General features: G+C 47.2%; 1 protein-coding gene across 1 annotated transcript; it reads left to right on the top strand.

Moving 5' to 3' along the window:
- Nucleotides 1-3,810: 3,810 nt before the first annotated feature.
- GALNT8 (polypeptide N-acetylgalactosaminyltransferase 8) lies at nucleotides 3,811-45,886 on the top strand. Its single transcript, XM_013988444.3, has 12 exons — nucleotides 3,811-4,033; nucleotides 11,887-12,184; nucleotides 20,905-21,071; nucleotides 24,422-24,605; nucleotides 25,544-25,741; nucleotides 26,277-26,391; nucleotides 31,440-31,625; nucleotides 33,149-33,286; nucleotides 33,901-33,996; nucleotides 35,061-35,228; nucleotides 41,140-41,273; nucleotides 45,784-45,886. The coding sequence occupies exons 1-12, from the start codon at nucleotides 3,826-3,828 to the stop codon at nucleotides 45,884-45,886; spliced, it is 1,995 nt and encodes a 664-aa protein (XP_013843898.2). The 5' UTR covers nucleotides 3,811-3,825.
- The last annotated feature ends 6,752 nt before the right edge of the window (nucleotides 45,887-52,638 follow it).

Raw genomic sequence — 52,638 nt, 5'->3', positions numbered from 1 at the left:
GCAATCCATTCTGAAATATTTGTCTGGCTGGAGGTTTTAGGCAACGAGAAAGAACAGGTAGACCTTATTAATGATTGAATCACCCATTTTCCCCAGTAGGATTTAAAACACTATAAACATAAAATTGCCCATGCTTGAATGATCCATGGTTATATTTAATTCCAGTACACTTCTACTCTCATGTCAATTCATTTCCTCTGAGCAAAAATCTCTGCCCTTGAACTCTCCCCGAGATTCAGAGCCAAATTTCCATTTTCTCGCTGAACATACCTGTTCTTGCAGAGGCCAAATACAACATGTCTAGGTGACCTAAATATCCCCCCTCTCTATTCTCTCCCTTTGTAAACCCCCTTTTTTTTTTCTTTTTAGGGCGACAGGTAGGGCATATGGAGGTTCCCAGGCTAGAGGTCAAACCGGAGCTAGAGCTCCCGGCCTACACCACAGCCACAGCAACGCCAGACCTGAGCTGAGTCTGCAACCTACACCACAGCTCATAGCAATGCCGATCCTTAACCCACTGAACAAGGCCAGGGATCGAACCCGCGTCCTCATGGATACTAGTCGTGTAAACTCTTTCATGGTCACTACCCAGCACTCAGTTGCTAACGCTGGAAACCTCAGAGTCCTCTTCCATTGCTCCCTTCCCCTAGGCCTTTATTTGCAAACGGCTACCATGTCTGGCAAGTCTACTTTAAAATATCATTAATTTATGAACATTTTCCATTGCAAACCTGATAAGAACATATCAGAGAATAATTAAAAAATAGAAAAACAGACTTAATTCATACTTCTACAACCTTATTTTCTTTTTTTTTAGCTTTTTTAGGGCCACACCGCAGCATATAGAAATTCCCAGACTGGGGGTTGAATCGGAGCTGTAGCTGCCGGCCTACACCACAGCCATGGTAAGGCCAGATCCGAGCCTCATCGTCTTTTTTTTTTTCTTTTTAGGGCTGCACCCGTGGCATATGGAGGTTCCCAGGCTAGAGGTCGAATCAGAGCTACAGCTGCTGGCCTATGCCACAGCCAAGCAACACTGGATCTGAGCCGACTCTGCAATCTAAACCACAGTTCATGGCAATGCCGGATCCTTAACCCACTGATCGAGGCCAGGGATCAAACCCGAAACCTCTTGGTTCCTAGTCAGATTAGTTTCCACTGTGCCACGACGGGAATCTCTGAGCTTCATCTTCGTTCTATACCACAGCTCATGGCAATGCTGGATCCTTAACCCACTGAGTGAAGCCAGGGATGGAACCCACATCCTCAGGGTTCCTAGTCGGGTTCGTTAACCACTGAGCCACAAAGGGAACTCCGGGATCATTCTTTTTTAAAAAAAGAAAAACAACTTTAAATTTTGAAATAATTAGAGATTCTCTAACTTTTGCAAAAATAGTACCGAGCACTTCTGGGTACCCTTTACCAGTTTCCCCAAATGGATATATTTTTTTTATGTAACTATAGTGTAACAGCAGATAATCTGACACTGTGCTGTGTATATAGTTCTATGCTGTTTTATCACAACATCCCTACAATCAAGATCCTTTGCCGTGGGTGTTCCGTCCCTGTGTGGTGCAGTGGGTTTATGATCTGGTGTCTCCGCAGATGTGGCATAGGTCGCAGCTGCAGCTTGGATTCAGTTCCTGGCCTGAGAACTTCCATATGCTGTGGGTGCCGCCAAAAAAAAAAAAAAAAAAAAAAAAAAAAAAGGATGCTTTAGCATCATTCCATCACCACCCTGCATACAAACTTACCACAGTCTACTAGTGTCATCATTTTACTTGTTCAAGTAAAATGTAGAAAGGGTACCCTCTTTTAAATCCCTTTACCCTCTCCCATTTATAATAAAACCATCTTAAATATCTCTTTTACATACTTTGAAAACCACATTAGACAGTGTTATGAGTTTTGTGTCAACTGTTAAACATAATTTAGAAAACTCAAAAAGGGGAAGGAAATTCTTTTGTATTTAACCAGATTTTTATTCTTTCGACTTCTTTGCTGAGTGAGGCTTACCATTTTTTGTTTGTTTCAAGCACGTTCATAACTGCTTGTCAAAGTACTTTTACGACTGTTCTTTTTAAATCCTTACCGGACAGTTTCAGCATTTGTGTCATACTCGTGTTAATGTCTGTTGATTGCCTTTTCTCATTCAAGTTGCTATTTTCCTGGTTCTTGAGAGGGCACATGATTTTTCTAGTGCATCCTAGACATTCTGGCTATTATGTTATGAGATTCTGGATCTTATTTAAATCTTCCGTTTTAGCAGGACTTTCTGACACTGCTCTGGTGGTGAAAGGGAGATGCCCCCTCGCTGCTACGGGGGGGAGTGGAAATCTAGGTTTCCCACTGGGCCTCCATGGTCACCTGGCGGGGGGGGGATCCCTCATTACTGGCGGCGGGGAGGGAGGAAGTTCATGTTCCCCACTAGGCTTTTGTTGATGCCACAGTGGCCGAGAGAGGGAAGATCACTTTCTTTCTGTTGCCTCATGGACATCATAGGAAACAGGGATAAAATGTAGGCTCTCTGATACCATCCTGGAGCGGGATGGAGGAAGCGGGGGGTGGGGTAGGCTCCCCACATGGCTTTTGTTGACACATGGGTGTGGTGCCGTGGGTTTTCAGTGGTATTTGCCTGGAGTAGGGCCAAACACCTATTTGAGTTTATTTTTGTGTGTGGTGTTAGGGAGTGTTCTAATTTCATTCTTTTACATGTGGCTGTCCAGTTTTCCCAGCACCCCTTACTGAACAAGCTGTCTTTTCTCCATTGTATATCCTTGCCTCCTTTGTCATAGATTAGTTGGCTGTAGGTGCGTGGCCAAACACCTATTTGAGTGTTTATTTCCCTTTTGACATTTATGGGTAGGCAACTTCTCAGCCTTCAGTCTAGTATCTACTGCAAAAAGCAAACCCAGCGGAGTTCCCATTGTGGTTCAGTGGAAACAAACCCAACGAGTATCCATGAGGGTGTGGGTTTGATCACTGGCCTGGCTCAGTGGGTTAAGGATCTAGCATTGCTGTGAGCTGTGATATAGGTGGAAGACACGGCTCGGATCCTGCATTGCAGCTGCAGCTCCAATTCAACCCCTAGCCTGGGAACTTCCATATGCCATATGTGTGGCCCTAAAAAGCAAAAAAATAAAAAATAAAAAAACCAAAACCCCAAAGTAAACCCAGAGGTGAACCCAGAGAATTCATTGCTGTGTTTTTTCTTTGGTGGAAGTTCCCAGGCTAGGAGTTGCCTTGGAGCTACAGCTGTTGGCCTATGCCACAAACACAGCAACACCATGACTGAGCCTTATCTGTGACCTACACCATAGCTCAAGGCAACGCTGGATCCTTAACCCACTGAGTGAGGCCAGGAATCGAACCCTCATCCTCATGGATGCCAGTCAGGCTCTTAACCTGCTGAGCCACAATGGGAACTCCTGTTTATCCTCTTTTATTCTCGAAGGACCAGACCTCACATGCCCTTTCAGAGAGTTTCCCAAGTGATTTTACCAGGGAGAGGGAACACTGCAAAGCCGAACCCCACAGCCTGAGCTAAGTCAGGGAGCAAGCATTAACCTGACTTCTGGAACATAGCAAGGTGTGCCCAGGTGACCTGCCCATCGTTGGGTGGCTGCCATGGCACACTCCACTCACCTGAGGCTGCTTGGTAGAACCAGGCAGTCTGTGACAGCTCTCCTGATCAAAGAACATCTGGCTGGGCAAGCAGACTGTCTTCCATGCAGCTGGCAGAGTCCAGACTCGGCTCATTGTGATCCTCAGCCTGCCTGGGCAGTGGCACACGCAGACCCCAGGGAGTGACCGAGGCAGAGTGCGATGCTCAGGAGAAGTGTCCCCAGGGTCCTCGGCCTTGGGCTGATGCTGGTCTTTGCTCTCAATCTCCTCCTGATACTTTATGCCAAGGGAATTTTACAGAAGCTGGCTCTGGGTGACATCCAGGAAAGGCTTCACTTGCCTCCATCTGAATGGAACAGGACCGCAATGGAGCGACTCTCTCGCCTGGAGATGGACTTGCAGCATCTGAGTAAGTTCATGCATAGCACGAACTTGGAGGGGATGGGTGTGTGTGTGTGTGTGTGTGTAGGGACACTTTGGAAGAAGGGGCATGGAGGTAAAAATGAGTGAGAATCTGTGTCCTCGTCTCTCCAGTCAGTGCTCAGTTTCAGCATCTAACATTGAATTCTGTGCCTCCAAAGGGCAGGTAAGTACTGAGAATTAGTGGGACTCATCCCCAGCCACTGATGAAGGGGAGCAGGGTGCGTCCATGCCAGTGAGGTTTGGAGGGGGACCTGTATGTGTTCGGTTGTAATTGTACAAAATGAAACACAAAGCTGCAAGACAAAAATAGCTGGAGAAACTGTTCAATTGTATGCAATATAACTTGTATCCTCCCTGTTTCTTATGCCATCACTAGCCTGTACTAGAAATAGAAACTGCCCCTTTCCATATATAATTAGTTGCTCCCTAAGGGGGGCAGGGAGAGAAACAGCCCTCAGCTCAGTGCTCCTGGCTGCTCTGTTGGTGGATAAACCTGATGGAGCCCTCATTGCTCGGCCTCCTTCTTCCGCTCCGTTTCTAACAGTTGGCTCCGCAGGCATGGTCACAAGTACACCCCTGAGGCTGGGAGGTGGAAGCTCCAGGTAAGTACAGGGAGAGGCTCAGGACCAAGCAGCCACAGCCCTGTCCTTAGGCCTTTACGTGGCGGGGGAGGTTCAAGGGTGGTGACAATCCCTGGGGCCAAGGCCTGACTTGCATTTGCTGGGAGCTCCCCTTGGGAGCGAAGGGGGCTTGTTGGAGGATGCGAGTGGGAGTCCAGGTACGGCCACGCGGTGCGTGATTTGGAGGAGGCTCCTCTCGTTCAACCTCCCTCTTTTTTCCTTTTTAATTCTTTTTAAGTTTTGTTATTTTTAAATTTTTTTCATTAGAGCTGGTGTACAGTTTTGTTTTTTTTTTGAATTGTGATAGAATTGACATATAAGATGATAGAAGTTTCAGGTGTAGAAACATAATCACTCAATATTTGCATATATTGTGAACTGGTCCCCATGATAAGTCTGGTGAACCTCCATCGTCACACAGGGTTAGACTTTTTTTTCCCTTGTATTAAGAGTTTTTGAGGCATTCCTGATGTGACTCAGTGGAAACAAATCTGACTAGTACCCATGAGGATGCAGGTTTGATCCCTGACCCCCGTCAGTAGGTTAAGGATCTGGCGTTGCTGTGAGCTGTGGTGTAGGCCAGTGGCTACAGCTCCAATTGGGCCCCTAATCTGGGAACCTCCATATGCCGCAGGTATAACCCTAAGAAGACCAAAAAAAAAAAAATTTTTTTTTTGAGCTTTACTCTCTAGCAACTGTCACATATACTATAGCATTATTAACTATAGTCGCTACGCTGTATGTCACGTCCCCAGGACTTGTTCATTTCGTAACTGGAAGTCTGGACCTTTTGACCCTCTTCAGCCCCTTTGCTCACCCTCCACCCTGCCTCTGGCAACCAGCCACCTGTTCTATGCATCTACGCGCTCATTCCCCTCCCCTGCCCCGTTAACGATTCCATAGATAAATGAGTGAGATCAAATGGTTGTTTGTCTCCGGCTTATTTCATTTAGGAAAATGCCCTCCAGAGCCACCAAATTTTGGCCAGTTTTGTTTTAGGGGTGCACCTGAAGCATATGCAGGTTCCCAGGCCAGGGGTCGAATCAGAGCTGTAGCTGCAGGCCTACACCAGAGCCACAGCAACGCCAGATCTGAGCCATGTCTGCAGCCTACACCACAGCTCACGGCAATGCCGGATCCTTAACCCATGGAGCGAGGCCAGGGATCGAACCCAAAACCTCATGGTTCCTAGTCAGATTTGTTTGCACTGTGCCGCAATGGGAACCCCAAACCTCTCTGAGTTTTATGTGCCTGGGCATCTGCCTCCTGTGAGGGGAGCAGCCATGTTCCTGGGCTCCCCCTGTGACAGGGACCAAACGTTGATGCCCTGAGGGGGTGCCTCGAATGTGCAAACAGGGAAGGGATGGCACAGATGAGTGGGTGTGTGCACTTGGGGACCAGGGTGCTGTCTGCGCCTCGTCAGGGCTCAGAGGGAGGCAGAGGGATCGAAAGAAGGATGGACAGGAAGGGGAAAAGGAAGCGAGAGAGAGGGAATGAGAGAGGACAAAGAGATGAGGACAGAAAAGGAGCCAAGAAGTGAGACGGTCCAGGGCAGAGAAAGGAAGCATTTATCAGACAAGAGGGAAACACCGAAGGTGAGACCTGCGGGTGGTGGGGTGAGAAGGAGGCAGAAAGCACTGGAGCATCATCTGCATCCTCCATCAAGAGACTCGAGTTGTTGGGCTGCGGTGTCCTGGAAGGCGGGTTTCCTGAGGGCTGCTTGATCTGATGCGGGTCTTGTGTGCCTTGCGCTCTCTTCTCTGTGCCTGGCACACAGAAGTTACAGGGATGACGGAGTGAATGAATGCTTGAGTGTAGGAAGGAAGAGAACAGAAGACAAGCGGGCAGGGACGAAGGGAAGAGAGCTACAGGGCAAAAGGGCAGAGGACACAGGAGAGTGTCAGCTCCAGAAGCCCTGGCGTGGAGGACCCCGACTGGGTTGGACTGTCGGAAATTACCACAACTCTGGCTCAGGTCGCCATGTGGACAAGGAGAAATCGCAACAAGGCTCTTGACTTGTGCAGAAGGGCGCGGGCACTCCAAACCGAACAAAGGGCCCTCCCCTATTTATCCCTAACGCCAGGTGATGTATCTGTCCCCTTCCCATGGGTCAGGTCAGGGCGCACATTCTTCCCGGTTGGCTACTTTGAAACAAATTGTTACTGGGAAAAGAGGGAAAGAGGAAGGGGGGTGGTGGCAGGGTTGATTCAGCAGAAGCTGGAGCCGGAGCAAAATGGAGTCACCAAGATTTCCTTTGATAGAAAAGACATTCTGGGAGTTCCCATCATGGCGCAGCGGTTAACGAATCCGAGTAGGAACCATGAGGTTGCGGGTTCGGTCCCTGCCCTTGCTCAGTGGGTTAATGATCCGGTGTCGCCGTGAGCTGTGGTGTAGGTTGCAGACGCGACTCGGACCCCGTGTTGCTGTGGCTCTGGCGTAGGCCGGGGGCTACAGCTCCGATTCGACCCCTAGCCTTGGAACCTCCATATGCCGCGGGAGCGGCCCAAGAAATAGCAAAAAAAAAAAAAAAAAAAAAAAAAAGAAGACATTCTGTTCCTTTCCACAGGACCTTGACTATGCGCATATTCTCAGTGCCGTTTCACCCGAGGATGTCTGTGTAGCTGGGCTCCAGGACCACCCCAGTCCTCTGGCTCAGTCTATTGGTTCAGCCCCTCAAACAGCACGAGTTCTGCCCAGAGCGCAGCTCGTCTTCCCTTCCGCCGGGACCCCCTGTGCCTGGAGAAGCAGCAGGGCCATTGGGTTTTCTTCCCTCTCCTTCTTTGCCAGGACCCGTGGTTCCTCTGCTTGTTATTCTCTGCACGCTCGTTGCCGAAATTCGGCCTCTGTCTGCCAGTGCCGAATTGGAACGGAGAGAGAGTTTTGGGTAAAGGAGAGATAGCTGTACTGCTTTGCCAGGCAAAGGGGGCCACAGAGCCTAATGCCTTAAAGACTGTGCCCCCCTTGGAAGGGGTTAGGAGGTGGTTGGTTAGTTTGAGGAGTGGAATAAGGAGCAGGGTGGAGGCAAGCGGGCATTGTCTTTTAAAGCTGGTGTTTAGTGGCCCCAGGACTGGTGCTGGTGGTCCTCCTTCTTCCCTGAATGAAGAGGGCTTTGTCAAGTAGTTCTCCCATTTGGGGGGGGGGTTAGTTCTACAGAAAGACTCAAAGATATTATGTATATTCTTTGAGGAGGAACCAGGACCCTGCCCCAAGACTGTCCTGCTCCTCCCTGCTCTCTGCAACCCCTCCCTTCCCTGATTAGCATCTGCCCTTTGGAACTCAGAGAAGGTCATGGAAGCTGAGGCTTATTTCCTAAAAAAATAAGGAAATGCCAGACACAGAAAGGTTTGTGTGCCTAGGAGACCCACGGGCCATCAGCTCGGTTAACCAGGGGCTCCCTGCCTGCAGAAATGAGTCTCAAAATGTCTTTGGGACCATGTTTCCAGATCGCAAATGCTTTTCTTTCCTGAAGGGCTCACTGAAATTGACAGCCTGCTCAATAACCCGGCCTCTTGCTTGCTTATTGGCTCCAAGAAGATTGGAGGAAGTCATGCCAAGAAGGATACCTAGACAAATTATGGAGCCTATCAAGAGCCAAAGCAAAAAAACACAGGATGATAATCACATCCCTCTTGTGGGAGGGGTTGATGATGCTAAGCCAATTTTCTGGAACCTCCCTGGGGGGGTTCTGAAAAGGCCTGCACCAGAGTGACACCCTTGGGTGTGTCCCTTTGAGTCTTGGAACGTTTCAGTGTAAGTCATGGGGATGGCCTAAAGACACTGTGTTCATTCTGCTGGATTCTGCCCTTATGTCATCAGTGGTGATGGAAGAAGAAAAATCAGATCTCCCCCGAAGAGCAGCGTGCGGGAGTTTAAAGGCCAAGAGATCACAAGACTGTCCCTGTGCTTGGTAGAGAAGGAGGTGAATAAAAATGCGCTTCACTTTGGAAGAGTGTAAGAGGTCTACTCTCACTTTTGTTTTCCACCAGAGCAAATATACATGCTGTTCACAAGAGCCTTCTTGGGAAGATCTGCCACTTATTTTTCTGTGTTTGCTCTGACCATCCCCTTCCTTCCTTCCTTCTTTCTCTCTCTCTCTCTCTTTTTTTTTTTTTACGGCTGCACCTGCAGCATATGGAAGTTCCCAGGATAGGGGTCAAATGTGAGCTGCCACTGGAGCCTCCGCCACAGACACAGCAACACTGGATCCTCAATCCACTGAACGAGGCCAGGGATCAAACCTGTATCCTCGTGGACACTGTGTCAGGTTCTTAACCCAATGAGCCACAATGGGAACTCCTGACCATCCTCTTTCTGCCTTAGGCACTTCTGTGTGGTTGACTCTCCTTCTCCTTGGGCCAATTTATGGAACCTTCCAAAAATGTCCTCCTCCTAGTTGTAGGACTTCCTTGCTTCCCACTTAGGGTCAGTATGTGTGGCTGAAGTTCTGGCCGCATTCTGTTCACCAGGCTATGTGCAGTGGTGAGGGGCTGCATCTGTCCAGAGGGAGTACACACAAAGGGACCATCCAATCTCCAAGCTGGTGCCTCCAGGCTGCAATCATCTGATAAAGGGATGCTTTCTTGTAACTTGCAGGAAGGTATTACATGGGCTAGAGCTGACTCTGTGAGCCTGATTGGAATTTAGGGTGCATGCAAGAGAGGGTTGAGGGGAACGAGGTGGGTCTGTATACGGAGTCCCTAGATTACTATTTTGGGTTTAATGCTGAGGGGTGTCATAGTCAAGGCTGGACTCGGGACACACTAATCAGCTCTGGGACTGATTCCACCGAACTTCCCACATATGGCTGCCACGAGCATCTATGTCCCCAGGGTTGCTGCAGGGACCTCTGCCTTCCCAGGAGACTCTCCCAGACCCGCAGCCAGGTCTGGTCCAGGCTCCTATTAAGTTACTGCTTTTGCGGTATTTCATGCAGGTCCTGGCATGCATGAGATGTTGTGTGTGCCCTTTAAAAATGAAGTCTCTATTTCCCCCAGTCCTTTGGGACTCCAGAAATTAAGGTGCTCTGGCATTAAAAGCCACATGCTTTGGGGGCTCATCTTCCTGGTGCAGGACCCCTGGGCTGGGGGCAGATTGCAGGAACAAAAGATTGCTGCTAGTAATAGAAAACTAGGTATCTCAAGTTAAGGAATTTAATGCTTTTCTCTGTATGGGAAGATGCAGGGTCTGGGCTCACTGAACTCATTCCTTTGATCTGCATCTCAGCTCTCTGGGGCCAGTATCCTGGGTTTTCTCATCCTGAGTTCCCTCAGGGCTTACTTTAGGAGTGGCTGCAGTCTGATGGCTGCTAGGTCCAGGGTGTTCTTTGATTCCTTCCTGAGTTCCCTCAGGGCTCACTGGCTCACCTTGGAGGTGGCTGCAATGGCTGAAAACTGTGACATCCTTTGTTTACTGATGTGGTAGGCACTATTTTATTTCTCAGTGCCATCTGCAGAAATGGGGGGTGATGCCTTGGGAGGCATGGGGACAGGATCCTTAGGAATTTGGGAAACTTGGAAAACAGCAAAATGAGAAATGTCTCTGTCAACTTAAAAAAATGCACAACCTGGAAGTCTAGAGTTAAGCTTTATTTGGGGTGAATTTAGGACTTAAGCCCAGGAGAGAGAATCTCCAGTAGCCCTGAGAAAACTGCTCCGATGAGGCAAGGGCGGGGGGGGGGGGGGGGGGGAGCTAGGATCTATGAGCTTTTGCAACAAAAGGGAGGTTGTAGGAACAAAGGTTTACAGATAACGAGATTTCCCGAAAAACCTTTACAGAAGACCAGTTTCCATGGGAAGATAAAGGTCTGGACTTACTGGACTCACTCCTTTGATAGGCTCACTCCTGGGCTGTGGGCCTGGCTTCTTTGCTTCTTTCCTGGGTTCCCAAGGGCTCACTGGCCCACCCTTGATGTAAATGGTTCTTGGGCTTTATTCTGAAAAATATTAACTTATTGTCAATGTATTTCTCAGGTTGTTGCCAAAACTCAGCCTTTGTCTACTGGTGCCAAATAGAACCATGGAGACAGAGTTTTGGGAGAAGGAGAAAAAAATAGCTTTTATTCCTTTGTAAGGCAATGGAGACCACAGCAGACTAAGGCCCTAAAGACTGTGCCCTCCTTTGGGAGAGAATAGGTAGTGGTTTTATGGTTTAGGAGTGGAAAACAGGGCCTCAGATAAGGATCAGGGTTGAGGCAAGCTGGCTGAGTAGCATCCTTGAGGATGCAGTTTCCATCCCTGGCCTCGCTCAGTGGGTTAAGGATCCAGCATTGCCGTGAGCTGTGGTGTAGCTTGCAGACATGGCTCAGATCCTGCATTGCTGTGGCTGTGGTGTAGGCCGGCAGCTACAGCTCCGGTTCGACCCCTAGCCTGGGAACCTACATGTGCCACAAGTGCAACCCTAAAAAGCAAAAAAAAAAAAAAAAAGCTGGGACTGGTTCTGGTGGTCCTCCTTATTTCTGGAATGAAGAAGTCTTCATCAGAATTCCTGTTGTGGCTCAGAGGGTTAAGAACCTGACTAGTATCCATGAGTATGAAGATTTGATCCCTGGCCTCACTCAATGGGTTAAAGATCCAGCGTTGCTGTGGCTGTGGCGTAGGCTGGCAGCTGCAGTTCCAATTCCACCCCTCACCTGGGAACTTCCAAATGCTGCAGGTGTGGTCCTAAAAAGACCAAAAAAAAAAAAAATTCTTCTTTAAGTATTTAACATCTTCCATTTGTTGGGGGTATTAGTTCTGCAGAAGGGCTCAAGGATATTGTTGGGCTATATTCCTTGAGGAGGGACCAGGCTGCACTATTGTTTCTAGACTGCTCCTCTTTGGTCCTTGCAGCCCCTTCCTTCCCTAATTAGCAACTGTTTGAACCTGCCCTTTGGAACTCAGAGCAGGTCAAAGAGGCTGAATGAAGCCTGTTTCCTAAAAAGAAATGGGGGGCCCGGAAAGGCTTCCATGCCCAGGAGTGCCACAGGGCCCTGCTCTGCTTCAAGATCATGGTCCAAGTTCTGACAGAGCCAACAGGAAAGATACTTTCTCCTGCCTGCCTTGCTGGGACAGCCGAGCAGAGCTCTGGCCAGTTCCCGGGACACCTCGCAACCTCTGGGACAAACGCTCGGAAATTTTAGAATTTGGGGAGGAAACTATTTCAAGGAAAAGTGGGTGAGAAAGCCACGTCCAGATTCCTAACGACTGGCTGAAATGTCTTCTCCCCTGCCCTTCATTTGCAGAAGAACATATGAAACTGGCTATGAAGCAACCAAAAAATGTGGACACCCCACCAGAATGGGTGAGAGATGAAAGTCGGCCTGTTCAAAAGGCAGTGGAAGCCAAGGAGAGGGCGAGGAAGGACCAGAAACCAAAAGAGCTTCTGTTTCCAAACTCGGTGCTTTTCCAGAAGTGGGGTGAGGACCTTTCTGAGGAGGAGCAGAAAAAGGCCGAGGCCCTCTTCCAGAAGTTTGGCTACAACGTCTACCTCAGTGACCAGCTGCCTCTCGCCCGCACCATCCCAGACACGAGGGATCCCAGGTAGGGTTGACCACAGCCACCTCCCCTGGTACCTCAGCTTCATTTGAAGATGGGTGTTGGGAGCAGGGGAAGTCAAGGGCTGGGAAGAGAGTCCGGGGAGTGGGGAGTTGGTGGGGATGGGGCTCAGGGCGTAGGAAGTCCTGAAAGGCTGACTGAGCACAGTTCTCATGCATTTTATCATGGCAGCTCAGAGGCAATAACTGACTGCTTAAAGTGGGGTTTTTTGTCTTTGTCTTTTGTTTTTTTATCTTTTCAGGGCCACACCTGTGGCATATGGAGGTTCCCAGGCTAGGGGTCGAATCAGAGCTGCAGCTGCTGGTCTACACCACAGCACCAGCCACGCAGGGTTTGAGCCTCATCTGTGACCAGGGGTCGAACCCGCCTCCTCATGGATCCTAGTCAGGTTCGTTAACCACTGAGCCACGAAGGGAACTCCCGACTGCTTTCAGTGTTTACTGCCTTCTGGAGAAGAGCAGAGATGTCATAGAAACATGATCCTGGAGAATTCTGATGGGATCCTGGAGAATTCATAATTTTACAAATGAGGAAACTACGGTTGAGAAGAGAAGGGGCGTGGGCAAATCGAAAGAAGTTAACAGCCCTCCTTTCCCCCCTGGTGTTTTCCTCGAACCCTCGGCTTGGACGGTCTTTGTTATTAATTTTAACTTAAGCTTCCCTCTTGCCTTCTCTTTCCCCTTCCTATCATTTCTTCTCTTTCTGCCTCTCTCACCTTCCTAAAGAAATTTTTAAAATCACAGCTTTGGAGATATAATTCACACACCGCATAATTTGTTAATTGAACAAGTGTACAATTTAATGGTTTTTAGTGTATTCGGAGTTGTGCAGCCTCACAATTAATTTTAAAACATTTTCATCACTTCGAAAAGAAACCCCGGAGTTCCAGTCGTGGTGCAGTGGTTAACGAATCCGACTAGGAACCATGAGGTTGCGGGTTCGGTCCCTGGCCTTGCTCAGTGGGTTAACGATCCGGCGTTGCCGTGAGCTGTGGTGTAGGTTGCAGACGCAGCTCGGATCCTGCGTTGCTGTGGCTCTGGCGTAGGCCGGTGGCTACAGCTCCGATTGGACCCCTAGCCTGGGAACCTCCATATGCCGCAGGAGCGGCCCAAGAAATAGCAATAAAAGAAAAAAAAAAAAAAGAAAAGAAAAGAAACCCCATGGGAGTTCCTGTTGTGGCTCAGCCGTTAAGAACCTGATATAGTGTCTGTGAGGATGTAGGTTTGATCCTTGGGCACTCTCAGTGGGTTAAGGATCCCGCGTTGCCATGAGCTGTGCTGTGAGTCACAGCGAGGATGTAGTGTGGCTGTGGCTGTGGCTGTGGCTGTGGTGTAGGCTGGCAGCTACAGCTCTGATTCGACCTCTAGCCTGGGAACCTCCATATGCCATACTTTTAGCCCTGAAAAAGAAAACAAAACCAAAACCAAAAACCCATATTACAGTCACTCCCCATTTGCCCATGATTTTCACATCCCTAGGCAACCAACTAATCTGCTATTTGTCCTTTTGGATTTGCCTATAATATGGGGTCTTTCGTGGATTTTTTTTTTTTTTTCTTTTTCAGCCGCCTCCAAGGCACATGGAAGTTCCAGATCCAGGGATCAAATCCAAGCCAAAGGTGCAGCAATGCCAGATAATTAACCTGCTCCTCAGTGCAGGGGATCCAACCAGCACTTCTACAGTGGCAAGCTGGATCATTAACCCACTGTGCCACAGCAGGAAACCCCTAAAATGGGGTATTCTGTGCTTGGCTTTTTTTACTTAGTGTAATATTTTCAAATATCATTCATGTTATAGCACTCCTTTTATTGTAAAATATTTCGCTGTCTGATTATTTTATCCACACACTGGTTGATGGATTGTTCCTGCTTTTTTACTGTTATGAATAATGCTGCCGTGAACACTCACGTTCAAATTTTCGTTTGTTTGTTTGTTTTGTTTTAAGGGCTTCACCCACAACATATGGAATTTTCCAGGCTAGGCATTCAATTCAAGTTGCAGCTTCCGGCCTACACCACAGCCACAGAAACACCCAATCCCAGCCACATCTTTGACCTATGCTGCAGCTTGTGGAAATGCTGGATCGAACCCACAACCTCATGGTTACTAGTTGGGTTCTTAACCTGCTGAGCCACAGCAGGAACTGTCACATACAAGGTTTTTGTGGACATTTGTCTTCATTTTTCTTGATTATACCCTAGGAGTACAATTGCTGGGCTGAGTGATAATTCTATATTTAAACTTTCAAGGAAATGCCGGACAGTTTTTTGTTTTTTTGTTTTTTTTTAAAGTAACTGCATCATTTTACATTCCTCCAGGAGCATGTGAGAGTCCTGATTTTTCCACATAGTTACCAACATTTATTATTAATTTTTTTCTTTTTGGGGGGGTGGGCACCCCTGTCTCATATGGAAGTTCCCAGGCTAGGGGTCAAATCAGAGCTACCGCTGCCAGCCCATGCCACAGCCACCCACAATGCGGGATCTGAGCCAAGTCTGTGACCTACACCACAGTTCATGGCAATGCTGTATCCTTAACCCACTGAGCAGAGCCAGGGATTGAACCCTCGTCCTCATGTACTCTAGTTGGGTTCATTACCACAGAGCCATGACGGGAACTCAAAGTTTTTGTGTGTGTGTGTGTGTGTGTGTGTGTGTGTTTGTTAATAGCCATCCTTCGAATGTGAAGTGGTATATCTTTGCGCTTTTGATTTAAATTTCCCTGATGTCTAATAACATGTGGTCATTGGCCATTTGTATATGGTCTTTGGAGAAATGTTCATTTGGAGACTCTCTCTACTTTTAAAAACTGGTTTGTTTGTCTCTTTATTACCGAGTTGGAAGTGTTCTTTGTATCCTCTAGATACAAGCTCCTATCAGATGTATGACTTGCAACTGTCTTCTCCCCTGTGGGTTGTCTTTTCATTTTCTTGATTGTCTTCTGTGATGCACAAAAGGTTTTTTTGTTTGTTTGTTTTTTGACTTTTTTGTCTTTTTAGGGCCATACCCGCAGCATATGGAGGTTTCCAGGCTAGGGGTCGGTTGGGAGCTACCGTTGCCAGCCTACACCACAGCTCAAGCAATGCCAGCTCCTTAACCCATGGATCAAGGCCAGGGATCAACTGCAACTTCATGGATTCTAATCATATTCGTTTCTGCCATGCCACCATGGGAACTCCCAGTATAACTATTTTAATAATTTTTCAGAATATTTTTTTGTTTTCTTTTTTTGGCCACTCGCATGGCATGTGGATGCTCCAGGGCCAAGGATTGTACATGTGTTACAGCTGCAACCTGAGCCGCTCTAGTGACTCTAGTCCTTAACCCACTGAGCCACCAGGGAATTCTAATAATTTTTCAGTATATATATATATATATATATTTTTTTTTTTTTTTGTATTTTTGCTGTTTTCTTAGGCTGCTCCTGTGGCATATGGAGGTTCCCAGGCTAGGGGTCAAATCAGAGCTGTAGCCACCAGCCTACACCAGAGCCACAGCAATGCGGGATCTAAGCCGCGTCTGCAACCTACACCACAGCTCACGGCAATGCCAGATCCTTAACCCACTGAGCAAGGCCAGGGATCGAACCTGCAACCTCATGGTTCCTAGTTGGATTCGTTAACCACTGAGCCACGACGGGAACTCCAGTATATTTTTAATACTTATTTTCTTAATGGGTGATCTAGGGCTTGTCACATAGACTTCATCAGAGCCTGCTTAGACTTATTTCAATGAGATATAGGAAGGTGACTCATATATAGCTCCCTTTTTTATTATCATTATAAGTATTTCATGTAAGTATGGTACAAAACTCCAAAATACTGTTATGGTCATTATATAATTTTATGTCTTTTAAAGAAAATGAGAAGAAAGGGGAGGAAGTATAAATTTATAGTTTGTTATATTTATCTTCTTATTTACCACTTCTGATTCTCTGCATTTCTTCCTGTAGATTCAATCTGCCATCTGGTGTTATTTCCTTATTTCAGTACAGCTTTGCTCCCATCCACCACTTTTGTGCTGTTTTTGTCAAGTATGTTAAATTACTATATGTTGTAGTCCCAATAATACAATTATACATAATTTAAAAAAACACAATTTCTTTTAAAATTAGTTAAGAGAAGAAAGGAGGAGAAATAGGCATTTACAATGTCGTTTTTAAAAATTAAAGTTCTCTTCGTAGCTCAGTGGTTAACAAACCCGACTAGGATCCATGAGGATGCAGGTTGGATCCCTGGCCTTGCTCAGTGGGTTAAGGATACAGCATTGCCATGATCTGTGGTGTAGGTCACAGACACAGCTCAGATCTGCCATTGCTGTGGCTGTGGTGTAGGCCATCAGCTGTAGCTCTGATTAGACCCCTAGCCTGGGAACCTCCATATGCAGCTGGTGCAGCCCTAAAAAAAAAAAAAAGACAAAAACAAAAAAACTAAAGTACAGTTGATATACACACAATGTTGTACCAATTTCTGCTCTACAGCAAAATGACCCAATCGTGTACATATATATTCTTTTTCTCCTATTACCTTCCATCATGTTCTATCCTAAGAGATTGGATACAGTTCCCTGTGCTATACAGTAGAATCTCATTGCTTATCCATTCTAAATGTAAGAGCTTACAACTACTAACCCCAAACTCCCCATTCACTCCCCCGGCCCCCGGCAATCACCAGTCTATTGTCTTTGTGAGTCTGTTTCTGTTTTGTAGATAGTTTCATTTATGCTATATTTTAGATTCTGCATATATGTGATATCATATAGTATTTGTCTTTCTCTTTCTGACTTACTTCACTTAGTATGAGAATCTCTAGTTGCATCCATGTTGCTGCAAATGGCATTATTTCATTCTTTTTTTGTGGTTGGGTACTATTCCATTGTGTATATGTACCAAATCTCACCCCATTTCATCTGTTTCTGTGTCTTGGCTATTGCGAATGGTGCTGGAATGAACATAGGGTTGCACGTATCTTTTTGTCTTTTGTTTTTGTTTTAGGGCTATGCCTGTGGCATATGGAAGTTCCCAGGCTAGGGGTCAAATTGGAACTGCAGCTGCTGACCTACACTACAGCACCAGCAATAGCAATGCTGGGATCTGAGATGTGTCTGCAACCTACACCACAGCTCATGGCAACGCCAGATCCTTAACCCACTGAGCAAGGCCAGCAATTTGTTGTTGCTGAGCTACAACGGGAACTGCTACAGAGCCATATTGTAATTGCTTATTTGCCAAATGTGGCTAGAGGCTATCATAGCAGACAGCATGGATATAGAATCTCTCCGTCATCACAGGAGATTCGATTGGACAGTACTGGTCTGTACATTCCGGGTCAGGTGCTGGGAAACAGGGAGGAAGGATCCAAGCATCATTTTTGGAACTGCGGGAGCCACATTTTCTGCCTCTCTCTCTCTCTCTTTTTTTTTTTTTTTTTTTTTTTTGGTCTTTTTGTCTTTTTGAGGGCCACACCCAGGCTAGGGGTCTAATCAGAGCTGTAGCTGCCCGCCTACGCCAGAGCCACTGCAACACCCGATCCGAGCCGTGTCTGCAACATACACGACAGCCCATGGCCATGCCAGATCCTCAACCCACTGAGCGAGGCCAGAGATCGAACCCCCAGCCCCATGGTTCCCAGTCGGATTCGTTTCCACTGTGCAGCAATGGGAACTCCCTGCCTCTCTTGATATAAAGTGGGGAGGAGGATTCGGGGTGTGGAGAAGAGAATTGTTGTGAAAGCAGTTAGAAAACAGTCAAGACCATATATTCAAAAGGCTGCATGGGAGACTGGGCGGAGGAGGAAAGCGCTGAAGGTAGCTGATGGGATTGTGTGGATTAGAGGCAGAGAAGCTGAGCAGAGTTTTAATCAGTTTTCAATCTAGCATACTTACAGATTCCCAGTTAAATGCATATTTATTGTATAACCAGTCTGTAGTAGACATTAAGAACTGCCACGGAGCTCGAAAGAATTTAAAGGTCATCTCTTAGTCTCCTCTGCGTAAATAGTCATGATCCTCGGCTTTAGCTGAAGGCTCCTTTCTGCTTATAACTTGAGTGATTTTTATCCAACTTCTGTGAACTCATCCACCGCTTGCACGGTGATGACTCCAAAATTCGCATGTCTCCAATCCAGATTATTCATCCAGGGCCATATAAGCAATGACTGGCTGGGGAATTCCATGATGTGACTCAGCGTCACTTAGAGTCAACATGGCCAAACTTAAATGGACCGATTTCTTCAATCCCTGGCCTCGGTCAGTGGGTTAAGGATCCAGCATTGCCTTGAGCTGTGGTGGAGGTCGCAGACACGGCTCGGATCCCAAGTTGCTGTGGCTTGGTATAGGTCGGCAGCTGTAGCTTCGATTCTACCCCTAGCCTGGGAACTTCCACATGCTATGGGTGCAGCCCTAAAAAGTGGGAAAAAAAATTACAACCACCACCAAAGTGGTAATAATAGCAGTTAACATTTATGGAGCACTTCTAACGCATGTGATTGCATTTGAACCTCCTAATATGCTATTCTGAGATAATAGAAAATAATATTGGTCTCTGCCCCAGTTCCCTGACACAGAGCTCTTGAAACCCTTGTAGATTCGCAAGTGATCAGGACCCTAGGAGCATCTTTTGCTCTGTTGAGGTCCCTCTGATCGGGCTCCTGGATGGGGCTGGTCACATCTAGACCAAGTCATTTTTAGAAGCTTGGATTGTTCAATGCACCCTCCATCCTCCAGAAAGGGGAGAAGGTTGAAATCAGAAGGATGCGTCCATAAAATCTCAGAGAGCTTCCAGGTTGATGAGCTGGGAGGGTGAGGCACCCCAGTTCCATGGGCAGAGAGACTCCTGTGGTCAGGACCCTCCCAGAGCTCCCTCTACGTATGTCTTTATCTGGTTGTTCATCTGCATCCTTTAATCCTGTTCCCTGTGATTGGCCTTGGAAGTGGGGAGCAATCTCGTTGAATGGAGTCTTAACCCGTGGATTCGGATGCTCTCATCAGGCAATGTCAGAACTGAGTTAAATTGTAGGACATCCAGCTGGTATCACAGAGAACTGCTTGGTGTGGGGAAAACTCCCATACATCTGGTGACCAGATGTGTCAAGAGGGAAGTGTTCTGTGTGGCAATAATGTGATTCACCCCGGAGACACGTGCAGGGAGCCACAGAACTGTTTGATGTGTGAAACCCACAAACACGCCTGGTCACCAGAGTTTTCCGGGTAAGTGGTGCTGTGAGTAGAGAGAAGGAGACACAGCGGAGTTTTGCTTCTTTAGAGAGGCCAAGACAATTCAGTGGGGTGGGGCGGGGGGAGAGTCTCTTGGTGCTGAGACTCCTCTGTGTCTGTACACAAAAGGGTCAAGTTGCCCCTCGACATCACACCATACGTAAGAGCATCTCAACATGGTCACAGATGTAAATGTAACAGATAAAACTATAAGACTCTTAGAAAAAAGCATGGGAGTCAATCTTGAATCTTAGACAATGATTTTTATTTTTATTTTTTTCTGTTTAAGGTTGCATCTGCAGCATTTGGAAGTTCCCCGGGCCAGAAGGAGAATTGTAGCTGCAGCTGGAGCCTACGCCACAGCCACAGCAACACTGGATCCAAGCCTCCTCTATGACCTAGGTTGCAGATTGCAGCAATGCTGGATTCTTAACCCACTGAGCAAGGCCAGGGATTGAACCTACCTCTTCAGGTCCTTAACCTGCTGGGCCACAATGGGAACTCCTAGGCAATGATTTTTAGATGTGACCCACAAAGCGTATGTGATAAAAGAGGTATTAAAAACTTGACTTAATTAAAACTGATTTTTTTTTCTGCAAACAATATCAAGAAAATGAGGAGTTCCCGTCATGGCGCAGTGGAAATGGATCCGACTGGGAACCTGGAGATTGCAGGTTTGATCCCTGGCCTCGCTCAGTGGGTTGGGGATCCTGCATTGCTATGGCAGTGGTGTAGGCTGCAGGCTACACCTCCAATTAGACCCCCAGCCTGGGAAACTCCGTATGCCACAGGTGGAGCCCTAAAAAGACAACAACAACAACAAAAAAAAAAAAAAAAGAAAGAAAGAAAGAAAGAATAAAGGTCTTAGATATTTCTCCAAAGAAAATATACACAAGGTTAAAAAGCATATGAAAAGATGCTCAACATTTGTTCTTAGGAAAATGGATCTCAAAATCGTAGTTCACACCCTCTGGGATGACTATGGCTCTCATCAAAATGACATCGTGACCAGTGCTCTCCAGGATGTGGAGACATTGGAACCCACATTTATTACTGATTTAATGTAAAATGTTGCAGCCCCTTTGGAAAATAGTACAACAGTTCATCAGATTGTTCAATGCAGAGTTACCACATGACTTAGGCATTTCCCTCCTAGCTGTGCATGTAGGTAAATTGAAAACATATGCCAACAGAAAAACTTGTCGAAGAAGTTCCTGTTGTGGCTTAGTTGTAATGAACCCGACTAGTATCCATGCGGATGTGGGTTCTGTCCGTGGCCTCGCTCAGAGGTGAAGGAGCCAGCATTGCTACAAGCTGCAGGATAGGTCACAGACGTGGCTCCGATTTGGCGTTGCTGCGGCTGTGGTGTAGGCCAGCAGCTGCAGCTCCAATTCAACCCCTGGCCTGGGAACTTTCATATACTGCAGATGCAGCCCTAAAAAGACAAAAAAAGAGAGGGAGAGTAATATGGTTATAAAAAATGATCTCTCATAGGTGTCTCTGGAAGAGATATTCTTCGCAGCTCCCGTCCCTCAGTGTCATCCTTATATTCGTGAATGAAGCTCTGTCGGTTATACAACGGGCCATCGCCAGCATCATCAGCCGGACCCCCCCTCAGCTGTTGAAGGAGATCATCTTAGTGGATGATTTTAGCTCAAATGGTGAGCAACTTGCTAAAGGAATCATAGCAAAAATGACCGTTTGTTGACTGTGGTAGGCTGAAAGGGCTTTTAGCTTCAAGTTTAGGATAAAAAGTGGGGCTTCTCGGAGTTCCTGTCGTGGCACAGTGGTTAACGAATCGGACTAGGAACCATGAGGTTGAGGGTTCCATCCCTGGCCTGGCTTAGTGGGTTAAGGATCCAGCATCGCTGTGAGCTGTGGTGTAGGTTGTAGATGCGGCTTGGATCCCGCTTTGCTGTGGCTGTGGTGTAGGCCGGCAGCTACAGTTCCGTTTAGACCCCTAGCCTGGGAACCTCCATATGCCATGGGTGCAGCCCTCAAAAAGGGAAAAAGACAAAAAAAAAAAAAAAAAGAAAAAAAAAGTAGGGCTTCTCATGGACAGGAAAGAATCTTTCTCTCTTTCTTTCTTTCCTTCCTTCCTTCCCTCCCTCCCTCCCTCCCTCCTTCTTTCTTTCTTTCTTTCTTTCTTTCTTTCTTTCTTTCTTTCTTTCTTTCTTTCTTTCTTTTTTTCTTTCTTTCTTTCTTCCCTTCCTTCCTCCTTCCTTCCTTCTTTCTTTCTTTTCTTTCCTTCTTTCTTTGATTTTTAGGGCTGCACTCAAGGCATATAGAAGTTCCTAGGCTAGGGGTATAGTTGGAGCTATAGCCGCCGGCCTGGGCCACAGCCACAGCCACGCCAGATCCGAGCCACGTCTATGACCTCCACCACAGCTCCCGGCCATGCCAGATCCTTAACCCACTGATCGAGGCCAGGGATCGAACCCGCATCCTCCTGGATCCTAGTTGGGATGGTTAACCCCTGAGCCATGAAGGGGACTCCCACAAAGAAAGGGATTCTTTACTGAGGGCTGTTTGTGCTGGGACATCCGTCTTCCCAAGGTCAGGGCAGAGGGTCATCATCTCGTCTCCACAGATGAGGAAACAAAGGTAGAGAGGTCGCGGGGTATGGCTCAGGTGCGTGGCGAGTCCTCGGTGGAACCAAGGCAGGCCCAGGGCTGTGTGACTCCAAAGCCACCCGTGCCCATTCCTCACACCGGAGGGGAGGGACACCCGAGAGAAGGAGAAGGGTCCAAAGGCAGAATCCCCAGACCCCAAGAAGGGATTCGGAATGGTCCTCTGGGAGGAAAACCTCAATCTTCCTCCCCAGTCCTCCTGGAAAGAAGGGAGCTCTGGCCGCTGAGACTGTCCACAGCGGCAGGATCTCTTGCTCATGTCATGCCCCCTCCCCAACCTGGTCCAGACCCCCAAGGACGACATGCGGAGAAGTGGGGGAGTGGGCTTGTCTTCACTTTATGGATTTCAGAGTCTTGGTTCCTCCCTTCCATGCTCCACACCCTTGGGTTACAACCTCTCCACGCTCCGGTTTCCTCATCGGCAAAGCACGGATGTCGACAATAACAACCATCCCGTGGACGAAAGGGAGAATTAGAGATACTAATGGCAGCTAACGTGGTTTGTTCTAAGCACCTTACACACTATTAACCATGAACAATTTCAATCATTACCACAACCTATGAGGAAGGACCTGCTTTTTTGCTTATTTCCCAGATGCAAAAAAATAAGGTGTAGGCTCGTCAAGAAACTTGCTCAAGGCACAACTGGGAAGTGACAAACCTGAAATTTGACTGTAAACTTTAGAGGGCAGAGCCCTAGCTCTAGCCACTGTGTTCTTGGATATGGATTACAAATAGCATCTAGTGCATAGTAACCTCTTAGCTAGTGTTAGCTCTTCGTTTGATTAATTTGGGGTGCCAGATAAAAAAAAAAAAAAACTAGAACTGAAGTCACAAAACCAGAGATCTGGGCGAGCAATAACGAAGACATTTCAGGTAGCAAGGGCTGTGAAGCAGCGGCTCATGGGAGGCAGAATTGTTTCTTCTCTGGGAGGATCTTTAGGTACCAGATAGGTTACTGCAACATCAAATTAAGGATAGTTTGGCCAGAGGAGAAGAGATATAGGACCTCTTAAGCTTTCCCTTTTGAACTTCCAAACCCTGAAAATAACCCTTTCATGATTTTAAATACCTTCTCTTCAATATAACTGCAATATAACTGCACAAAAAATAAGAAGGTACAATTCCTTAGCAAAATTCCGCTTAAAACCAAAGAAAAGAGCATGGTAGATTTCATTCACTCAGGAGCATGGAGATTGATACCAAGTTTCACACTTGATTTTCAATCAAATAGTAGGAGTTTGATTAGGAAGACCTCTTGGAGTTCCTGTTGTGGCTCAGTAGGTTAAGAACCTGACCTAGTGTCCAAGAGGATGTGGGTTTGATCCCTGGCCTCACTCAGTGGGTTAAGGATCTGGCATTGCTGTGGGCTTCATTGTAGGTCACAGATGCATCTCAGATCTGGTGTTGCAGCTGTAGCTCTGATTTGAACCCTAGCCTGGGGACTTCTTTCCATATGCTGCAGATGCCACCTTAAAAAAGAGAGAGAGGAGTTCCTGTCATGGCGCAGTGGAAACAAATCAGACTAGGAACCAGGAACTAGGAGGTTGGACCAGGAACTAGGAGGTTGCAGGTTCGATCCTTGCCCTCACTTAGTGCATTAAGGATCCAGTGTTGCCATGAGCTGTGGTGGAGGTCGCAGATTAGCCTTGGATCTGACGTTGCCGTGACTGTGGTGTAGGCTGGCAGCTGTAGCTTCAGTTAGATCCCTAGCCTGGGAAGGAACCTTCATATGCCACAAGTGAGGCCCTAAAAAAAGGCCAAAAAAAAAGGAGAGAGAGGAGAGAAAAGAAAGAAAAAAACTAAACAATATGAGAATAGCAAATTTTGTTTGCATAATTTGGGGGATAACTTTAGAAGCTAGAAGCTGGCAAGGAGGTTAGTCTGGGGTTTCTGTCCTAGATGGTCCCTGAGTAGGTCAAGTAGGGATATCTAAAACAAGACAAAATAATTTCATTTGTCTTTGCACTTCCCAGAGAATCTTGAGAGCTTCTATGTAGAGAAGATGTTTCAGGCTCTTTTCTATCCATCAGCATCTCTACCTTAGTTGGGCCAAGTCTGTCCCACTCTTTCTTGTAGGAATTTCTCAACATGTATAAATTACGTGTAACAGTGCCTGGTACCTATTAAGCAGTGATATTATTCTGGTACAGTTGAACTTCAAAGGAAAGGAGGTTAGGAAAGGTAACATTAATTCTGAGTACGGAACGGAGAGGAGACGTAGGTGCAGGGGAAACACTGCCTGTTTTCTCAGTCAAGGCTGTAGAATTGCCCATCCTAAGCTAGAGGCAGTCCAACCCCTGCTATATAATCGCATCAAATGTATGCACCACCTTGATGATTGCATTCAGAATTTCTGAAAGTGCGCATTTGGTTGGCAGGAGAGTTAAAGGCACACTTGGATGAGGAGATTAAGCTTTACAACCAGAAGTCTCCAGGACTCCTGAAGATAATACGGCATGCCGAGAGAAAAGGTCTTGCTGCAGCTCGAAACACTGGCAGGGAAGCGGCCACAGCCGATGTCGTTGCCATCTTGGATGCTCATGTGGAAGTGAATGTGGGATGGTGGGTGTCCAGGGGACTTCTTTTGGGAAAGGGGGGGAGAGGAGATACTGTACATATAAAGACTACACCATAGGATATTGCGAAAGTACGGAGGATGGACAGATCTTAAACAACCAGAAGCTCCAAAGACAGGATGCTTTTCTCCCCAGGATTTTGGTTGGCTGAAAGAAGTAGTCTAGTGTCCAATATGCTTGAAAGTTTTTTTAAACTCTTTTTTTTTTTTTTAGGGCTGCAGCCACTGTGTATGGAAGTTCCCAGACCAGGGGTCCAGTTGGAGCTGTAGGCACCGGCCTGCACCACAGCTCAGAGTGATCCTTCACACACTGAGCGAGATCAGGGATCGAACGCGAAACCTCATGGTTGCTAATCAGATTCATTTCTGCTGAGCCACTAGAAACCTCATGGTTACTAATCAGATTCATTTTTGCTGAGCCGCTAGGGGAACTCCCTAGGCTTGGAGCTTCGACAATTGGATCCTGACCTTGACTTTGCCAAATACTTTGACTTTGAATGAGTCACATCACCAAACTAGACATCTGTATCCTTATCTGTAAAAGGAAGCGGTGATCTTTTGGTCATCCCTAAGGTTTTTTCCCCATGAAGTTACCAAACACACAGAGAGCTAGATGTTTTCTCTGGAGAATGTGCAGAGTCAGATAGTAAAGAGACATCCTTTTGGAATCAGGGGGACCCAAGAGATCATGGAAATTCAGGCGGATACTGATGGTCCTGTTCACACCGGCTTGGGGGTGGTATTTGGGTACCAATTACAGATCTGCTCTCGACATGGGCCAGCAGCTAGTAGCCCCAGCTCTCCAGAAAGCTGCAGATTCTCTGCATTCTGAAGAGTTCTGCTCATCACCAGCACAGCCCGAATGAAGAGGGTGCTTGGAGCAGCTTTGTCTGCTTGCTTCTGTTGTTATTCACTCTTCCTCTAGGGCAGAGCCCATCTTGGCTCGAATTCAGCAAGATCGCACTGTGATTGTGTCGCCTGTGTTTGACAAAATTCATTTTGACACCTTGGAACTGGAAAAGTATGCCCTGGCAGTTGACGGGTTTAACTGGGAATTGTGGTGCCGCTATGATTCATTGCCAAAGGCCTGGGTTGATCTGCACGATGTCACTGCTCCCGTGAAGTAAGTCCGAGTGGACTCAGGGAAACTGCTCAGCCCCTGGGAAGTCAGGAATGGATGGGGGGTTGGGCTTGGTTTGCCTTTGGTGGTAGGAATGGGGTGGGTTGGGGGGAGTGGAGGACACCGGGCAAAGGATGGGGGATGGAGGGGAAAAAAAAAGCTGATCTTAGCTAAGACATTATGGATACTTTGGGCCATTTAGGGGATTTCGAAAGACAAAGGAAAATATACGATGTTTTCAAAAACATTTAGGCCACATTAAACATTTGTCAGGCTATGAAGCAGGGATCGATACCAAGATGAAGAAGATGTCACTCCAGCATCATTTGAGAAGGGTTGTGACAGCACAGGGGGTGAGGGGAGACTCCAGGTACTTAGTTCAGCCTGAGGGTTTGGAAAAAGCTTTTAGGATAAGGAAAAGCTCGGGTCGGTCAAGTTTCAAAGGCCAAACCATCACTGGGCTCCCTACCCCTCACCTTCATCCCAACCCAGTTATTCCTCGTCAAGGGACTGGTAACTCTCGCTGTGTGCTCTGTAGGAGCCCTTCCATCATGGGCATCCTGGCGGCCAACAGGCTCTTCTTGGAAGAGATTGGATCCCTGGATGGAGGGATGGCGACCTACGGAGGCGAGAACGTGGAACTGAGCCTGAGGGTGGGTACATTTCCATTCTCATTATGGGACAAGCGGAAGGGGAAAATAATAGGGAGGTAGTAGGATCTCTGGGATCCTGCAACAAGCCTGGATATTATTGGCCCTCTCAAGAGGTGGACACATTCTTGTGTTTCCAGGTCACTAGGGGTGGGCTATGAAACTTCTGGAACTTTCCGGTAGAGGTCTGTATACTCTGGGAGACGTGGGTGGGGAGATGGTGTCCCTGTTTCCCTGAGGACTCCAGGCATTGTCCAAGCATCTCCTGAGATAAGCCCACATTGGGACAGACAGCTCTCGAAAAGACCAGTCAAAGGGGAGTTCTTGTCGTGGCTCAGCAAAAACGAATTCGACTAGGAATCATGAGGATGCGGGTTCGATCCCTGGCCTCACTCAGTGGGTTAAGGATCTGGCATTGCCATGAACTGTGGTGTAGGTTGAAGATGCGGCTCCCATCTGGCATTGCTGTGCTGTGGCTGTGGTGTAGGCCAGTGGCTATAGCTCTGATCCAACCCCTAGCCTGGGAACTGCTATTGGCTGTGGGTGTGGCCCTAAAAAGACAAAAAAAAAAAAAAAAAAAAAAAAGAATTGGGGCTAATAGGGAGTTCCCACTGTGGTGCCGTGTGTTAATGATCTGGCTTGTCTCTGTGGCGGCTCTGTTTCATTCCCCGGCCCGGTGCAGTGCCTTAAAGTGTCTGGCATAGGTTGCAGCTGAGGATGGGATTCCATCCCTGGCCCAGAACTTCCATATGCCGTGGATGTGGCCGAAAAAGAAAAATATAAAAATAAAATAAAATGTAGTGGAGTTCCCACTGTGGCACAATGGGATCAGCAGCGTCTCTGCAGTACCAGGATGCAGGTTCAATCCCCAGCCCAGAAAAGTGGGTTAAAGAATCTAGCGTTGCTGTAGTGGTGGCATAGGTAGCAGCTGTGGCTGGGATCTGATCCTTGGCTCAGGAACTCTGTATGTTGCAGGGCAGCTGAAAAAGAAAAAGAAAAAAGAAAACAATCAGGGCCAATAAATTCAACCCATCATAATCAATTTGGGACAGACTTCATGTATAAAATATCCCTTCCATAGTGTTAGAAACGCCGAGGGAAGGAGGCAGAGACGGGAGCAATGAGATCTCAAGCAGGTTTATCTGTCACGGAGTAGCTGAGCGGAGAGAACTCAGGCTCCTCCCAGTTTAGGAAGTAGCTAGTTACTGAGGGAAAGGGGTAGTTTCTATTTGTAGCACAGCTTGGGGATAGAATAAGAAACAGAGAAGGAGTTTGCCTTGTGGCATAGCGGAAATGAATCTGACTAGGAGCCATGAGGTGCGGCGGATTCCATCCTTGGCCTTGATCAGTGGCTTAAGGATCCGTTGTTGCCATGAGCTGTGGTGTAGGTGGCAGATGCGTCTTGGATTCTGCATTGCTGTGGCTGTGGTGTAGGTGGCAGCTGTAGCTCCAATTTGACCCCTAGCCTGGGAACCTCCATATGCCCTGGGTGTGGCCCTTAAAAAAAAAAAAGAGAAAAGAAAAAAGAAACAAGGAAGATACAAGTTATATTGTTATAATTTAACAGTTTCTCCAGCTATTTTTTTATCTTACAGTTTTGTGTTTCATTTTGTGCAGTTACCATCTAACCCGTTATCCTTTTTGCCCCTTCTGTATAATCTGAAAGCCAATTCTTCGGTTTGCGACTGTTCTTGTGAGTTTAGCCGTTAATCTTCTAGCCTAAACCCAAACTCTTAGAAGAGGCAGCATAAGGTAGTGAAAATTAGACCGGTATTAGAGACAGACAGACTTAAGTTCAAATCCTGCCCTGTAATGCAAAAGTTTGTGTTGTCCTGGACAGCACACCAGCTCTCAGAAGCCATACCTGCTACCTCCAGCCACCCTAGCATGGTGAGTGACAGGTGGCTTACATTCAGTAAATGGTTCATGACAAAAATAGTGATAAGGATGTCAGGAGCAACACAGCACTGTGAAAAACATTGGGCCTTGGCTTGGCTAATTCTCTGTGCACTGAATGTCTATAAAGTGGCTCTTTTTCCTTCTTCAAACTCCAAAATTCAGTGCTCGAGACCAGGGGCCCTCTGGCCCATTGTGGACTTTGGAGGAATAAGATAATGTCCTTTCCAAAGCTTTTCCCAACCTGCTGCCTTCCTCGTCTTTTCAATGGAGACTGATGGACCTACAGCCATAGGTAGTAACCAGTTAGGACCCAGCGAGGACCCTGCACTTGCATGTGAACAAATAAACATGGAGTCCCTCTCACAAGAATTCTTTGGCAGAGAAAATTATTATTATTATTAATAAAATTATTATTGTTATTATTTATTATCAAGATCCATTTTCCTGCTTGTGAAGTGAAGAGAAGCGACCATGTATCATCTCCTCCTAAGGGTGATGGGGCGTTCAAATGCAATAATTAATTTAATTTAATTTTTTTTTATCTTTTATCTTTTTAGGGCCACACGCATAGCATATGGAGGTTCCCAGGCCAGGGGTCTAATCAGAGCTATAGCTGCCGGCCTACACCACAGCCACAGCAGTGCCGGATCCTTAACCCACTGAACGAGGCCAGAGATCAAACCTGCAACCTCATGGTTCCTAGTCAGATTTGTTTCCGCTTCGCCATCATGGGAACTCCCCTAAATGCAATAATTAATTTTAAATGGTTTATAAAGATATTAATTAGAGTCCTTGTTTGGCTTCTGTGTTAGAGGCCAAAATAACACCAGCTTAAGGAAGATGGAATCTTTTTGTTTTTTCTTTTGTTTCTTTTTGTCTTGTTAGGGCCACATCTGTGGCATATGGAAGTTCCCAGGCTAGGGGTCTAATTGGAGCTGTTGCTACTGGCCTGTGCCACAACCACAGCCATGCCAGAACTGAGCCGCCTCTGTGACCTACACCACAGCTCATTGCAATGCTGGATCCTTAACCCACTGAGTGAGGCCAAGGATCGAACCCGTGTCCTCCTGGATACAAGTTGAGATCGTTAACTGCTGAGCCATGACAGGAACTCCACTTTTCCTTTTCTTGATCAAGCAATTTCACGCACATCCAGGTTCCTGCAGCCATGTGCCTTTTCAAACCTCTAAGCACTTGTGAGGATCTGCGTTTCTCTAGTAACAGACCTCGGAGAACATTAGAGCTGCATGGGGTGTTTTATTCTGACACCTAGAGGCCACGGCCGTGATGTTTCCCATGGATGTGTATAAGGAGGGCCAACGGGAGAGAAAGGAAAACCAGCTCTGGTCCAGCATCTTGATATTACTGGCCATGTGCCAGGGATGAACACCATCTGGGGTCAGAATCCATCTCTGGCATTGACTAGCTGGTAAATGTGGGCACGTTACTTTAACGGGGATAATAAGCATAGTTACACGATGAGGGTTAAATTCATGAGAAACATCAGCACGGTCAGTGGCGCAAAGTAAACCATTGTTACCAGAAGCAGAAGCGTCATGTCCCTGCGTGTGTGTGACTCAGAGGGAGACAGAGAGGGAGGGGAGGGAGGGAGAGAGGAGAAGGCAGGCGATGAAGGAGCGGGCATTTGGCAAGTGGGAATAGGTCGAGAGTCAATCTGAAAACTGTCGGTCAGGAGTTCCCGTCGTGGCGCAGAGGTTAACGAATCCGACTAGGAACCATGAGGTTGTGGGTTCGGTCCCTGCCCTTGCTCAGTGGGTTAACGATCCGGCGTTGCCGTGAGCTGTGGTGTAGGTTGCAGACGCGGCTCGGATCCCGCGTTGCTGGGGCTCTGGTGTAGGCCGGTGGCTACAGCTCCGATTCAACCCCTAGCCTGGGAACCTCCATATGCCGCGGGAGTGGCCCAAGAAATAGCAGCAGCAACAACAACAAAAAAGACAAAAAGTCAAAAAAAAAAAAAAAAAAAGAAAAGAAAACTGTCGGTCAAGGATCGGAGTTAACATTACTTCCTCAGGGACTATGCTGACTTTTAGCTTTTGACTCGAATTTAATGTTTCTTGTGCCACCAGTTAATTTTTTCTCCCTTAAATTCCTGTGGATTGGAAAACTCCTTTAGGAAATATGAAGGATTTGGATTTTTTTAAAACTGATTGGCTACAGACCATAAAATCTGAAAACAAATTAGAGGTAACCTCCACTTGATGGTGGGAGCTAATGAGGAGAAAGGGAGGAGGAGGATGGAAGGAAAGATGGGCCCCAAGTTAAAAATCTTAGATGATGCCATGTCCTTTGGTCTTCCCGGCAGCCCCCATGGTGTGTGTTGTCCTTTGTGCCACTACAGTGACAGTACCCGATCCTTAACCCTTGGCACCACCAGGGGACGCCGTAAGGAAGATTGTTTTGTTTTATTTTGTTTTGTTTTATTTTGTTTTGTTTTATTTTATTTTATTTTATTTTATTTTATTTTATTTTATTTTATTTTATTTTATTTTGTCTTTTTAGGGCTGCACCCACAGCACATGGAGTTTTCCAGGGGTCAAATCAGAGCTACAGCTGCTGACCTACACCACAGCTCACAGCAATGCCGGATCCTTGACCCACTGAGTGAGGCTAGGGATCAAACCAGTGTCCTCATGGATCCTGGTCAGATTCGTTTCCTCTGAGCCATGACGGGAACTCCAGGAAGATTGTTTTACATGAATAGGTTAGGAGGCAAACAGAGATGGGAGAGGAGGAGGATTGAATTTACACTCTTTATTATTTATTTATTTATTTTTGTCTTTTTAGGGCTGCACCTGCAGCATATGGAGGTTCCCAGGCTAAAGGTCGCATCAGAGCAGTAGCCTCCAGTCTATACCACAACCACCGTAACGTGGGATCTGAGCCGCATCTTCGACCTATACCACAGCTCATGGCAACACCAGATCCTTAACCCACTTTGCGAGGCCAGGGATCGAACCCGAAACCTCATGGTTCCTAGTCGGATTCGTTAACCACTGAGCCACAACGGGAACTCTGAATTTACATTCTTTTAAAAGTAGTTCCAAGATGTGGTCTCTAGAGTCAATAGGCCTCTCCCTTATTGGCCTCGGGGTCCAGCCTGCCCAGGAGACTTCGTTTTCTCCTTCTTGCAGGTGTGGCAGTGCGGAGGCAGAATAGAGGTCTTGCCCTGCTCCCGGGTGGCCCACCTGGAGAGACACCACAAGCCCTATGCCTTGGACCTGAGTCTTCCCCTGATGCGTAACGCCCTGCGAGTGGCCGAAATCTGGATGGATGAGCACAAAGACATGGTCTACATGGCCTGGAACATACCTCTCCAGGTTGGACTGGGCACTGGGCAGAAGCGGCAGGGATGGCGGAGGAGGAGGTGGCTGTGGTTATGGTGGGAAATGGGAAGAAACAGAGCAGACGTGCCACCCCAAGCCGGAAAGCAGTGAAGCCCAGTCCCAACATTAATGTTTGCGTGCTGAGCACTAGTAGTAAGTCCAGGCACTGGTGAGTCAACACAATGTACCTCTGATGTTGGGTTTATTTTATATTCTTTCTTTCTTTTCCCTTTTTAGGGCTGCACCTGCAGCAAGTGGAAGTTCCCAGGCTAGGGGTTGAATCGGAGCTGCAGCTGCCGGCCTCCACCACAGCCACGGCAATGAGGGATCCAAGTTGTATCTGTGACCCACACCAAAGTTTGTGGCAAAGCCAGATCTTTAACCTACTGAGGGAAGCCAGGGATCAAACCTGCCTCCTCATGGATACTGTGTTGGGTTCTTAACCCCCTGAGCCACAATGGGAACTCCTGGTTTATTTTACTGTTCTAAGTTTACAGATAAAGAAACTGAAGCGCAGAGAATTGAAAGGAAGTTGTTTAAGGTAATAAGATAGTAAGAGCAGAGATAGGATTCAAACCAAGGAAACTTCTAGATTCCACGTCCTTCACCTATCATCTCTACTGGGGGATTCCTTGTGGGGTGGGGTTGGACATGAATTCACTGTCTTAAGAGGACACAAACATGGAGGGTGGAGTGTGGGTTGGTGGGAGCAGGCACTGTAATCCTGTTGGATTCACACGAACGACAGTGATCTTCTCGGCCAAGGCCACATCATTTGTCCTTGTCCTTGAGGCCTGTGTGATAGGCCATCTTCTGTTCCCAAGCTGTGGCTCAGAGCTCAAGGCTTCTTCCTCTTTGACTCCCCACAGATATCACATCTAGAAAATCTCCTTGAGCCTCCAAAGCCTGCTGTCAGAACATTCCTCTGGGAGTTCCCGTCATGGCGCAGTGGTTAACGAATCCGACTAGGAACCATGAGGTTTCGGGTTCGGTCCCCACCCTTGCTCAGTGGGTTAAGGATCTGGCGTTGCCGTGAGCTGTGGTGTAGGTTGCAGACGCGGCTCGGATCCCGCGTTGCTGTGGCTCTGGCGTAGGCCAGTGGCTACAGCTCCAATTCGACCCCTAGCCTGGGAACCTCCATATGCCGCGGGAGCGGCCCAAAGAAATAACAAAAAGACCAAAAAAAAAAAAAAAAAAAAAAAAGAATATTCCTCTGAAAGCCTTTTCTGGCCCTCTGGAGTTGTATCTTGCTGTGAATATTCTCTCAGACAGGAGTGGTCTACAGCAGCTTGCCAATGATGAGATTCAAACCCCACCATGCAGGCCTTGCCAGTGCCTTTGAAACCAGAAATTCCTGGGGGTCGAGCCTCCTCCGCTTTCCCTGGAAAACTGTGAATTATCAAGGTTATCTTATAGGGAATCAGGAAGGTACTCAGCTCCCCCATGCATCACCCATACCCTTTGGTGGAGTTGAGGGTGTTAACCAGGGACAGATGGGCTCCGTGTTCTCTTTGCAGAACTCTGGAATCGATATTGGAGACATTTCTTTCCGAAAGGCACTCCGGGAGAAACTGAAATGCAGAAGCTTTGATTGGTATCTGAAAAATGTCTATCCGGTCCTGAAGCCAATCCACAGCATCGTGGGCTATGGGAGAGTACGTGTGATGAAATCGCATTTCAGATTTTAAACGTTTGGCTGTAAAAGACAGTGAGACCCAAACCGCATGACTATCCAGACCAGGGTTTCCAAAACCCATCCTCCCCAATTCCCTTCCTTCTCCCAAATCCTTCCTCAGCTTTTTGCCCTTGAATCCTCTCAGTTTCAGCTCTTGCTCCCCAGTTCCCTCTTTCTCTCTGCCTCTGGTTCCTTACTTTGCTGACTGCAGCCCAGGCTCTGACCCTCACAGTGTCTTAGGCAGCCAGGGTGTTTGGCCTCGCCCACCTGAATGCAGGCATAGGGACCCCTTCTTCATCTGTGCTGTGATGGTCCAGGGGTGGGTGTTCCTAGGAAGTGGGCATCACAACAGAGCCTCACTTCGGGCTTTGTCTAGTGCAAGAAACTGGCTGCCAGGATCCCAGACCCCTTCTCCCTTTGGCTGGTTGTTTCTGGCATCCTTAAGAATATTAGTCAGGTTCTTAACCTGCTGAGCCACAACAGGAGCTCCTCTGGCATCCTTAGAGTACGGGGAGAATGCACAGCCTGGGAGCCTTGGGGACCCTCCTTCTCTGCCTCTTCCCTACAGCGTTGCTGTGTGTTTTGCCCCTTCAGATGAAAAACCCATTGGATGAAAGTGTCTGCCTGGATCAGGGAGCTAGTCCACACAAGAGCCCCATCATGTATCGCTGTCATCAGTACAGTTCCCAGGTATTTTCCACAACCTTCCCCGCCCTGACAGGTTGAGTCTGCTGTGGCTCAGCCCCTGGCTGATCTGGGCTTGGAGTTAGATGATGGGGATGCAGGAGCTGAGCACCCTGGGTAATGGGCAAGGGTGAAGCCCAAGCCTGGGCTTATAATAAGCACTTCCAAGTTCAGTTGAGAAGTCATTCCATTTCAGGTACAGAGAGGATGGTAGAAAGGCTATGCCCTGTCATATTGATTCTCCGTAGTAATATCATCATTGGAAAACACCTACTGTCCCTTCCTTTCTCCCATCCTCCCACTGCCCTGCCCATCCTCCCTCTGCCTTCGTGTGTTCTGGAAGGTGACAGGTGATACCACCTGTGGCTTCTTCTATAGGGAAGGAAACAGAGGCTTAGAGAAGAGAGAGGCTGAATGGAAGTCCCTCCACGGGATAGGAGAGATCTGGCACCACGTGGAAGGTGTACCCAGGGACGTTTTCCATCTATCCTGTTATTTTTCACTTTGCCCTTATAAGAATGTATTGAGGTATGCAGGGGAGATAGCATTTTCATTTCAGAAATGAGAAAACAGACAGGAAAACATCCCATTTGCCCAAGCTCACTGAGCAAGGCAGTGAAAGACTGAGAATTTGCTAAGTTTCTTGACAATAAGCCCAGAGCTGGGGTTTCTTCTTTTTTAGGGCCACACCGCCACATCTGCTCCATGTGGAAGTTCCCAGGCTGGTTGTTGTCAAATCGGAGCTATCGCTGCCAGCCTACCCCACAGCCACAGCAACGCCAGATCTTGGACCCACTGAGCAAAGCCAGGGATTGAACCTGGATCCTCATGGATACTAGTCAGATTTGTTTCCGCGGCACCACAGTGGGAACTCCCTGTCCTCTTTCTAGAATCAGCTGGGGCTGGGGGCTGGGGAAGAGAGCAGAGGGGACTCTTCGTTACCCGGGAAAGTTCAGTGCTTACCAGTGGTGACTGGGTGTCTAGGGGACCCAAGCGCAGTCTTTATGCCCTCTGTGAAGTCAAGGGCATTCCCTCTAGTGTCCATGGAAGATCCTTTTGTCCTCTTTCAGAATGTCTACTACCACCTAACTGGGGAGTTCTACGTGGGACCACTGATTGCTAAGACAGATGCTGAAGATAACTGCCTGACAGACCCTGGCAAAGGGGAGAAGCCCACTTTAGAGCCATGTTCCAAGGCTGTCGAAAATGGACTGTACATACATTGGGATTTTAAACCAGTGAGTCCCATGTTTGGTTTTGTTTTTAAAGATAGAAATTTTGAATGTAGTCTGAGAAGTGCACCTTTGCCCTGATAGTGTTTTAGAAAGATGGATTTTGTGGTAGTGTGTAGGGAAAAGACCAGACATTTTTCTAGTCTGGGCATAAAACACTGGGCAAAAATTCCTGAGTCTGGGAGTTCTCTTGTGTCGCAGTGGGTTAAGGAGCTGGTGTTGTCACTGGCCTTGTCGCTGTGGCGGCTTAAGTCCCTGACCTGGGAACTTCTGCGTATGGTGGGTGTGGCAAAAAAAAAAAAAAAGAATTACTGAGTCTGTTGACCAAGGCGGAGTGGCCAAGGGGAAAAAAATCTTGGAATCTGTTGCTACTTAGCAGTTAAGAGTTTATCTTCCAATCCTAGTTCAGTCACCTTTAGCAATTTCCTTCTCTCTGAGACTCAGTTTCCTCATCTCTAAAATGGAGAAGAGAGTATCTAGGTTATAAGCCTGTTGGGAGGATTAAGTGAGATAACATGTGGAAAGCATTTAGCATGGTGCCTGGCACATGGGACGCACTTAATAATATTAGCTTGCTAATACTAGTCTTATGATTAATGAAAATCAGAGAGTCTGGAGCCCTGGGCTGATATTTGGCAGGAACTGATGTAAAAGCCCTGATGTAGGAGTTTCCCAGTTGTGGCTCATTGGGTTAAGAACTCGACATAGTATCCATAAGGATGCAAGTTTGATCCCTGGCTTTGCTCAGTGGATTAAGGATCTGGCATTGGTGCAAGCTGTGGTGTAGATGAAGCTCTGGCTTGGATATGACCCCTAGCCCTGGAACTGCCATATGCCACAGATGTGGCCCAAAAAAAAAAAAAAAGTGCCCTGATTTAACACTGGACTAGAACAGGGTGGAGGGACCCTGGCAGAAGTCACATGACAAAGGCACGAGGGACTTGGTTAACCACAGTCTACACGTGAATTTACTATGTGATAACGCTGCGTTCTTAAGTCACTTTGGCAAGAATGTGATGTCCTGAGGGAGGGAGGTGATGCTTTGTCTGTGAACTATTTCTGAGCAGGTTGGGGCACATGGACAGTCTGACAGTAATTCCTAACTTAAAGCTTGGCGAATCTGCTGCCAGCTATAGCCTGTCTCCAGGAAAACATATAGGTGGCAACCTATGTGCACAATTTTACATATAATTTCAGAGGGTTTGGGGATCCTGGATTAAGTTTCTCTGAGCTAGACAATCTCAGTCTGAAGGCAGAGGAGGGTAAGTTCTGTCTTCCTACTCTAAGCTCCAACTATATGGAATTATATATAATTCTATGAAAGGCCATGTTCCCTGTCCCTAGGCCCTTTAGTACATGTTGTTCCCACTCCTTCCCTGTCTCCACTGGGCCAAATAAAAAGTGTTCCTCTGGCCCTGGAGATGGCTGTCTCTGAGATGTCATCTGTGACTCCCTAGGACCAGGGTGGGTGATTCTTCTGTGTGTTCTCAGGGCCCCTCTTATAGGTCTTGTCTCATGATTTCTTCTAATTGCCTCCTCGCTTGGTTCTTTCCATCGTTAGACTATGAGCTGGGATGCAGGGCCTGGGTTTTGCTTGGTCTTTTCTCTCTAGCATTTAGCACATTGAAGGCTACAGAGCAAATGAAAGATTGGCAGACCTGGAGGTGTGAGCCTGGAGAAGTGAACCCAGAGAAAAGATGATGCTGTCTTCCTGAGTGAGAGGAGGTAGACTTGTTCAGTGTCTGCAGAAGTGCAGAACTGAGACCAGTGGCTGGAGATCAAGGAAGCAGAGTTTGACTTAACATAAAGGGCAGGGGGAAGACCTTCTAACAGCCTAGCAGCTTAATCTGGCTTACCAAAGAATGGGCTGCCTGGCAAGGTGGTGAGATCTGTCAGTTGGAGTCACCAAGAAGAGCATGTTTGAACCTCTGGCAAGCCTAGTGTGCTAAATGTGATGTTCAGATGCCCTTAAAGTTATCTTTTGAGTGCAGAAATATTATTACAAGTTTACCTTGGTTTAAAAAAATATTGAAATGATTAAAGTTATAAACATGACCCAAGTTTTTCTTTAAGCTTTTATGTTCAGTTTAGAAATATTATTACTTCACTATAAACTTAGCAAGCTTTAATAATCATTTATTTTTTTTCCATCTGTATGACTTTTATTTGTTTTTCTTGCTTTATTACATTGGCTAGAATTGTTAGTATGTGTTGAATAAAATGAGTGGGGAGATTAGACCAGTTTCTGGAAGAGGGATTTTCTGAAAGGGATTGCCTTAAACTGGTGCTAATCTATCTTTACATTTTTGCTCTAATTCTTCAGGAAAACTGTATGGTCCTAAATATTTCTTTCTCAGGAGCTTTTAAGTTATCAGTTGAATTTTTTTATTTTTGCTTTTTTTTTCTAGGGCCGCACCTATGGCATATGGAGGTTCCCAGGCTAGGGGTCTAATCAGAGCCTACACCACAGCCATATCAATGCCAGATCAGAGCCACGTCTGTGACCTACACCACAGCTCATGGCAACGCTGGATCCTTAACCCACTGAGCGAGGCCAGGGTTCAAACCCACAACCTCAAGGTTCCTAGTTGGATTCGTTTCTGCTGCACCACGATGGGAACTCCCCGAATCTTTTTTAATGGTATAGGGCTATCAGATTATTTCATCTTGACTGAGTTTTGGTGGTTTATGGTTTTTGAGGAATTGGTCCATTTCTCAAATTTATGAGTATAAAGTTATTTATAGTATTTTATTTATTCAGATTTATTTTTACTAAGATATAATTGACATATTATTAGTTTCAGGTACATGATATACTATACATAATTTTGTGTTTATTGCAAAATGGTCACCGTGATAAGTCTAGTTATCATCCACCACCATACATAATTACAGTTTTTTTCCTTGTGGCAAGAACTTTTAAAATCTCTTCTTATCAACTTTATAGGGGATTTTATAATTTAATGAATTCCCTTGAACATTATAGACTGTATAAATTTAATGCAATAATTTCTTTCTTTCTTTTTTTTTTTTTTTTTTTTTTTTTTTTTTTTTTTGTCTTTAGGGCTGTACCTTCAGTGTATGGAAGTTGCCCAGCTAGGGGTCAAATCAGAGCTGCAGCTGCCAGCCTACTCCATAGCCACAGCAATGCCACTTCCAAGCCACGTCTGCAATCTATACCACTACTCCTGGCAATGCTGGATCCTTAACCTACTAAGCGGGGCCAGGGATGGAACCCACATCCTCATGGATACTACTCAGATTTATTTCTGCTGTGCCACAACAGGAACTCCCAAGCGTAGCAAGTACTTTACAATAGTAAATATACACAGAATCTTTCGCAATTATTGTGTTTGATTCTCTTCACATCTATTTTTTATCCTAAATCTGAGGATTACAGCTACTACGTATGCTAAAGAAATAATGATGATATCCTAAACATTCTGAAGGTTTCCTTGCCAAGAGAATTTTGGAAAATCACTTTCTCAGCAGACTGACATGGATGACAGAACACAGATTTGGGGGAGTTCCCTTGTGGCTACAGATTTTGCAGCTGGTTAAGGATTCAGTGTTGTCACTGCTGTGGCTCAGGTTCGATCCCTGGCCTTGGAACTTCTGCATGCCATGGTGTGGCCAAAAAGAAAAAAAAAAAATACAGATTTTGGCTGGTGTGAGCTCTGATGCTGAAGGACATTGGGGGACATTTTGCCCACCACTCTGATGGCCAGGCTGGGTCCCTTTTTATGATCACCATGCCAAGAATTCCAAAAGTGAAAGAGGGAGAAAACCATGTCAGTCCTGCATTACCTGATTTCAAGTCAGGTTTGGGTCAGGTCTTGCCACTTAACCCTTTCATAGCCATCTCATCTCTTGGGACCACAGTTCTTTCAGGTGTGAAAATGATGTTTGAGGGCACGTTGCCCCCCTCCCCCCCGTTTGTGTCCTATTTTCTTTGTTGACACAACCCACACATTGGCTGAATGTTGGTTGGAAAAGGATGGAAGACTTAAGGAGCTTTTTTTCTGCCTTGAATATCAGGACATTTGGATATATTTAAAGTCAGTAGAAAGGGAATCTGCCAAGAGGGAGAAATCAGAGAAGGATGTCAGACAGGAAGAGCGTTTCTCCGGCATCGAGGCTGGCTGGGCTCCGAGCACAAGGCTGACAGTAGAGACAGAGGCGGGGCAGCTCTTTTGAGACGGCCACCCCCACCCCGAGTAGCACCCTGAGATTGCTCATTGGCATTTGGGAGGGGGCTCAATTGGCTGGAAGCGCGGTCTTCTTGACAAAGGGAAAAATCAAGGCATGTAGTGGAGGGAGCCTCAAGGGCTGGGTGGAGGGATAAAGCCTGTTAAACAGGCCTGGAAGAGTAGCCCCAAGGAGTAAGCCAAGTTCTGAGGCCAGACTGCTCTAGGCACTTACTTTGGGGCCAGGCGTTCTCCGTCAAGTGGACTCTTTCACAAGTGTTCTGTGGTCTGGAGTTAGGGGCCCAGAGAAAGGAGCCGGGGGAGGGATGGAGGAAGTTCAAGAACCAGAGCCAGTCCTGATGACTGATGCTGGGTGGGGGCACCCAGGGAGGTAGGGAGGTGACAGCAGAGGGAGTCCACTGTGGCAGGGGGCAGGTGAAACTGGGGGTGGGGGAGCAGTTTATGATCGGCAGAGATGAGAGGCAGGCAGGTGAGGGTCAGAGAGGGAGCAGAGCATTTGGATGTAAAGTGGCGGCCCTGCTGGCATTGAGAAAACACGGGGTGGGTCATTGAGGTGGCAGCGAGATGTGGGCTTCTCATCTGACATCCAAATGGATGCCGTGAGCTCTGAGGGTAAAGGGAACTTTGCCCAGGCACTAGCGTAGATCCTGCAAAGGGATGGAGAGGGCTGTGGGGAGGGAAGAACGAGGAGAAGCGGACAGGCCCAGGTCAGAGGGCATGACCTTCAGGGTCAAGATGAGCAGATGGGGAGCAGATGGGGAGCAGAGAGGGTCGGGGTTTGGAGGCGGCGCAAGGGAGCACAGAGAAGGATGCCCTCCTTCCCTCGTCCCTGTTAGGATAGGGAGAGGCAGGGGAGAACTAAGCTCTATTGCACATCTTGCATGTCAGGCATAGAGCCCGAGAAATATTCACCCCAACGTTTACCTGATAATAACTCTAGACCCGTTTTATAGGTGAGGAAATGGAGATTTAAAGAAGTTAGGTAGCTTGCCCAAACCTCTCTGTTCATGGTGGAGCAGGGATCTAACCCTGACAATTGGACTTTTTTTTTTTTTTTTTTTTTTTTGCTGCACCTGCAGCACATGTAAGTTCCCAGACCAGAGAATGAACCCATGCCACAGCAGTGACAATGCTGGATCTTTAACCAGCTGTGCCACAGGGGAACTTCCAACTCTTCGACTTTAATGCCCTTAATGTTCCCAGTAGGAAACCTCAGTGACACCCTCACAACAGGGGAGGCGGGAACCGCCCCCCCAGAGAAAACAGGTGGAGAAAATAGGCTGAGATTCCTGAACGGGCATCTGCTCCAGCCCTACCGCACAGCCTCGCCAAGGGAGGGAGGCAGGGTCCTGCTGGGTTTCACGGGCTCAGGGGTGAAGACGTGGAATGGAGGGTCGAGTAGACAAGGACCAGGGTGCTCCAAGCTGCATCCTCCCTTGCCGGCGGTGCTGACCCGAGGCTACCATGTCAGGAGAGGTGGGTGAGCGCTTAGGAGCCCAGCACAGCATTGCTTACTCCTGGCTCAGTGGTGACTTCGCTGTGGGGCCAGGAGAGGAAGCCCTGGATGGTCCCTCTCTGCGTTCGGTGATGCTCCGTTTCTCCTCCGGAGCATCAGGCTCGCGTCTGAGCATTGCCGGGAGGGTGGGAGCTGGGGTCGTGAGGCACCACCAGGGGCTTTCGGTACCTTACCTCTTTCTCTTCCCATCCAGGGAAGAGCCGTCATAAACAGAGCCACCAAGCGATGTCTGGAGATAAAGAAGGCCTCTCTAGATGGCTACCTGCTTGTCCTCCAGACCTGCACTGCCCAGGTGTGGACAATACAGTATACTGTCCGAAACTGGGGGTCAAGCTAATGTCCAGCGAGCCTCAGGGAGCCTGGCTTCTTGACACCGGAATGGCTTTTACATGCAACGCTGCTCAGCTGGGGGAGGGGGAGAGAGAGAGAGAGAGTGTGTGTGTGTGTGTGTGTGTGTGTGTGTGTGTGTGTGTGTACTGCAACTTCAGCCAGGACTCTCCCGAAACATGCAACAAATAGACAAGTAATCTTAAAAACAAATCCCTCCAATCACCCCCCCCTCCCCAGCGGTTTTCTTTGGGTTACTCCCTCTCTCCCATATCAGGGCTTCGGAGGCCGAGGGGAGAAGAGGACATCTGACTAGCCAGCCCCGCTCTGCCCAGGCTGTGAGGAAGGTGGGAAAATCCAGGTTCCTCTGGGTCTTTCTCAAAGGAGCTTAGAGCATCTAACAGATTTGATTACCTGTTTCCTTCTAAATCCCTGAAAACTATGGGGAAAACGAGGCTTGAAACAGAGAGGCATTGCTTACTGGGGCACGAAGAAGGGATTGTAGGCAAATGCTGAATCAGGGGTCCTCTCTGCTGCCCACTGGATAAATCCTTTCCTGTAGGTGGTGAGTTAGGGGGATGTAATGTCAAGGGTTGCCAGTTTTGGCCAGGTCTTGGAGATTGGTGGGAGTGGGCGTTAAGTTGGGAGAAGAAGGGAGTTCCCATTGTGGCGCAGTGGAAATAAATCTGACTAGGACCCATGAGGTTGCAGGTTCGATCCCTGGCCCCGCTCAGTGGCTTAAGGATCTGGCATAGCTGAGAGTTGTGGTGTAGGTCAAAGACATGGCTTGGATCTGGTGTTGCTGTGGTTGTGATGTAGGCTGGCAGCTCTAACTCCAATTAGACCCCTAGCCTGGGAACCTCCATGTGCCACAGGTATAGCCTTAAAAAATAAAAATAATAATAAAAAAGGAACAGGTTAAACAAATGTATAACTTCTAGGAGTTCCTGTTGTGGCTCAGGAGGTTAAGAACCCAACTAGTGTCCATAAGGACACGGGTTTGGCCCCGCTCTGTGGGTTAAGTATCCAGTGTTGCTGTGGCTGTGGTGTAGGCCGCAGCTGAAGCTCCAATTCAACCCCTAGCCCAGGAACTTCCATATTCTGCAGTTGTGGCCCTAAAAAGAAAAACAAAACAAAAACAAACAAATGTATGACTTCTAGCTTCTGCTCAGTATATTGAAGGGAAAAATGTAGTTCATAGCCAAATTTTTTAAAAAGTACATGTCCAATATTCTTTTTTATCTTTTTTTTTTTTTTTTTTTTTTTTTGTCTTTTTGCCTTTTCTAGGGCTGCACCTGCGGCATATGGAGGTTCCCAGGCTAGGGGTCTAATCAGAGCTGTAGCTGCCAGCCTACACCAGAGCCACAGCAACACAGGATCTGAGCCACCTCAGTGACCTACACCACAGCTCACGGCAACGCCAGATCCTTAACCCACTGAGCAAGGCCAGGGATCGAACCCGCAACCTCATGGTTCCTAGTTGGATTCGCTAACCACTGAGCCATGGAGGGAACTCCTCTTTTTTATCTTTTAAAATTTTTTTTTATTTAAAAATTTTTTTTGCCACATCTGCAACCTGTGGCAGTTCCCAGGCAGGGATCAAACCCATGCCACAGCAGCCACCCAGTCCACTGCAGTGACAATGCCAGATCCTTAACTCACTGTACCACAAGGGAACTCCAAAGATACAGTATTCTTTTTTTTTTTTTTTTTGCTTTTAAGGGCTGGACCTGTGGCATATGGAAGTCCTATGGCCTATACCACAGCCACAGACAGGCCAGATCTGAACCTCATCTGTGATCTACACCACAGCTTAGCTTAATATTCTTAAACACGTGAAAAAAATGTTTAACCTCAGTCACAGAGTAATGCAAATCGAAACTGTCCTGAGGTCATTTTCACCTAACTTGGTGAAAATGAAGGCGTGTGATGACACATTGGTTGGCAGTGCTGTGGGAAATGGGCAGCCTCATACTTTGATAGGAAGGGATGCAAACTGGTACAATCCTTTTGGAGGACTATGTGGTAATATCTAAAAATACCATCAGTGCCTTTTTTATTTGTGCCAGTAATTCCACCCCTAGGAATTTACAGCTCCAAACACACAAAAAAATCCTTATATATGAAATAATTCTTTGCGGTCTGGCTTGTAATTGTGAAATGTTGGAAGCAAACCACATGCTCAGACATCAGAGTGTGGTCAAGTACATCCACCCCGTGGGGCACTAGGCAGCTGTAAAAAGAATGAGGACCATTTTTTGAAACTGCTGTGGAGTGATTTCCGGCACAAAAGGGGGAAAAAAATAGCATCGAATGTACATGTCTTTTAGGTAAGATATAAGGAGGAACTATATATGCGTTCATTTCTGCAAAATGAAACGACAAGCTAGAAACTAATGAGATTGGTTACCAGAGGGTGGTGCAGGTTGGGAATAGGGTGGGAAGGACTGGGTGTAGGAACAGGATGGAAGATGCATGGCAAGGGAGTGACACTTCTCAGAATATATGTTTTTTCCCTATAATTTAAACTTTTAATTTTTTTATTTCTTTTTCTTTTTCTTTTTTATTGTTTTGGCTGTGCCTGCAGCATATAGAAGTTCCTGGGCAGGGATCCAGCACAAGCCACAGCTGCGAACTGAGACACAGCAGTGAGGACACCAGATCCTTAACCTACTGAGCCACCAGGGAACTCCCTATAATTTAGATTTTTAGAACTATGTTATATTTCATATACTTAAAGCACAAATACATAAAACCAATAAGAATCAAGGGAAGCCCCAAATGGAGTACAAATAAAACCAAGTGAACTTAATTATACTTTGCAATTTTAAATGCACACACACACTCAGTATCTAGCATCCAGATCTTGGCTTATAAATATTTTCCAGTGAAAGGAATTAGGGCTCTCTGGAAAAATAGCTGATTCTCGGGTTTGGGAGCTGTGACGTTTTGCTATGTTGGGATATAAAGCACTTCTCAAAGAATGATGGGGACAGGTCACAGACTGCAGCAGCCAGATTCCAGGGACTCCTACTGGCCAAATCTAGGATTGGGTTTAGTGGAGCATTAAACTAAACAATGGTTTTATTATATAGATGATAAGCCATAGAATAAAATAATCCATGGGTCCATAACAATGAGTGAGTGGATAAATGGACAGATGGACGAATGAATGAATGAGTGTGGAAAAGGAAAAACTCTTCTTTATAGTAGGAAACTAACTAATAATATGGGAAGAATTATGAAATTAGAAAATTATTTGGCAATCCCCATAATTAAAATTGTTTCAGACAAGAATCATCAATGGTTGCTTTTTTGTTTTGTTTGTTTGTCATCTTTGTAGGGCTATACCCACAGCATATGGAGGTTCCCAGGCTAGGGGCTGAATCAGAGCTGTAGCTGCTGGCCTACACCACAGTCACAGCAAAGCAGATCTGAGCCACATCTGCAACCTACACTACAGCTCGTGGCAATGCTGGATCCTTAACCCACTGAGAGAGGCCAGGAATCGAACCCGAATCCTCATGGATACTAGTCTAGTTCTTAAGCTGATGAGCCACAAGGGGAACTCCAGTTTTTGTTCTAATTTTAACAAACATAGTTTTTTTTTTTTAATTTTTAGTTTTTTAAATTTTTTGTTTTTTTGTTTGTTTGAAGAATGCAGGGCTTGATGTGGGATCTCAGTTCCCAGACCAGGGACTGAACCCAGGTTGCAGTGCTGAAAGTGCTGAGTCCTAACCACTAGACCATTAGGGAACTCCCTAATTTTAACAAACATAGTTCTTCTTCTCCTTCTCCTTTTCCTCCTCCCCCTCCCCCCGCCCCCCTCCTTCGTCTTTTTAGGGCCTCACCTGTGGCACATGGAGGTTCCCAGGCTAGGAGCTGTAGCCACCGGCCCACAGCACAGCCACAGCAACACCAGATCTGAGCCGTGTCTGCAACCTACACCACAGCTCACAGCCATGCTGGATCCTTAACCCACTGATCGAGGCCAGGGATCGAACCCGCAACCTCCTTTTTGAAAAAAAACCTCATTTTTCCTCAGATTTGTTTCTGCTGCGCCACGACAGGAACTCCACGAACATAGTTTTTAACTGCAAACATTGACAAGTGTAGTTTCAAGGAGTAAACCTGTCTCAAGAGATTTCAAGATTTCTACTGACTTTGGAAGGATAAAAATCACATCTCTCAATGTTGCTAGGTGTCGTTTGGCCTTCTTAACAAAGGCCCGAGGCAGAAACTCAAATTTGTGACCACAAGATAAGAAACAGGTGCCGTCCAAACTTCCACGGATGTAAACAGTTGTGTCGACATCCCTAATATTTTTCCTTCTTCCTCGGCAAGTCCTCACGTTCAGGACTCGTGTTTTCCAAGCACCTTGTCAATCTTCTTTATTCTGTAAAGGTTCTTCATTAATTGCTAAAGAAGGCTGGTGGTTTCTGTTTCCAATAAGTTTTTCTAGCCAAGGCTAAATGGAAGAAAGTGGGCTTATGCTTTCCTGTTTTCACAGGTGCTTTGTCCCGAGCCTGTCTGCTGTCCCCAGGTCCCGGCTGCTCCCCCGCACTTCCAAGCTCCCTGCTTCCCCTCCCTGCCGGGCCTTCAGCGCCTCTTGACTGGTGTTGCCATGTGAGAATTCCCCAGCATTTCTTGGGAAATTTCTGTGTTTTTCCAAATTTCCAATTTCAAGAAAAAACAGTGGAAAAGTTAGGAAAACAGGAAAGGGCTTGATCATTCTCCTGTGAGAATGAAAGCTTCGCAAGGGACAGAGAAGTCCCGAGGAACGTGAGAGCAGGAAACACTAACACACAGAGTCCAAGGTTAAGGATGATAGTTTCAGAAACCAGGACAGGAGCACGAAAAAGGAAAGCAGGGATGGCCTTTCTCTAAGCAAGAGCCATATAGTACATCTGTGACCTGCCTGTCTCTAATGGTAATTGTTGCAAATAAAAAAATACATTTTATTAATTTATTAATATACTTTTTATGCATCATACAAATCTTACTAATGGGGTTCCAGGAAATAATACATTTTAGAAACAAAATATATCCTGAAATTAGCAGTTTCAACGTATGATTCTGACTAGTGCTGTTAACTAGTGAACCTCTCACCAGACGATCTGAATGTTACCTTATTTAAATAATACACAGTAATGTTTGCTGGTGTTTTCCAGTGTTCCAATATGTGCCATAGACTGCAGTTTTTATAAATATGATTAAACTTAATACTTCTTCTTTATGGAGTTCCCATTGTGGCTCAGCGGGTTAGGAACCCGATGCAGTCTCTGTGAGGATGCAAGTTCCATCCCTGGCCTAGCCCAGTGAGTTAAGGATCCGGCTTTGCTGTGGCTGTGGTGCAGGTCACAGATGCAGCTCTGATTCGACCCCTAGCCCCAGAATTTCCGTGGCCACAGGTGCAGCCACAAAAAGAAAAAAATTTTTTCTCCTTTATTATACAACTTTTTAGATATCCACAATAATGAGGAAAGAGTATGGATAATTTGAGAAATACTTAAATAACTTAGGACTTGGAGAATTCCTAAAAATCCCTGAGAGTTCTAATTCTTGTCCCTGAATCCCAAAGATAATATCTGTTGGGAAACTCTTGGGACTGCTACCTGAGCATTGCTGGAACCTCCAGGGTGTGCTCCCCCCTCCCCAATTTTTTGCCCTGGTTCTCCATGAAGCAAACAAGCAAGCAGACTTTTTTTTTCAGGATTACCTTTCAAAAAACTTTGTCCTTTTTCTATTGATTTTGCCAATTTTTTTTTTTTGTCTTTTTTCTATTTCTTTGGGCCGCTCCCGTGGCATATGGAGGTTCCCAGGCTAGGGGTCTAATCGGAGCTGTAGCCACTGGCCTACGCCAGAGCCACAGCAACGCAGGATCCGAGCCGCATCTGCAACCTACACCACAGCTCACGGCAATACCGGATCGTTAACCCACTGAGCAAGGGCAGGGACCGAACCCGCAACCTCATGGTTCCTAGTCGGATTCATTAACCACTGCGCCATGACGGGAACTCCTGATTTTGCCAATTATTAAAGCCACTTCATTGAGGTATGATTGACATGTACATATTAAATGTACACAACTTAAGGTGTTTGAGGAGAAGTATAACCCAGGAAACCATCCCCACCGTCAAGGCCAAGGACACCTCCAGCACCTCCCAAGCTTTCCTTTGGCCCTATTGTTTATTTATTTATTTTTGCTTTTTTTTTTTTTTTTTTTTTTCCTTCGGGCCAAGTGTGAGGCATATGCAAGTTCCCAGTCTAGGGCTTTGAATCGGAGCTGCAGCTGGTGGCCTACACCACAGCCCCGGCAACGCAGGATCACAGTGACATCTGTGGACCACACCGCAGCTCACGGCAACACTGGATTCCTCACCCACGGAGTGAGTCTGAACCCACGTCCTCATGGATACCAGTCAGGTTCCTTACCACTGGGCCACAATGGGAACTCCTTGCTCTATTATTTATTATTGTTATTATTATTATTAGCACACATACCATACGTTTATCCTCTTAGGAAAGTTTTAAGCTAAGCAATTGTTAGCAATAGGCAAGAAGCTGTGTAAGAGGGCCCTGGAAGTTATTCATCCCCTTCCCAGATCCCCTGGCAACCACCATTCTACTCTCTGACTCTTGTGAATTTGGTTATTTTTCGATTCCACATATAAATGAGATCATACAGCACCTGTCTTTCTAGGACGGGCTTCTTTCACTTTATAGTGTCCTCCAGGTCCATGTTGTCACAAATTTGCCAAGCTTTTAAACATTCCTTTGACAGAGACTGCTGGAAAACTAATTTTGTTGTCGAGGAATGTGGGTTACAGTGACAGTGGCAAGCAAAGGAATCTGTGAGTCGCACAAAGCTCTAGCATAATCTGTGGAACCCCTTTCTACCCAAAGGCCCACCTTCATGGAGCCCCTTCTCTACCTGCTGGAGTCTTTTGTCACAGATTGGCACAGGGAGCAGGGGAGGGACCCTGGGTTATGTAAGAACCTCTAGGACAGAAGTTCTGCTTTCTAAGCCTGGGTCCTGCCACTCTGATGAGGGCTTGCCTTCCCCAACTGGAGTCAGATGCTGGGTTCTGGGCAGGGCTGCTGCCAAGCCTTGCTTTGCTCTACTGGGTGGGAGCTCTGCACTCCTGGAGTTGCCCAGCATGGCTTAGGGAACAGGCGAGAGAGACTATGGGGGCAGAAGAGGGTGGCCACTGCAAGGCCCGTTTGATTGATGGAAGATCTATGGGATGGGTGTGGCTAGCTGGGTACCAGCAGTACCAGCAGCAGCACCTGCATGCCCTAGGACTCAAAGGGAAGCAGATTCTGCAGGGTCCATGGAAGGGGCAAGGTGGGCAGTGGGCTATTGTCATCTCCAGTAACTGCTACTGGAGGCCCCTGAGGGAACCCTGGCAGGTAGTGAAAGGTTGATAGCTGAGCTCCAGGGTCGGCCAGGTGTGGATGGCTGCGAAAGAGCAAGGAGATGGGGCCTCATCTGTGGCTGCCACGCCCTTATTCCCTTCCCTGCAGGAGGGCTCTGGCTTTCTTACTGTGCCTGAAGTTTCCCAACCTCCATCCTCAGGTGTTAGGACCCAGGAGGAACTCAGCTCCAGGGGACAGGCGCGGGCTCTATTTTTTTTTTTTTTTTTTTTTTTTTGTCTCTTTGTGGCATATGGAAGTTCCCAGGCTAGGGGTCTAATCAGAGCTATAGCCGCTGAGCCAGGCCAGGATCGAACCCACAACCTCGTGGTTCCTAGTTGGATTTGTTTCTGCTGCACCGCGATGGGAACTCCAGCCCCAGGTTCTGTTGACCAGTAGCAAACCGACTCGTGTGCATCTTTCTGTTCAGTCTGGAAGGAGCAATAATGGGAGGGGGGCGCTCTTTACTCATGAAATGCTTTGCCCAATGAAGTTTTAATCATGCTCAGGCTGTTTTCTGGGGATGATTCTTTGGCTCCTACCCCAGCTCTCAAGACACTGAAGAGAGCTCTGTAAGGGAGTAAGGTCCCACCTGTGACACTCATCTTTCTTGAACCCTTGGGGATCAGGGAAGACTTCTTAAAGCTCTAGTAAGAAACACTTTTAGAAAGTGAAGGCATCTCTTCTACATCACCCTACCCGTGTGAACTCCTTGTAGCTAAGTTCTCTTAGAGAGAGAGAGAGAGAGAGAGAGAGAGAGGATTCAGTTATCCTGGGTACTATCCAGAGCCTTGGCAGAAGCAGATCCACTGATTTTGATCAGAATTACTCTCCAAATGAGAATCAGTGACCAACATAGCAGAACTTTGGCCATCTTTTTAATTTTTTTAGTTTTTTGCTTTTTAGGGCTGCACCTGAGGCATATGGAGGTTCTCAGGCTAGGGGTCGAATCAGAGCTGTAGCTGCCGGCCTGCACCACAGCCACAGCAACACCAGATCCTAGCCGCGTCTGTGAACTACACCGCAGCTCACGGCAACGGGGCCGGGTCCTTAACCACTGAGTGAGGCCAGGGATCGAACCTGCATCCTCATGGATACTAATCAGGTTCATTTTTGCTGAGCCACAACGGCAACTCCACCTTTGACCATCTGGAGATTTTCCAAACATCTTGCTTGTGCACCAGGGTTTGAAAAAAATAAAAGCAGTCCAGGACCAGTTCTATCCAGAAGGCAAGGAAGCGGGGGTTGGTTCTTAAATGAGCAGCCAAGGCCCCTGGGGGAGGGTGGCTGTGGGCAGTTGGGCCTCTTTGGGCACATAGACCAGCTGGCCGGTCCCCAGCTGAGTGCAGTGTGGTAGAATCAACAGACAACCGTTCTGAGATCCAGCTTGCCCTTCCCCGGGCTGAGTGGTCTGGCAAACCCAGGAGGGGGAGACTTCATCTCAGACATGCTTTGAATAAGAGCACCCAGTGCCGATCTTTGCCAGGACTCTTGCCTGTCTCCATTCCATCCTTAGGTCCTTTTGGCTCCAGAGGAGGTCAAAGGTTCCTGCTTTTCTTGGCCCGAGACCTCAGAGAAAGAGAGAGATTTCTAAGAGTCTTTTCATTATGGGCTCCTGGTTACTGGAATTTGAAAATCTGGCCGTGAATGCTTATTCCAGGCCAACTGTTGGCCCCGATGTTATAACAAGGATCAACTTCTACCCTCCACCCCTTCCGAGTCAAGTATGGAAAAACTCCACTTGGCAGCACTTTCCCCTGAAATAGCAGCAGGCAGTGAGACAAGTTTAAAACGAGAAAACTTTAGAGTGAATCGGGGATTCTCTTGTACGCTTATTCGTAAAAGTAACCCCTTCCATCTGTCATCAGTCCTGATATTTGCGATTATAAATGGCTTCTAGATGGGGAATGCAAGTCAGCTCTGAAGCCACAGCTGGAATTTAAAAAACAGAAACAAAAACACAAAACCAACAGTGTATTAAAAGTACTGGTACAGCTGGTTCAAGATGGCAGCACAGGAAGGTGCTGAACCCACCTCCTTCCTCGGACGCACGGAATCTAGAGCTATGCAGGAACAATTTCTTCTTAGAAAACCCCCAGAGATTGGCTGAGTGACAATATCACACTGGGCAAACAAGAAAACCACATCGAGGTAAGGACACAATTCATACACAAACCCCACCTTGGTGCCCATCTCACAACCAGGAAGCAACTTGGAACCTGGACCTTCTCCCTGAGAAGCCAGGGGTTTAGACCCCACACTGGGCACCCCATTGTATGGGACTTAACGAATGGAGAGAGATGAGCCCTCAAAACTTGGCTTTTGGAGTTCCTGTCATGGCTCAGTGGTTAATGAACCTGACTAGCATCCATGAGGATGTGGGTTCGATCCCTGGCCTTGCTCAGTGGGTTGAGGATCTGGTGTTGCCGCAAGCTGTGGTGCAGATTGCAGATGTGGCTCGGATCCCTCGTTGCTGTGACTGTGGTGTAGGCTGGTGGCTACAGCTCCGATTCGACCCCTAGCCTGGGAACCTGAGTGTGCCAAGGATGCAGGCCAAAAAAAAGACAAAAATGATGGGTCTTTTTTTTGACCTCTCCTGGACCAGAGATTGAACCCAGGTTATAGCAGTGACCAGAGCCACAACACTGACAATCCACTAAGCCACAAGAGAACTCCTAATCCCCAACCCACTGAGCCACAAGAGAACTCCTGAGTGGTGGGTCTTAAAGGGCTCCCACACTTAGTCTTGCCCATCGCAGGGCCCAGCGTGGTCAGCACATTACACCCAGATTTAAGGGAAGGAGGGTCTCCTGCTTATATTAAAGTGTTGACTGGGGAAGCCAGCCTCTAATTTAACACCCCATCTAGGAGCCGTCTGAAACAGTCTCTGGGGTGCAGCCTGGTGGGTGCCATCTTCTGCTCTCCCCTTGCTGTGCTCTGAGCACCCGTGTCTCCTGGACAGGAGCTTTTGCACACATCTGTGCCCCAGTTTTTGTGGCTGTTGCCTAGGGCATGCCTCTTGATCCCCTGGCTTTGGAGACTAGGGGACTGTGATCACGGGTGTCACCTAGGAGTTCTCTTGTGGTGCAGTGGGTTAAAGATCTCGAGTTGTCACTGCTGTGGTGCAGGTTCGATCTCTGGCCCAGGAATTTCCACGTCACAGGTGTAGCCAAAAGAAAAAGAAAAAAAATCCGTGTCACCCAGAAAGGCACTCACACCCATGTTGGGCACTCTGATTTTTGTAGCTGCTGCCAGGGGACTTCTCTACATCACCTGGCTCCGTGATCAGTGGGGCTTACACTCGTGGGTCCCACAGGACAGTAACCAATGGAGAAAGAGTTCTTAAACAGCTGCCATCCCCACAGCCCAGGAAGCGGCAACAGGCCCAGGAGCTCAGAGGCCTATTAGCTTATTATAACTGCAGCCGGAGGAGCAGCCTTCTAATCAAACATACACCTAAGGGCTGGCTATAATCCTTTCCTGAGATCTTGGGAGGTGGCACTGTTTTTACACTCAGCCTGCTATACTCTAGAGGCTAGGATCGACCTGGATAAGAGATTTCTGTGCATCTGGAGCCTTGGGGTTTTTTGGCCTGGAGTCCTGGATTTTGCAGTTGCCACCCAGGGGCCACACCTTGACCACCTGGCTCTGGTGGCCAGGGGGCTTGTGTTCTGGGGTCCCGTGGGACTGTGGCAATTGGAGAGATGGTTTTTAGTGGTTACTATAGCCAGGACACTGCAGAGACTGTGGACTGAGGCGTATGCCCTGGTATTTCTGTGAAGGAGGCCTGTTTTCTTGTCCTGGAGCTTTGGCCTGAGGGGCAGGCTTCAGATCTGATGCACAGTTAGAAGCCTGTGGAGCTACACTCAAGGAATAGAGGCTGTGGGTGTCACCTTGGTGCTCTCCCTCTGCTTTGCCACAGCTGAAGAGAGTATGTACTTTCATGTGA

The sequence above is a fragment of the Sus scrofa genome, chromosome 5 (genome assembly GCF_054392235.1).
Source record: "Sus scrofa isolate SSC_HxYL_T2T_F1_AM1 chromosome 5, Sscrofa_HxYL_maternal_Yorkshire_Landrace_v2.0, whole genome shotgun sequence".
In the NCBI taxonomy this organism is placed as follows: domain Eukaryota; kingdom Metazoa; phylum Chordata; class Mammalia; order Artiodactyla; family Suidae; genus Sus; species Sus scrofa.
This window is presented reverse-complemented; position numbering and strand designations above follow the sequence as displayed.

What these genes read in the sequence shown, in the direction of transcription:
- GALNT8 (XM_013988444.3), top strand. Translation starts at nt 3,826, where the DNA reads ATGCTCAGGAGAAGTGTCCCCAGGGTCCTCGGCCTTGGGCTGATGCTG. An exon ending in CCAGACACGAGGGATCCCAG is followed by an intron (nt 12,185 to 20,904) that starts GTAGGGTTGACC and finishes GATCTCTCATAG; the next exon opens with GTGTCTCTGGAAGAGATATT. An exon ending in GATGTCACTGCTCCCGTGAA is followed by an intron (nt 25,742 to 26,276) that starts GTAAGTCCGAGT and finishes TGTGCTCTGTAG; the next exon opens with GAGCCCTTCCATCATGGGCA.